Raw genomic sequence first — 60948 nt, forward strand, 5'->3', positions numbered from 1 at the left:
GTTTTGCTTTATGTGGGGTAAAATGTACTGTCTCTACAATACCAAGTAAGTTTAATATTTTAGGAAGGAGGAGGATGAAGATTTGGGAAGGAAGGAATTTAGCAGAGTTGGAAAGGACAGAGACGCTGGACTTCTTTGGCAAGGTTAGTCAAATTATAGTTGAAGAAACTCCAGGAATTCTATTCTCTGCTATGGCATTAATCCTAGGCAAGCCACTCAGCTTCTTGAGTCTTCAATTTCTTCTTTTGTAAAGCAAGGAGTTTAGACTAGATAATCTCCCAGGTGCTTCCCACATCACAGTATTCAAATCAGTTTCATTTGATTAGTGAGGAATCATAATGGTATTTCCAGTTCTTTTGTTACCTAGAGATCTGTCCTTTGCCAAGGAATTTAATTTCTTCTGGCCTCAGTGTACCTCAAAAACAGTAAAAGGTACTACCTGTCTGGCCAACAAGAAGTGTTTGGTAAATTAACCTCATATAGATTAGGTAGGCAGGTAGTGCTAGATAGCACAGTGGATAGAGTGCCAGGCTTGGAGTCAGGAAGAATCATCCTCCTGAGTTCAAATCCAGCCTCAGACCCTTACTAGCTATGTGACCTTGGGCAAGTCACTTAACCCTGTTTACACCAGTTTCCTCCTCTCCAAAATGAGCTGGAGAAGGGAATGGCAAACCACTCCAGTGTTTTTGCCAAGAAAACCCCATGGATGAGTACAGGGGGGTCACAAAGAGTCAGACATGACTGAACAGCAACAAACCGAAAAAGTATCTTTAACCTTGGAATAGTCTTCTCCATGGAAATTCAAACCACAATGCAAGTTGGAGCAGTAATCTGGAGGACGTACCCCATATGATTATTCAAATATTACAAAACTCCAGTGAATGGCTATAAGGCTGTAATGATGAGTGATGAAAGCCAGGAGTGAGGCAACATTTATAATTTGTTTCTGTGTGTTTGGATCACTAGGATGAATATCTTCTTTTCACCAACTTAAAGCCCTTATATTACAAGCATTGTTTAGATATTGAGGAACTGATACATCTAGACTTCCAAACAAACGGCATGTAAATAGTTCTGCCAGGTAAGTGTAAACTTACTGTAATCGTGTGGCAGAAAAAGACTGATGAACACAGTGTCTTGCATTGCTGTGGAGTAGGCAGGTGGGAGGTTGGGTATCAAGATGAAGACCAAAGGGTATAGCAGATCAACAGCCTAGGCTGGTTAAAGTGCTAGTTGACAAGGATATTGGACAACCTCCATGGTTGATATTTTGGGTCTTTTGAGCCAATAAGTTTTTTTTTAAGTTTTAATTATAAAGTACAAGAGGCTCAGAATATAAAGAGAATGAAGATGGATAGATTAATTGTATATTATATATAATTTATCTTGTATTTATTATATTATTGTTTTGTGACATTCCTCTGGCATAAGAAAGTCCCTCCTGGTAGGATGTAGGGTTTCCCTATTGACCATTGCTTTCTGCAACTGGACTAAGAGTGTCATACTCCCATGGTGTTCATGCTCTTGTCCAGGAATGGATTAAATCCTTTTTCAAGTACCCATTTCATGTCAAAAGAAAGGCGTTAGGGTCAACCAGAGATGTCTGGGGAAATAACCCCTTAATGAGATCAAGTGCTGAGAATAAAACAGTGGCAGTGAGTTCAGTGCAAACCTCTATTGTAAGCAATGAAGAAGAGGGAGAAGGAGAGAGAGGCATACACACTAACATAAAGTATAGTTCACTTAAGGGTAGCATTGTGTTGGGGAACAGAGAGACACTGGTCCATTCAGCAAGAAGGCAGTGCTCCAGCAGGAAGATATACTCCATAGGCTACTTGCCACTCCTTAAACCCATCCAGATCTTCTCACAGTCCTTTTCCACATGAATATACCCATCTTACTCCAATCAAATTGCACAGATTCTTAGAATTTGGCCTGCTTGTATTGGTGTCACAAATACTGAAGACTCACTAGAAATCTTGCCCACCCAACCAATGTCATAATAAACTGGCTACTTGGACTGAAAGAAGACTTGGGTGCTCCAATTCTTTTAAGGCAAACCCACTCTGTACTCTTTCATTTCAGGGTTCCTGGCACCCATGAACTGCATCATATTTTGGTTCCCTTGATCTCTAAAAGATACCCCCCTCACCTGGGAGCTTAATGCGCAATCATTCTGATCCTTGGGGCATCCATACTTGGAGCCTCTTGTGAACTGGCTCCATCTGAGCCCCCAAAGGCTATATCTTCCTTTGTGGGATCAGTAAATCAAGTGACAAAAATTCTTGGAAAGAGGTGAAATGAAATACCACCACATGACAAGACCCCAGAACTACTGTCCTGGCCACCCAATGTTTATCACCTTCCAAGGACCTTGGGATGTGTACCCTCAGATTTTTAGCACCTTCTTTTTCCATTTTCAATGCCACACAGCCCATGACCTCCACCTTGAAAAGGGCGAAGTGTGGATTCCAGGGAAATATCTTCTGGTTGCTTAAAAAGGAGCAGAGTATCTTATGCCCTGGTATGATCACCTACAACAAGAACTCATTCTCTCTAACCTTACAGAGACCATTCACCAGTTGTCAAATGAGACAGCTTCTAGTATCCAGAAAATCCAACAATCTTTGTATTCCTTAGCAAATATGGTACTAGGTAAAAGAATAGCCCTAGACTACATGCTTGCCTCTAATGGGGTATATGTGCTCTAGCAAACACCTGTTGGTGTACATACATCAACAACTCTGGGCATGTAGAGATCTGTACTGAACATATTGTGGAAAAGGCTAGTTGGATGAAAGAAATCCATAATAAACCTCGGTGCCTCAAAATCATCTTCGTGGAAATCCTGGCTCCTTCCTCTACCTGCCCCCCATTCATATTCCCGTCCTGTTCATATTCATTTTATGCCTGTTTGGTCTTTGTTGATTAACCTCCTTGCCAGTTTTGTCTCCTCCAGGGTCCAGGCCATCAATTTCCAGATGACTGCTCAGGCTTTATACCAACCTCCAACCAAGTCCAAGATCTCTAGCCCACTGGACCTGGCATCAGACAGGTTCTGAAGTCTGACTCTTTGAGTGGGACCCAGTGAGGCAGAGACAGATCTACAACCCTTACCAGCAGGAAGCAAAGTAGTTGAGACCTTCACCCATTACCCAAAAATATTTTGGGTTCCATTTGTTTGAGGGGGGAATGATGGGGCTGATGGGGCAATGGGACCCCTAGGTCCTTGAACTTCCCCATAGATTTCAGGAACCCAGTTGAATGATTAATCATTATATCTATCTATCTATCTATCTATCTATCTATCTATCTATCTGTCTATCTATACATATATATATAATGTATATACAGGATACTCCATAAATCATAAATCAAATGATAAATCATTATAGAAGATCTTCCATATTATAGTGTAAGCCTGGCTTTTCTTCCTTCCCCCCACCCCATCCCCCAGCTCCTGCAAGATCATTAAACACTCCAGCTTGGAATAAAGAATCAGACATTCCTTTCCAGCTAGGAGACTGAGAAGCCCCTCTCTGAGAATGCACCTCTCAGACATTCCTCTCTGACTGATAGGCCCGAACAAAAGATTGAATACACTCTTGAACAAAGGACAGGAAATATTTCTGAAGCTGCTTTTTGAGGACCTAGCCAGTTCTCAAAAAGCAAAATGACTGACAGGATCTTCCCCTTGCAATGGGAGTGGCTACCCTCTCTGGCAGAGACCTTCCAGGATAGTTAGCCATGAGTCTCCTCTCTGTGGTGGGAAAATTTTTCTTTGTTCAGCTTGTTATAAAAGTCACCACGTGGGACAGGCTCATTGGATCCTCACACATGGGGGGGATGCTTGGCCTGGGGCTATGTTCAGGAGGGACTAACCAAGGTGGCTGTAAAAGATGGGGTTCTCCAGCTTAGGAAAAGCCTTGGTATAGGTGGTTAATGTATGTATGTTGTATGTTGTATGTTGTGTGTGTGTCCTTTGTCGGTGTCTCTGCATTTGTAAAGAAGAGAGGGATTCCCCAGCTTGGAGAAACCTAGGGCAGGAGGTTTGCCTCTGAACAGGTATTGCCTCTGTGTGTCTGTGCCTTTGTCTTTGTCATTGCATTAACTATGTAGTAGGAATTGTTAAATAATGTGGTTGCAAGGTTAATAGAGAATTTCCCGTCTTTCAATAAAGAACTCTGTTCTGTCGGGAATGTGCTTTATTGCCAGTGTGAATCCAAATCTGAACCTAACCTAGCTTAATTGAACACAGTCCAGGCCCTGCACGTCCTCTACATGAACCTTTGGACTCTTCTGCTGGGAGATATGATAAGCCTTGATCAGGGAATAACGAATCTTTGGACTGTCCCATTTGGAGGCATGATAAGCCTTCTCCAAAGGATAACAAACACTCTTGATGTTAAACATTTGGAGATACTGCCCTTCTGGGAGCCTAGCCAGCTCCCAAAAATAACCTCCCAATGGGAATATCTGGGGTAGTTGGCAGTGAGCTCTGTTCAATGCCCTGTTTAAGGATCCAGGTGGGTGAGTTGCATTGGAATCTCACCCATGGAGAGGACGCTTTGCCTGGGACCCTCCTGCTTGGAACCCTGATAGCTGTACCCCAGGATACCCCAGCTTGGAAAATCAGGTGTAGGCACTTCCCCAAATTGGTGATATTTTCTGTTTCTGTCTGTTTTGTTTCTGCTTTTGCTATATTAGTTGTGTTATTAGGAATTGTTAGTTATTGCTGTTGTAAATCCAATGTAGCATTCCCCGTCTTTTAATAAAAGCATTATTCCATTGCGAATGTGTCTTATTGTAGGCGGGAATCCGAACCTAACTAAGGTTAATTGCACACCAGTCCCTGGTGTTTCCTTAGGCACCCAGCCTATCTCAATATAATCCTTTCAAGTGTCTTTTCATTGTGGCCCTCCAACCCAGCCCAGTTATTCATTCTCTGTTACCTCCAGACCACCCCTGGCTACTTGCCACTCCCTAATGCCATTCAAATCTTCTCACAGTCTTTTTATGTATAAATGTACCAACCTTACCCTCATTAAATTGCACAGATCCTTAGAATCTGGCCTGCTTGTATTGGTGTCAAAAATACAAGACTCAGTAGAAATCTTTCCCATCCAACCAGTGTCATAATAAACCTGCTACTTGCACTGAAATAAGGCTTGAGGGGTCAAAATCTTTTGAGGCAAACCCTCCCTGTACCCTTGCATTTCGGAATTCCTAGCAAACCTAGACAGCATCCGTAGGGGGCTCTTTTGTCCACAGGTACAGTGACTCCCAATTCCTAACCTGAGGCTAGAAAGACAAGATGAGGGTAGCCAGAAGTGAGGGGCAGAGTAGATCATGAATAACCCAAAAAAAGAAAATTTTCAAGAACTCTGTTTTCATAGGGAAATACAACACCACAGTAAAATCTTAGTGATAATGTTGATAATAAATGAGGGAGGGGGAGAAAAGGTGTTAGTGGACAGGGAACTAGGAAGTTTTTGGAAAAAAAAATATATATATATATACATACATATGTATATAGTCTGCCAAACAGTTTCAGTAAAGGAAATAAGCAATAACATTGTTCAACATAAAATCCTGCTATTTTAAAAAAAAAAAAAAACCTTTTCCCAGCTCAACAAATCTCCAATGGTCTAACAGTAGGCGTGTCTTTTGTAAATTAGTGACTGGGAAAATTCAACAGTGAGTTCAGAAAATTTATTTTCTAAGCAATTCTAAATGGTTGAATGTCGAACCTTACGCATCTCCTCAATGTGGATTTCTCCAAGAGCTGATGACACATTTCCAGAGCCAGACAGATAACGTCTGGGAAGGAGTTGCAGTAGATGTGAAGAACAGGTTCCTGGAAATCAAGAGCTATTAAAATGAGGGCAGATGAGTATGAAGAAATGTCTTTTTCCTTGGGCTCCTGGATGTATTTCCATCTTTTATGTTCATTTCTTATAGGATTCTCACTATGTCTTCAAATAGGATTGCCTGGAAAATACTGCTAATGCTAAGCTCCCTGTTAGCTATGTGGGTGTTCTTTATGGCTTCAGGAAATTTCTCAAAGGTAGGAATTATTTTCTTTTTCAGTATGATCTTTTGCTAGACCAAGACAAAACTGAATTGCAGAGGGAAGGGTCAATGGGATATAGTACTCCTACTACTACTATTACTACTAATAATACTACTATTGCAATTACTAGCATATGTGTACGACTTTAAGGTTTGCCAAATGCTGTCTATTAATTAACTCATTTGATCCTCACAACCAACCTGTGAGATAAGTGTTATTTTATCCCCATTTTACAGATGATGAAACTGAGCCTGAAAGAGTTTAAGTAACTTGTTCTCTATCACACAGCAAGTATGATATTGAACTTGAGATAATAAAATAGAACAGTAGATAAATGCATTGATGTTTATGACATGAATTCCACCCAAGGTGTTTGAAGCAGTATTTCTGTGGCTACCAAGTGGCTCCAGAATTCTTTCTTTTCTACCTTGGGCTAGGATGCTATTTGTGAAGCATATTCCAAACCCTGAAAGCCTAACCCTCTGGGCTGGAGGACATCTTCTTTATGTGTCTCAAGCTCAATTTACACACTAAAGCCAGCCCCAAGAGATCACAAAACTGACCCACAACTTGGACATTCCCAAATTCAAAATTAATTTGTTTGGTAAAAATACAGAGCAATAGACTGCCTCATTGTGGTGATGGAATTTCTGGACCCCAAAAGGGTCTGAAATATAGTAACATGGTATCAGTGTCAAAACCTTGTATGCCATTTCTGTTCTTTTGACAATGAGAGGAATTTCAGATAAGAACAGCAAACACCTGTTCAGACAATTTGCTCAGCTGGGTAGGGAGGCAGGGTAACAGGGTGGCATCCTTCTTCAGGGAGACCGAGGAGATTAGGATCATAAAATCATAGACTTCAAACTGGAAAGGAACTTGAAGTTCATCTGGTTCAACCACCTCAATTTACAGATGAGGAAACTAAGATGCAGGGAGATTACACAGTTTCCCAAAAATCACACAAGTAATGGGACTTGAACCCAGGTCCTCCGACTTGAGAGCCATTAATCTTTCATTATACCATGATGCTACTTAAAATATGGCTGAAAAATAATCAAGAGATAACTAAAAAGCATTCTGAACCATAGTATTTAGACTTTTAAGGAAACAAGCAATCCAACCCTTTTTAAAGGTAGAAAAATTGAGTCGAGAAATTCAGTGACTGCTGAAAAGGTCACATTACTAGTTAGTGGCAGAGCTAGGACTAGATCTCAGATTTTGTGAATACTAATCCAGTTTCTTTTCACTGGGTAAACTAAAATAAATCAACTTATTATTTCATTCATTATAGATGCCAACATCATAGTTCTCAGGCTTGTTCACTCCTTTGGTGTGTGTCCCCTCCTCTCTCCCTAAATGGAAAATCCAGAAACAGTCCATCAAATTCAAAGATGGCTCATCTTTGGAAATGGGAATTCAGTCCCCAGTCCCTGAGAAGATTTTCAGTAGCTCCATATTGCTTTGGTGTTTAAAGTCCTGGCTATAACCTACTTTTCTGGATTTATTTCACATTATTCTCCTTCACATGCTGTAAATTTTGGCCAAACTGCATTACTTTGGTATTCCACAAACTCATTACTTCCTACTTGCCTTTGGTTGTCCTCCTTGCCTAGAATTCATTCCTTCTTTACCTCATCTTTTAGACTACTCACTTTACTTCAAAGATTGGGTCACATCCCACCTCTTGTAGAAAGGCTTTCCTGATCCCTTAATTGTGTTTCTCTCTCTCTCTCTCTCTCTCTCTCTCTCTCTCTCTCTCTCTCTCTCTCTCCTGCAATTACCTTGTAGTCACTTTTCTGTAAGCTCTTGAAGAGCAAGAATGGTTTCATTTTTATCTTTCTAGACCTAGCAAGGTGCCTTAAACACATTTTAAGGATTATTGAGTTCACTTGTGTATGGATCCCCTGTGTCTGCCAATGTAAATTATCTCCTGGAGTAAGGTAGTTAAGGAATTTGTCTAGTATCACACAGTCAGAATGTGATAGAGTTGGTAATTGAAGTTGGTAATTGAGTCTTCTTGACTGAGGTCAGTCCTCAACCCACTATATCACTCCCCTTGAACTCGGTTGCTACTACTGTATTAGGGCTTGTTGAATTGAATGGAATTCTCTTCCCTTGTCTGTAAAAGACCAGCCAGCAAAAAGTATAGAAGAAAAAATAGGGGTCATTATGAGTCACAAATAGGTAATATGACACTGGTTAAATTATTGAACAAGTGTTAAAGGAAAAGAAACACGGTACTCTGTCTGACAGCTATAAGCCCGCCAGAAATATTTTAGTAAGTAAGCTGTTGTTGTTGTTGTTCAGTCATTCAGTTATGTCCCACTCTTTGTCACCCCATGGACTGTAGCACAGGAGGCCCTTCTGTCCTACACTACCTCTCAAATTCTGTCCAAGTTCATTTTTGTTTTTTCCATGACACTATCTATCCATCTCATCCTCTGCCATCCCCTTTCCTTTTGCCTACAATCTTTCCCAACATCAGGGTCCTTTCAAAGGAGTCCCACCTTCTTAGTATGTGGCCAAAGTATTTAAGTTTCGACTTCAGCATTTGACCTTTCAGTGAATAGCCTTAATTAATTTCTCTAAGTATTGGCTGATTTGACCTCCTTGCTGTCCAAGGGACTCTCAAAAGTCTTCTCTAGGACCACAATTCAGATGCATTGATTCTATAGTGCTCAGCTTTTTTGATAGTCCCATTCTCACAACCATACGTTGCTACTGGAAAAACCATAGCTCTAACTATATGGAAATTTGTTGCAGGGTGATGTCTCTGCTTTTTAGTATGCTGCCAAGAATTGCCTTAGTTTTTCTTCCAAAGAGCAAGTGTCTTTTAATTTCATGGCTGCAGTTACTGTCTACAGTGACTTTTGAGCCCAAGAACATAAAATCTGACTCTACTATCATTACTTTTCCCTCTATTTGCAAGAAGGTGATGGGACCAGTTGCCAAGATCTTACTTTTTTTATGTTAAATTTCAAGCAAGCTTTTACGCTCTCCCCTTTCACCCTCATCATCCTTTTCACCTTCTACCATCAGAATGGTATCTGCATATCTGAAATTTTTGTTATTTCTCCTGGTAACCTTAATTTCAGCTTTGATTCATGTGGCCTGGCATTTCCTATGATGTTCTCTGCATGTAAGTTAAATGAATGAGATGGCAATATACAGCCTTGCTGTACTCCTTTTCCATCTTAAACAAACCAGTTGTTTCATGTTAGGTTATAATTATTGCTTCTTGTCCCACACACAGGCTCCTCAGGAGACAAGTAACATGATCTAGTATTCCTGTATCTTTTAGGACTTGCTACATTTTGTTGTCAACCACATAGTCAAAGACTTTAGGATAGTCAATGAAACAGAAGTAGATTTTTTTTTTCTGTAACTCTCTTGCTTTCTCCATAATCCAGAGAATGTTGACAATTTGGTCTCTAGTTCCTCTGCCTCTTCAAAAAGCCGACTTCTCTTCTCTTCTGTAATTCTTGGTTCATATATTGCTGAGGCCTAGCTTGCAGAACCTTAAACATAACCTTGCTGGCATGTGAAATGAGTGCAACTGTTTGGTAATTTGAACATCCTTTAGTATTGTTCTTCTTTGGGATTGGGACTGAAACTGATGTTTTCTAATCCAATGTTGTTTTCCAAATTTGCTGGCACATTGAGTTCAACACTTTAATAGGATCATTTTTTAGAGTTTTAAATAGCCCAGCTGGAATTCCATCACTTCCATTGGTTTTATTGTTAGCACTGCTTCCTAAGGCTCACTTGACTTCACCATCTAGGATGTTTGGCTCTAAGACAGTAACGACACCATCCTGGTTATTGATGATGTTAAGATCTCTCTTGTATAGTTATTTTATGTATTCTTGCCACCTCTTCTTAATTTCTTCTGCTTCTGTTAAACCTTTACCATTTTTGTCTTTCATCATGCCCATTTTTGTATGAAACTTTCCCTTGTTATCTCTAATTTTCTTGAAGAGATCTCATCTTTCCCATTCTGTTGTTTTCTTCTATTTCTTTACATTGTTCATAAAAGAAAACCTTCTTATCTCTGCTTGCTATTCTCTGGAATTCTGAATTCAGTTAAGTATATCTTTCCCTTTCTCCTTTCCCTTTCCCTTTCTTTGTTTCCTCAGCTATTTGTAAAGCCTTATAAGATAGCCATTTTGTTTTCTTGCTCTCCCTTTTTTTTTGGATTTTTTTTTGTTCCTGCCTCTTGTATAATATTACATGCCCCTCTCCGTAGTTCTTCAGGCACTTCTTCTACCAGAGCTAATACCTTAGATCTATTTATAATTTCCACTTAAGATTCATAAAGGATGTTATTTAGGTCATACCTATATGGTCTGATAGTTTTCCCTAATTTCTTCTAGTGATAATAGATCATTTTTCTTAGTAATTGAGAAGTGAAGGGAAAGAGAGTTGGAAAGACAGCCTGATAAAAAAAAGGATCAAAGGAAAGATTTTTGAAGGTAGGTATATTTATAGGTAGATAGAGACAAGCCAGTGAAACAGGAAAAATTGAAAGTGTTTGCATATGAGAAGATGATTGTTAGAGTAAGATCTCAAAGGAAGCAAAAGAGATTCATTTAAAGGTGCTGGTAGAGCAAGGGTTATTAACCTCTGTGTGTGTGTGTGTGTATGTGTGTGTGTGTGTGTCTGTGTATGTGTGTCTGTGTGTGAAAGACAGAGAGAGAGAGAAAGAGAGATAGAGAAAGAGAGAGAGAGAGAGAGAGGGAGAGAAGACTATAGACCCCTTCTCCAAATAATAATTTAAAGCATGAAGTAAAATGCATTAGAATTAGTGTGGGAACCAATTACATTGCAATGCAGTTATCAAAATACTTTACAAACAAGTTCAGGGACCTGAGGCTAAGAGTACTTGCAATACGATCAGCAGCTTTAGTGCGAAGGAAAGATACCTTTTTCTCTTTAACTGGAGATAAAGAAGAAAGATTGAGTAATGGTAATTCTGAGAAAAATGTTTTAGGAAGTCACTAGGATTTAATAGGATTACATCTATAAAAAATTATAGGCTATGACAAGAGGAAATAGAGTTTTGCTATGTGTAGGGTAAAATGTACCGTCTCTACAATGTCAAGTACGTTTAATATTTTAGGAAGGAGGAGGATGAAGATTTGGGAAGGAAGGAATTTAGCAGAGTTGGAAAGGGTAGAGATGCTGGGCTTCTTTGGCAAGGTTAGTCAAATTATAGTTGAAGAAACTCCAGGAATTCTATTCTCTGCTGTCATTAATCCTGGGCAAGCCACTCAGCTTCTTGGGTCTTCAATTTCTTCTTTTGTAAAGCAAGGAGTTTAGAGTTGATAATCTCCAAGGTACTTCCCAGACCACAGTATTCAAATTGGTTTAATTTGATTAGTGAGGAATCATAATGTTATTTCCAGTTCTTTTGTTACCTAGAGATCTGTCCTTTGCCAAGGAATTTAATTTCTTCTGGCCTCAGTGTACCTCAAAAGCAATAAAAGATACTACTTGTCTGGCCAACAAGAAGTGTTTGGTAAATTTAGCCTGGTGTTGAGTAGGTAGGTAGATAGTGCTAGATTGCACATTGGTTAGAGTACCAGACCTGGAGTCAGAAAGAATCATCCTCCTGAGTTCAAATCCAACCTCAGATATTTACTAGCGATGTAACCTTGGGCAAGTCACTTCATGCTGTTTGTCTTAGTTCCTCATTTCTAAAATGAGCTGGAGAAGGAAATGGCAAACCACTCCAGTGTTTTTGCCAAGAAAACCTCAAATTGGGTCACAAAGAGTTAGACACAACTGCAACCACTTAACAACAACAACAAGAGAATCAAGAACACTCCATTTGGAGTTAGTAAATTTAGGTTCAAACTCTGCACCTACTACCTTCTACTTGTGTGAATTTAGCATGTCACCAGAAGTTTTTCTGGGTTTCAGTTTTCCCATCTAGAAAACAAGGTGTTTGGACTAGATTAATATTAATTAGAACTGATTATCAGCAGTTTCAGTTGAGTAGTACGTTCAGAAGCCAGATTGCAGAGGGTTCAGAGGAAAGAAAGAAGGTTAAGTGAGATGTGGAAGACAGATACAAAGGAATAGCTAGTGGAGTTGACAGTATCTAGTGAGGTTTTGTTTGTTTTTGTTTTTTTAGGTTAAGGAGACAGGTATAATTACTGGTGGTAGGGAATGAACTTTCTACCTCTAAATACTTTCTTACACAATGCAATGACTGGGAGCCTTGGAGAAAAGTTGTGTCATTTTGTTGAGATTAGGGGTGCTCGCAACCCCAAAATAGTGACACACCAGGTCCTACCTGAATGAATATGACCCAAGACTTCTTGCAGCCAAAGAAAAACAAAGTTTATTAAAGACTGACCATATTGGGGAGACTCTTAAGGAGCCTGAGCATTTGTATCACTATTGCCAGTGGGCCAGATTAAATCTGAGCTAGACTGAAATCTGAGCTAAATAGAATCTGAGCTCCTTCATAGAGGCAAGATGGATCTTATATACAGAAAGACTGTGGGAAGGATCTAGGGTTGGCCAAGTAGTCTGGGGTGATGGGAGGAGGGGTGTAGGGAGGGTCTTGAGGAGGAGTCTAAGGAGGACCTTGATTGGACTGGGGTGACTAAAGGTCAGGCTCCTGAACCAAGAGAATGGGATTGAGAGTGAGAAGTAGCTGAAGGCTATCTCGAGATAACAGACAATGGAGGGTTAGGCTTGGTTAATGGTAACAGAGATTTGCACCGAGATAATGTAAGGCTTATGGCCTCAGGCAAAGGCCAGATCTTGTGGGAAGATTCAAGGAGAGTAATAGGGGGTTCCCAGAGCCTACACCCCATTGATTTCAGAGTTTATGAGAGCCCTCAAACATCAATGCCAAGCTTACTCAGACCTTTGTGTCAATTACTGTAAGGAAGCCCCTTAAAACAAAGAAACAAAACGTTCTCTTACTCCCTCATGTACTTTGATCCAATGTCAATAGCTTCCTTGCTGTTTTTCCTGACTGGGCATTTTTACTGGCTGTCCTCAAACTTGTAACTCTCTCACTCTTCAACTCTGATTCTTGGCTTTCCTGGTTTCCTTTAAGTTTCAACTAAAGTCTCACCTTCAGCAAAAATCCTTTCCCACTCCTCCTTAATCTCAATTCTTTCCCTTTGAGGTGGTCTCCAATTTATCCTGCATGGATCTTGTTTATATATAGGTATTTATTGGTTCTCCTCTATCAGACTGAGACCTCCTTAAAGGCAGGGGCTTTTTAAAAAATTTTCTTTGCATCCCCAGTGCTTTAGCACAGGACATGGCCCATTGGTATTCTTTGGTCATGTCCTACTCTTCATAATCCTGGGGGCTGTACTGCACACGGGGTTTTCTTGGCAAAGATATTGCTGTAGTTTGCCATTTCCTTCTCCAGTGAATTGAGGCAAACAGATTTGCTCAGGGTGTCACACAGCTAGAAGTATCTGAGGCCAGATTTGAACCCAGGAAGATAAGCCTTCCTGACTCCAGGCCCAGCCCTCTATCCACTGAACCATCTAGCTACCTCAGAATGGCATAGAGTAGATGCTTGATAAATGCTAGTTGACTCAATGATTGCTTCTTCTCTCTTTCCTTTGCTAGATCTTCATCCATGTCAATTCTGTGGATATTCCTCAAGACTGTCCTGGGCCATCTTCTCTTTTCTCTATCATATCACTCAGTGACCTCATCCTCCTCCTTGGGTTCAGTTATTATCTAATGTAGAATACTGTCTGATTTAAAAATCCTGCGCTAGCATCTTTTGTGAGCGCTAATCCCATATCACAAACTACCTCCAGGACATTTCAAATGAGAAGACCTATAAGCATCTCAACCCAGCATGTCCAAAGAAGAAACCATTATTTTCCCCTAAAACTTTATCTGTCATCCAGACTTTAAGGGCACTACCATTCTTCCACTCAGTCAGGTTTACAACCTTACTGTCATCTTCAACTCTTCATTCTCACTCTTCCCATATATCCAAATCAATCCATTGCCAACATGTGCAAGTTCTATCTTCATACCATCACTCATGTAAGCTCCCTTCTCTCTACTTTTATAGACAACACCTTATTTCATGGCTTCATCACCTCTAGCTTGAATTATTACAATATCTAATAATACTCCCTGTCTTAAGTTCCCCACCCTCTCCAATCTATCCTTTATGTATCCACCAAAATGATTTTCCCAAAGTAGAAGATTGACCATATCACTTCCATACTCAGTACATTCCAGTGGCTCTCCATTACTTCTAGAATCAAATAAAAAATGGAATTTTTTGGCATTTGCAACTCTTCACAACATTGTCCCTCTTAATGTTTCCTGTCTTCTTGCAAATTATCTGTGTCCACACATTCTGTGGCCCAACTATACTGGCCTACTTACTGTTTCTTATACAAGAAGCTCCGACTCTTGTCTCCTTGTCTTTGAACTGGCTATCCAGCACACTTCAGTTTCTGGGAGTCTCTGGATTCCTTGAAGACTCAGTTCAAGCACTGCTTTCTTTAGGAAGCCTTCCTGACACTCAGGCTGCTACTATTTTCTCCTCTAATGTTAGCTTTTATCTTCTTTATACATGTTTTGTTCTTGTGTTCTTCTATGACTGTGTAGTCTCCTCCTATTGGAGTGTAAGCCCCTTGAGGGCAAAAACTATTTAGCTTTTGTCTTTATATCTTTAGTGCTTGCTACATAGTAGTTGCTTAGTAAATGATTTTAAGTTGATTTTTTTTGCCAGTTTTGCTAAACTGTTAAATGAGAAACATGCCATAGATATAGTTCTCCTAGACTTAATGATGCATTTAAATTGAGAAGATAGAGATGGGTCTACTGTAGATCAGTGGTGTCAAGCTCAAATACACATGGGATGACTAAACTATACATAAGGATCCCTGTAAGCCGCATACTGACTTAGAAAACCATATATTAACAATATCTGTGTTCTGTTGTGTTTTTATTTATTTTGTTAAATATTTCCCAATTACATCTTAATCTGGTTCCAGCCACCATATTTGGGAGTATCATGGGCTGGTTGAATGTTTGACAGTGTTGCTCTGGATAACAATATAACTAGATGGATCTAGGACTAGCTAGACATAATGGGAAATCATTTATTGTTCAATATCGATGTGGCAAGAAATCTGTAGTAGAATACTTGGCCCTGTGCTTTCTAATATTATTATCAAAGATTTGGATTAAGGCATTAAATATCATATTCATTAAATTTGTAGATGACACAAAGTGAGGAGTGATTACTAACACACTGGATGATAGAGTCAAGATCCACAAAACACCTTGACATTGTAAATCCAGTGTTGACAAGTTATGTATTGTTATAGTTTGCTCACCACTTTTCTAGAACATTGGGCTGAATCCAATAAGATGAATTTCAATAGGGATAAATGCAAAATGTCACACCAGCTCAAAAAGTCAGCCTCACAAATAGAATCTAGGGGAATTATGATTAGGGAGTAGTTTGTTTGAAAAAAAATCTGGGCATTTTAATGGACTATAAACTCAATCTGAGTTGGTAGTATAATTCAGAAGACAAAAAAGTTCAAGCAGACTTTGATTGCTTTAATAGAGATACATGCACCTTCTAGGAGATTGGTGAAAAGTAAAAGGCCTTACGTACTCTGCCACAGATAAGATGACATCTGAATGTGATGTTTAGTTCTGGGAGCCACAGTTCTAGAAGGACATTGATAAGCTGGAGAATATGCAGAGTAAAGCAACCAGAATAGAGGAAGGCTTTTAGTCCATGTTCTGTGAGAATTGTTTGATGGAACATGTTTAGCATGTAGAAGAGAAGACTCAAGAGGGACATAACAGGTGAATTTAAATATCTGAAGGATTTTCAAATGGAAGAAGGTTTAGACATGTTTCATTTGGTCCCAGAAATCAGATCTGACAGCCATGGTTGGAAGTTCAAAGAGGAAAATTTAGGTTTGATGTCAGTCAGTTAATAAGCATTTATTAAGCATCTACTGTGCTAAGTATTGGGGATACAAAGAAAGACAGTCCCTTCCCTCTAGGAGCTCACAATCTAGTGGGAGAGACAACATGCAGACAATAATTAGAGTTATCTAAAAGAAGAATGGGCTCCATTGAAAGACAATAGGATACCTCATTGGAGTTATCCAAGCTAGGGATGAACAACTATTTGTCAGGTAGGTTAAAATGCAGATTACTTTCAGGTATGTGTTGGACTGGTAGTTAGGGTCCCTTCCAGCTCCCAAATTCTGTAATTTTGTAGTAAGGTGCATTGGTAACTAAGGTGGGGCCAATGAAGGGAGGTCTGATTATATCTTCATTCCCAAGTAGGCCCCAAAATCCTAGCTACCAGGTGCTAAGCCGAAGTGGGCGTGAAGCCCCCAGGGCCCTAAGGGGAGTTGCTTAGACCAGAGCCAATAGTAAGAGCTTAAGTTCTGGTGGCTCAGATGACATTTGATGATGGCTAAAGAGTGCATAAAAAGGGAAGACAGGGCTATTTGCAGAGGGATCTCACTCTTGGTGGTGTGCTGTTGTGGAGACTCTTGGCAGCTATAGTTAAGAGCCCTCCAGCTTGTAAACCCAGATGTTCAGACTTTGTTAAACTCTGGTAACTATGCATCGAGATTTGAATCAGACAAGGTCTGTCTGCTGATGTTTGTAATTTGTTTGTGTTTGCTCTGAAGTTCAGAGTGCTGGCTCTTTCCCCTGAACTAAGTGAATGATATTTGTATGCTGGATTAAAGTAAGATTGTTAACAACTTAACATTGCTTTCCTTAGTAAAGCAGATCAAAAAAACCTGGGCTTGCAGTGTTCCTGTTGTTGGGTTTGTGTTCGTTTTTCTACCCCACAGCAGCTGCTAGCTGAATTGTTGAAACATAAGGAGACACAAAGGCATTTACAAAACACAAAATCCTTACCTTAAGGTAACTATAATTTAGTTATATCTTGGCTTATTTGGCATAACTTATGGGAACATAGCTCCAATCCTTTCTTCCTTGTTTTCCCCCTTTCGTTGTTTCATCCTAAACCTCTGGTAATGGGTTTACTTGTTGTTTGCTTAACCATGTCTGATAAATGGATCAATAAGCATTTGCTAAGTGTCAGCTACATGCTGAATATTATGTTGGGCATGGGAAGAAATAAAGACAAAAATAAAATAGTCCCTGGCCTCAACAAGTTTATATCCTATTGAGAGATTAAACATATAAGTGTGTGTGTGTGTGTGTGTGTGTGATATTATACTATATACAAAGTGATCATATAACAAATAAAAAGTTTTTTATTTGTTTCCTTTTGCAGGATCTGGGGAGTATTATCAGCCAAGGAGATCAAGAAAGGCTTTATAATCTCACAGTTGGTCAACACTGGACTTCTTTTTCCAGCTTTCCTCTTAATCTCTCTTTATTTCAAGCTGATTCTTACTTGCTAGCTCATCTGTCTAATTGCTCTAAGGCTCTCTTCTCAGGTGGCTACGTCCAAGTGTTAGGGATCAAGAACAATAGAATAATGAAGATTGAAGATGAGAAAGTTGTCATTCAGAACTTTGTAAAGTCACCTATCATGATGTTCAAATTGAGACAGTTTCTATGGTCTGCATACATTGAATTATGTTTCTTGTTGTTTCAGTTTGGGCCTACAATAAAACTTCCCATCTCTGTACATCAGCAGAACATTTCGAAAAAGCTCTTATCTATTGATGTGCCACTCACCACAGCCATGGCACCCACAGAGATCAAGAAGAAAACAAACAAAATAATCAGTCAGCTAGACCAACTTATCCCACATAGATCATTCTCCCACATGAACACCACCACTAGTGCAGCCCACAGTGTGGCCACCATCTTTAATCCAAAGACCACCTACTGCAGGGGAGATCAGCTAGATATTCTCCTGGAGATGAGAGATTTTTGGGGGCAAAGAAAGGAATATGGAGGAGACTTCTTAAGGGCCAGGATTTCTTCCCCAAAACTGAAAGCAGGAGCTTCAGGAAAAGTGACTGACTTTAACAATGGCACCTACCTTGTCAGTTTCACATTATTCTGGGTGGGCAGAGTCTCTGTGTCTCTTTTGCTCATCCACCCCAGTGAAGGAGTGTCTGCACTCTGGAAAGCAAGGAATAGGGGCTATGATAAGGTGATTTTCACAGGCCAGTTTGCCAATGGCACATCCCAGGTCTTCACTGAATGTGGCCTGGTTTTAAAGACAAGCGCTGAATTGTGCCAATACCTGGACCACCGAGATCAAGAAGCCTTCTACTGTGTGAGACCTCCAAATGTATCCTGTAATGCATTAACTCATATGAAGAGCAGGAATAGTGAAGTTTCTTATCTTAGTATAAAGGAGAAAACCCTTTTTCAAAGGTAAACAGAATTTCAAATATACAAGCTGATGTAGATAGAAAAGCTAGGGTTCCATACTTCATGTGAAGATTCTTTTCCTAACTGATCTATATTAATGCAGAGTTAGAGTCACATGAAATTAATTCTTAGAAAGAGATATTTCTGGGAAAGCATTTTCTTTTATACACATTCGTAGTTTTCAAAAAGTGACTGATAATCACTGGATTCTTATAAACCAGTCTTGGTTTTCTGGTATCTAGAAAGAGATATGATAGGCTAGAATTGTATGCAAAGATCTTCAGTTCAAATCTAATTAAAACGAGAGTAGCTCACATATATGAACTTGGAAGTGTTGATTGTAAATGTCATTATGCAAACCTAGAGGTTAATAGCAGAAAGGAACAAAGTAGGCAGAAGTTTAGAAAAGACTGGATGTGGGCTAATCAATAAGGCCTAAGAGTGATAAATTTATCTTTCTGTCTTTTGAAGGTCCAATGTGGGGATCGAAATTATGAAAAAGTTTAAATCCATTGTGGTATCAAACTGTAACAGTAAGTCAACTCTATGCTGTACTGGGTGATACTTGATCCCTGGTCTTTTTAAATGAAAATTTTCTCTTATATAATTTTCACTCAGCATAAATCAGAATAGTTAGCAAACTATGCTTCTTTATTTAAAAAAAAACACTGAATGCAAGGAAATGTTTTTAATCAAAGTCAAAGCCAGTCTTCATTCTGGGTTCAACTATCTCTCTGCCATCAGCACCATCTCAGTAGTTAGAACTTCTTTTAGATTGTATGTAACTGAACAAGATGGAAGAGCTTAAACTTAGGACTTATTCACATCTATACACACTCTCAAATGTTTTGATGGAGGTGCATAGAATCATAATTAGAAAGCTCAGATGGTTTGTGTGTGTGTGTGTGTGTGTGTTGATTTTTATACTAGTCCTTTGGTTTAACAATCTTTTTTCCTATACACCAGAAATTCCATTCATTTTTAGCAATCAAGCTCCAAGGGTTTTTTTTTAATTTCTCTTAGTGAAACACCCCCAATTTAAGAGTCTGTAAGCTTTTCTTCAAACTTTCAGTTTTGCCAAGTGAATTTCAGTAATAAACACAGATCTTCCTTACCTTATTAAATAGAGAAATTTCTTCTAAATTGTGTGTAAAATAAATCTCAGTAAAACATTTGACCAGTGGCTTAGATGATTAAATCTGAGCTTTGATACTTAGAAAAGAAGTCTCTCAAAGACTAGATTAAAAAATTTTGGTGAGTTCTAATCTCTTTGCTTCTGCCCAACTTCTTATACCCAATCATTAGCTATCTTCTATAAATTTTACCTTTTTAATGATTTGTGTCTGTCTATTTTTCTCTATCTACTTCAATCTCTAATTGAATCCCTAATACCCTAATGCCCTCATACCTAATTCAATCCCTCCCTCCAATCCATGTTTCCCACAATTTCCAGATCCATGCCTTATGCATAGTTTAGTTCGTGTTTTTCCTCTGTTCCAAATAATTCCAGCAAGATCATGAACAACGGGGTTCCATCTTACCCTTCCAATCAATGAGACACTGCCCTTTCCATTTTTCCTATAATTGAGCCTCATGAATATCCCCTATATAAGGCCTGAGTTTTCTCTTCCTCTAGACTCATGCCCTCTAACCTAGCCTTAATTTCAACCTTAATTTCCACTTCAAATGCCACCTCCTCCAAGCCACTATAATTGATCTTTAATAGTCATGAATGATCTTTCTTTACACAAATTTCACATAGAACTTTGTAGGCTCATCTCTTATGCACCAGTATATTATTTACATTAGTTGTTTATGTTTGCGACATATTGGTTGGTTGGTGGTTGTCCTTTGTTCTAGAACAGGACCAAAATGACATCACTATGTTTGAGTCAAGTTACAATGCATCTGACTGTGGTTGATCAGTCCAATATGAGCTTGGAACGCTCTACCACAGTCTGGGCACAAATAATCCATGTGAACGTTTGTGGCAGATTCTCTAAATTTGCACATCTCAAGTTTCTTTTTAGCTACTTCAATTCTTCATTGTTCATAGAACACAGCACCTTCTCTGATGAGGGCACAACATGCTGGGAAGTCCTGTGCCCGTGTCTCACATGTCAAACAAGCAATTCCAAAGTTCTTGAGAGAGATTTTGAGAGTGTCCTTGTATCACTTCCTCTGGCCACCATGTGAGCTCTTACCCTGTATGAGTTCTCCGTAAAATAATCTTCTAGGCAAGCCTACATTTGGCATTCAAAAATGTGGCCAGTCCGTCGTAATTATGCTGTCTGTGGTAAAGTTTGAATGTTTGGAGATCATTCCATGCATAGAGACAGCCAGAGAGAATGCCCAGAGCTGAGAAATGGAATTTCTTTGTCATGGTACAACCAGGAAGCCAGTGTCACTGGATCATAGAGTATGTGTTGGGGAGTAAGGAATAAGAAGATTGTAAAGATAGGAAGGGACAAGATTATCAAGGAATTTGAATACTAAACAGAGCATTTTCCCCTGGAGACAATAAGAAGCCACTGGAGTTGATTGATGGGGGGGGGGCGGGGTGCAGAGAGAGAGAGGACATGAGACCTTAATTTTAGGAAAATCACTTTAGTAAGTGAATGGAAGGTGAATTAGAGTGTAAGAGAGACTTGAGGGAGGCTATGGCACTAATCAAGACTTGAGGTGATGAAGGCCTACACTAGAGTAGTGGAGCGTCAGAGAAGAGAATGGGGTGTGTATGAGAGATGCTGCAAAGGTGAAATCAGTAGGCCTTAGGAAAAGATTGGAAATGGGGAGAGGGGTGATGGATAGTGAGGAGTCCAGAATGAGTCTTAGATTGTGAGCCTGATGGACTGAAAAGATAGTGTTGCCCTATACAATATCAGGGAAGGTAGGAGTTGGTGGGGAGGAAGGTTTTGGAGAAAGATAATTAATTGTGTTTTGGACATATTGATTTTAAGATGTCTATTGAACATACAATTCAAGATGTCTGAAGGGTAGTCGGAGATGCAAGATTAGAGGTCAACAGAGTAGCTGGGACAGTATAAGTAAATATAAGAACCATCAGCATAGAGATGATAATTAAATTCATGGGAGCTGATGAGATGGCTGGGTGAAGTAATTCAGAAGTAGAAAAGAAAGGGGCTCAGGACAGAATCCTAAGGGATATCTACAGTTAAAGGGTGTGAACTAGAGGAGGGTCTAGAAAAAGGAGGTAAGGACCAATTAGGTAGGTAGGAGGAGAACCAGGAGAGAGTGATGTCCCAAAAACTCAGCAAGAAGAGAGTGTCGAGGAGGAAAGAGTGATCAGCAGTGTCAAAATATGCAGAGAGGCCAATGAGAATGAACATTGAGAAAAGGCCATTGGATCTGGCAACTAAGTGCTCATTAATAACTTTGGAGAGAGCAGTTTCAGTTGAATGATAAGAATTAAAAACCAAACTGTAAGAGTTTAAGAAGAGAGTAAGAGGAGAAAAAGTGAAGGCACATATTGTAGATAGCCTTTTTGAGGAGTTTAGCTATAAAAGGACAAATAAATATAGCAGTCTAGTTAGCAGGGGTGGAAAGATGAAGTGAGATTTTTTTTTTCAGGATAGGTGAGAGATGGGCATGTTTGTAGGAAGTAGGAAATGAGCCAGTAGACAGGGAGAGATTGAAACTAAGTGAAAGTGGGGGTGACAGAGTGGGCAGAGTGTTGGAGGAGATAGGCTAGAATGAGATAATTTGAACAAGTACAGGGATTAGCCTTGGTAAGGAGTAAGGCCACTTTATCATGTGAGAAAGAGGTGAAGGAGGAGATAGTGACAAAAAGCATCTGAGTGATAGAAGACGAGGAAGAGGGGAAAAGAGGGAGTTCATAGAAAAATGGCTTCAGTTTTCTTCTGTAAAAGCACAGTCAAAATTCTCAGCTGACAGAGTACGGGTATGTGGAGACATGGGAAGTTTGAGAAAAGATGGAAAGCTTTGGAGGAGCTGCTGTGGAGCATGGGGATAGTGAGTTGATAAGGGAGGTATAGTAGGATTGCCTAGCAACAACAAAGTCCCAGTTGAGGCTGTTTTTCTTAGAAGGAAGATAATTCAGTCAAGAATATTGAGTAATAGTAATATATGTAAAAGGAGAATAAGGAGAGGAGGAAGAGAAACACTTCAGGAGGATGAGGTTGTCTATAGTGTCAAAAGCTATGGAGAGGTTAAGAATGATAAGAACAGAGAAAAAGCTATTAGATGCATGAACGAATGAAAAAGTACTTATTAATTGCTTATTATGTGCCAGATGCCTAGGATACAAAAAACAAAGCAAAGAAAGTCATTGCTCTCAAGAAGTCTAATGGGTGAAACAACACAATTGAAAAGTGGTGGCCAGAGAAGATACTTTGATGTGGAAAGGTAAAGGTATGGTGAGTTGGGGCATAGGAGAGTAGAATTAACACATTCCATGAAAAAAATGCCAAAGTTAATTAGATAATGGTTTGTAACTCCAGAACTTGAGAATTAACTGAAGAAAACCTAGAGAAAAAAGAATATCAAGGAGGAAAGAGTGATCAACAGTGGCAAAAGATATAGAGAGGTCAAGGAGAATAAGAATTGAGAAAATGCTATCAGATTTGGCAACTAAGAGATCATCATTAACTGGAGAGAGCAATTTTGGTGGAATGATAGGGTTAGAAGCCAGATTGTAAGAATATGTGTGTGTTCATATACATATATATATATATATATATTCATATGCATGCATATAATATTCCACTTCAAATTACAAATTGCTCAAGTTTTACATTTTTGTGTGTACAAATAGATGCACATGGTCACACAAAATGCACATCAAGTTATGTATGATAACATGATATGAGGAGATGGGGATTTCAAGTTGAGCAAGTTTGCCTGTACATATGTGCATGCATATACACACATACATATGTACATGCATATATGTTTAATGTGAAGGGATGGCAATTTCAAATAGAAGATTTGTTTTTAAAGAGATGAAACTATGAAGGAGGCAAGCTCCAGGAGAAGAAAGGAGAAGACAGGATTCTAGAACATGAGTAGAAATATTGGTCTTGCCAAGGAAAAGAAAGAATCAAAGGAGGAGAAAATCAGGGATGATGTCAGGGGACTTTGAAGTGGAAAACATGGAATAACAGGGAACACGTGAGAGAGGGACTCACTTTTCTATTTAACAAGAAAGCAAGATCTTTGGCTTAATTATACCTCTTTGTTGAACTTAACGAAAACTGTTTCGCCAAGATCCAATGATCTTGGTAGTGCCAAGCCTTCATTTTTTACTAATTTTCCCCATTATTTTCTTTCATAGCCTTTGTAAGCATTTTAATCTTATACATGAACTTTGTTGCTAGGAAGCTAAGTGGTATAGTATATAGAGAATTGGAGCTGGAGTTTGGGGAAGTCCCGAGTTCAAATCCAGCCTCTGACACTTATTAGTTATTTGCCCCTAGTTAAGTCACTTAACCTTTATTTGCCTCAGTTTCCCCATCTGTAAACTGGGTAATAATAATAGTACCTACATCCCAGGATTGTTGTGAAGATCAAATAATATGATATTTGTAAAGCGATTTACAAATCTTAAAGTGCTACATTAATGCTACTAGCTATTTTTATTTTATCTAGTTGTATACAGTATTCTGCTGGTAACTTTATGTACATTGACATTTCTTTTATCAGACAGTGAAATGGAGAGAGAAAAATGCCATATTGGAATAAAGGTCCCTGTTCCCAGTGGTTATGCTTTGCAAGGGAGGTGGATTTCAGCATCATGTAAACTTACTCAGTTTAATGCTATGAATATAATCAATGATTGCTTGAAAGGAAAACTCATTTACCTCATGGGAGATTCAACACTACGTCAGTGGATACTCTACTTCCCCAATATTGTGAAAAGTATGTCTGTCTCATATATTAATTTCCAAACTAAAGCTGAATTTCATGTTGTTTAAAGTGGTATTTATTTGCATTTTTGTTTTGGCCTTATGAATAAATATATAACAATACAAACTACAGAAATATAGTTTTATATAGTTCATAAATATATTTTCTCATGTACAAATTATGAGGGAATTGAATTAGACTTTAATGTCCCTTCTCATTCTGTGCAAGACGGCCCTGCCCTTGATGGTTAGGAATGATGCTCTTACCAATCAAGTTCTTAAGGAGCAGGATACATGGTCGATCATATTTTTGAAAATATTACAGATATGTTCTTTTCCTGAAATATATGTTCATTTGTTTTTCATCAGCCCTGAAAGTTTTTGATCATCATGGAAGTGGAAAGTTTAAAAAACATGTACTTGTGGATGTAGAAAGACATATTCACATTCAGTGGAAAAAACATGGACATCCATTTGTCACTACACAGCTCTTCTCAATGAAAGATGATGAGTATGTTGCCCGTGAAATTGACAGAATATCAGGAGACAAAAACACAGCCATTGTCATTGCCTTGGGACAGCATTTCAGACCCTTTCCCATTGATATCTTCATACGAAGGGCCATCAATGTCCGAAGGGCCATTGAGCGACTGTTCTTGAGAAGCCCAGAAACCAAAGTCATCCTCAAAGCTGAAAACATAAGGGAGATGTACATCGAGGCTGAGAGATTTGGTGACTTTCATGGCTATATTCAATATCTTATTATGAAGGACATTTTCCAAGACCTCAATGTAGGTGTCATTGATGCCTGGGACATGACTATTGCATATGGCACAAACAACGTGCATCCGCCCAACCATGTTGTTGAAAATCAGATTAACATGTTTTTAAATTATATCTGCTAAGAGACAAATAAAGAAAATCACCAGGGATTACTCTCTGCAGATGTAATAGATTTACCTGATATGTTCCACAGCCAGAGAAAACCACATTTAAAGGAATAATTCCAAAGTTCCATTGGGTAAATTTATTAAAGAAGATGACACTCAGAGAATAGAAATTTGAATGATTAAAATTTTGAAAAAAATCTCTAAAGAAAGCTTAGAGGAAAAAGTAATATCATTTTTAATCCTGTGAAATATTATTTTGATGGTGCTCTCTGATTTCCACTGAGGATAAAATAAATAGAAGGAAACTTAAATAAGAGAATGAGGCACTTCTGGAACTATATGAGTCATGTCATATGAAGAGCTCCTACTGTTCCTATCAGCAACTCAAGCCAAGCACCCAGCAAAACATGTCTACACTGTCTTCAAATATAGCAAGCATATCATCCATGCCTTTATCCAAATCATTGGTTAAAAACAGAACAGCACAGCACCAAAGTAGGTCACTAGGACACTCTAACTGAGACATCCTTCTAATTTGACATTCACTTATACATGACTACCACATAGGTTCAGTCACTCAAGCACTTTCAAATCCTTCCAAATGTATCTTCATCTTGTTGACAAGAATGACAGAAGAGAAAGGTATTTACTTTCAGTTTAGCCAGGATTAAGGAAGGCTTTACAGAATACCTAGGGGGCAATGGGATCTCTAGGAAAGAAAAATTAATTATCTTAAAGGTCCTTGTAGAATTATCAGAAAGCTAGGTCAATGATCTCTGAAAGATCATTTGGAAGAAAAAAAAATCATTCTTCTAAAGGCGATGGAGGCCCATATAATACTGCACTAGGGTTAGTAAGCAGGTCCTAGAAAGGCAAAGATACCCTTGCCAAACCAAATTAAGAGAAGAAGTATGGAGTAGTGGGAAAAGTGATGAATCTGGAATCAAAATTACTTGGGTTTGATTTCCAACTTTGACATATATATTCAATCTGGAAATTATGGACAAATCACTTAATTTCTCTGGGCTTCTCTTTCCTCATTTGCAAAAATAGGATCAGTGATTACTTTAAAATATTCCTCATAGCATTGTTTTCAGGCATAAATATATAGGAAACTATGTCTCCTACTTCCTTAAGTCTGGGATCTTAAGAGCTTCTCAGGCTGGTTGCCTTGATGGAACATTGGGTTACTATTATGCTCTTTCTATGAAATGCAGTTTACTTAATCCTCACATCCACAAAGCTATTCAGATCTGCTCTTTGGGCTTTGAGGAATTTTCCTCAATTAGGGAAGTAAAAGAAAAAATGGAAAAAATGAAAAAAAAAAACCACTGATGAAATCAAGTCTTCAAGAAATAAGATCAGTGAAATGACTATAGAGATTCAGAATCTAAACAGAGAAAATGACACCCTGAAAGGTAAAATCAACCAATTGGAAAAGGAGACTCAAAAGCAAAATGATGACAGCAACTCATTAAAAATTAGAATTGAGCAAGTAGAAACTAATGACTCTATGAGGCATCAAGAAGTAGTAAAACAAAATGTAAAGAATGAAAAAAACAGAAGAAAATATGACAAATCTGATTGGAAAAACAACTGACCTGGAAAATAGATCCAGGAGAGACAATCTAAGAATTATTGGTCTACCAGAAATCCACGAAGAAAAAAAGAGCCTTGACCGTATCTTTGAGGAAATTATCAAAGATAACTGCCCAGAGGTCCTAGAACCAGAGGGTAAAATAGTCATTGAAAGAATCCACCGATTACCCCCTGGAAGAGACCCCAAATTGAAAACTCCAAGAAATATTGTAGCCAAATGTCAGAATTACAAAATCAAGGAGAAAATACTGCAAGCAGCCAAAAAGAAACAATTCAAATATTGTGGAACTATAATCAGGATTGCACAGGATCTCTCAGCTTCTACATTAAATGACAGGAGAAATCAGAATATGATATTCTGAAGGGCAAAGGAGCTGGAACTACAACCAAGGATCGACTACCCAGCAAGATTGAGCATAATTTTTCATGCAAGGAGATGGACATTAAATGAAATAAGGGAATTCCAGACCTTGCTGATGAAAAGACCAGAGCTCAATAGAAAATTCTATCTTCAGACACAAAACTCAGGAGAGACATAAAAAGATAAACAGGGGGAAAAACCCCACAAACCATATTAATCAATAAGGTTAAATTATTTACAACTTTATATAAGATTATTTCATCTTATGTATGTTACATATATATGTCAATCTTGAGAATAGTACAGTTATTATGATAATTGAAAGGGATACACATAGACTGTGGATGTCTGTATAAAATAACTGATATGAGGATAAAAACCATAATTAAGAGATGTAAAGGGTGGGTTCTGGGAGAAGAGGTAAGGAGGTAAGAGAAAAGGGTAAATTACATCAAATGAAGAGGCACAAAAACCCATTATACCAGAGGGACAGAAGGGAAGGAGAAGAGCAGTATTTGAGCATTACTCTCATCAAATTTGGTTCAAGAAGGGAATTACATGCCCTGATAAGTATAGAGATCTAACTTGTCCTACAAGCAGTAGGAGGGGAAAGGGGAAAAAAGGAAGGGGGGTGGTCAGAAGGGAGAGAAGAAATAGCAAGGAGAAAATGGAAAGATAAGGGAGAGGAATCAAAAGGGAAGGTAAACTGATCAAAAGCAAAACTTTGTTGAGGAGTGGAAGGGGAAAGGGAGAAATAGGAGCATAAACAGGGGAAATAGGATGGAAAAAAAGACACAGATAGCAATCATAACTGTGAATGTGAATGGGATGAACTCTCCCACAACACAGAAGAAGATAGCAGAATGGATTAAAAATCATAATCTTACAATATGCTGTTTACAAGAAATGCATCTGAAACAGGGGGATACACACAGGGTAAAAGTAAAAGGATGGAGCAGAATATATTGTGCTTCAGCTAAAGTAAAAAAAAAGCAGGGGTAGCAATGTTAATCTCAGACAAAGCAAAAGTAAAGATAGAACTAATTAAAAGAGATAAGGGAGGACACTACATCCTGCTAAAAGGCACCAGAAACAATGAAGCAATATCATTGTTTAGCATATATGCACCAAGTGGTATGTCATGCAGATTCTTAGAGGTGAGGTTAAAGGAGTTATAGGAAGAAATAGACAGCAAAACTATAATAATGGGAGACCTCAACCTCCCCATCTCTGAACTTGATAAATCTAACCTCAAAATATATAAGAAAGAAGTAAAGTAGGTGAAAAGAATTTTAGAAAAGGCAGACATAATAGACCTCTGGAGAAACCAAATGGGGATAAAAAGGAATATACTTTCTTCTCAGCGATACATGGCGCATACTCAAAAATTGACCATGTACAAGGGCATAAAAACCTCACAATCCAGTGCAGAAAGGCAGAAGTAATCAAAGCATCCTTTTCAGACCACGATGCAATGAAAATTATTTGTCATAAAGAACCACGAAAAATAAGCTAAAAATTAATTGGAAATTAAATAATCTAATTCTAAAGAATGAGTGGGCCAAAGAACAAAGCATAGAAACAATTAATAACTTCATTGAAGAGAATGACAGTAATGAGACAACATACCAAAACTTATAGAATGCAGCAAAAGCAGTTCTTAGGGGAATTTTTATATCTCTAAATTCTTACATGAATAAAATGGAGAAAAAGGAGAGCAATGAATTGGGATTGCAACTGAAAAAACTAGAAAAAGAACAAATTGAAAATCCCCAATTAAATAACAAATTAGAGACACTGAAAATCAAAGGAGTGACTTATAAAATTGAAATTAGGAAAACTATTAAATTAATAAATAAAACAAAGAGCTGGTTTTATGAAAAAACCAATGAAATTGATAACCCATTGGTCAATTTGATTAAAAAAAAGAAAGAAGAAAATCAAATAACCAGTATCAAAAATTAAAAGGGCAAACTCACCTGCAATCAAGAGGAAATTAAAACAATAATTAGGAATTATTTTGCCCAATTGTATGCCCATAAATTTGACAACTTTAGGGATATGGATGAATATCTACAAAAATATAAATTGCCCAGGTTAACATAAAAGGAAGTAAAATTCCTAAATACCCCATCTCAGAAAAAGAAATTGAGCAAGCCATCAATGAACTCCCTAGGAAAAAATCTCCAGGGCCAGATGATTTTACATGTAAATTTTATCAAACATTCAAAGAACAATTAATTCCTATACTTTATAGACTATTTGGGAAAATAGGTGAAGAAGGAGATCTACCAAATTCTTTTTATGACAGAAATATGGTACTAACATCTAAACCAGGAAGAGTCAAAACAGAGAAAGAAAATTATAGAACAATTTCCCTGAGGAATATTGACGCAAAAATTTTAAATAAAATATTAGCAAAAAGATTGCAGCAACTTATCACGAGAATAATACACTACGACCAGGTAGGATTTATTCCAGGTATGCAAGTATACGTCAATACTAGAAAAACTGTCAGCATAATTGATCATACCAACAACAAAAGTAGCAGAAACCCTATGATCATCTCAACAGATGCTGAAAAAGCCTTTGACAAAATACAACACCCATTCCTAATAAAACACTAAATAGCATAGGAATAAATTGAGCCTTCCTTAAAATTATAAGTAGCATCTATCGAAAACGATCAGCAAGCATTATCTATAATGGGGATAAGCTAGATGCATTCCCGATAAGATCAGGGGTGAAACAAGGATGTCCGTTATCACCTCTACTATTCAATTTGGTACTAGAAATGTTAGCTATAGCAATAAGAGAAGAAAAAGAAATTGAAGGAATTAGAATAGGCAAAGAAGAAACAAAATTATCATTTTTTGCAGATGATTTGATGATTTACTTAGAGAATCAAGTAAAAAACTATTTGAAATAATAAACAACTTTAGCAAAGTTGCAGGATATAAAATAAACCCACATAAATCCTCAGCATTCCTATATGCTACTAACAAAGCCCAACAGCAAGAGATAGAAAGAAAAATCCCATTCAAAATTACTGTAGACACTATAAAATATTTGGCAGTCTATCTGCCAAGACAAACCCAGGGCCTATATGAACATACTTATGAAACACTTTTCACACAAATAAAGTCCGACCTAAACAAATGGAAATATATCAGCTGCTCATGGTTAGGCCGAGCTAATATAATAAAAATGACAATTTTACCTAAATTAATTTATCTATTCAGTGCCTTACCAATCGAACTAACAAAAAATTATTTTACAGAACTGGATAAAATAACAAAATTCATCTGGAAGAACAAGAGGTCTAGAATATCTAGGGAACTAATGAAAAGAAATGCTAGGGAAGGTGGCCTAGCCATACTAGATATTAAATTGTACTACCAAGCAGCAGTCATCAAAACTACCTGGTACTGGCTAAGAAACAGAGTGATGGATCAGTGGAATAGAATAGTTACACAAGACGCAGTACTCAGTGACTATAGCAATCTACTCTTTGATAAACCCAAAGAATCCACTTCTGGGATAATAATCCATTATTTCACAAAAAACTGCTGGGAAAATTAGACAATGGTAGGGCAGAAAATGGGCATAGACCAATATCTTACACCATATACCACCATAAAGTCAAAATGGGTTCACGATTTAGGAATAACAGCTGATACTATAAGCAATTTGGGAAAGCAAGAAATAGTTTACCTGTCAGATTTATGGAAAAGCAAAGAATTCAAGATACAACAAGAAATAGAGAGCATTACAAAATGCAAAATGGATAATTTTAATTATGTTAAATTGAAAAGTTTTTGTATAAAAAATCCAATGCAACAAAGAATAGGAGGGAAGCAGAAAACTGGGAGAAAATCTTTACAACTAGTGTCTCTGAGAAAGGCCTCATCTCTAAAATATACAGGAAACTGAGCCATATTTACAGGAATACAAGTCATTCCTCAATTGAGAAGAGGTCAAAGGATATGAAGAGGCAGTTTTCAGAGGAAGAAACTAAAGATATCTACAGGCATATGAAAAAATGCTCGAAATCACTACTGATTAGAGAAATGCAAATCAAAACAACTCTTAGATGTGGGAAAATTGGAACATTGTTACATTGCTAGTGGAGTTGTGAACGGATCCAGCCATTCTGGAGAGCAATTTGGAACTATGCCCAAAAGGCTATAAAAAGTTTCATACCCTCTGACCCAGCAATACCACTTCTAGGGTTGTATCCTAAAGAGATCACACAAGTGGGAAAAGAACCCATATGTACAAAAATATATATGGCAGCTCTTTTTGTAGAAGCAAAAAATTGGAAATCAAGGGGATGCCCATCAATTGGGGAATGGCTGAATAAGTTGCGGTATATGAAGGTGATGGAATACTACTGTGCTATAAGAAATGGGGCTGATACAGACTTCATAATAACATGGAAAAATCTACATGATATAATGCTGAATGAGGGGAGCACAACCAGGAGAACATTATACACAACCACAGATATATGGATTCTGTGATGACTAACCCTGATAGACTTCACTCTTCTCAGCAGTACAAGGTGCAAAGACAACTCCACAGCAATCATAATGGACAGGGCTATCTACATCCAGAGAAAGAACTATGGAGTCTGAATGCAGATTGAGGCACACTTTATGCTCACCTTTTTCCCCCCTTTTTTTCTTTCTCTTTTGTTTTGGTCTTTGGTTTTTTTGTTTTGTTTTGTTTCTTCTTTCTCGCGATTCATTCCATTGGTCATAATTTCTTCTTCACAACTTGACTATTGTATAAATAAGCTCAATGTGAAGTTATATGAAGAAGATATATCAGATTCCATGCCATCTTGGGGGTTGGAGGGAAAGAAAATCTGGAACTCAAAGTTATGTGGAACTGAGTGTTGTAAACTAAAAATAAAAAATTTTAGTTATAAGAAAAATAAAAAATGCTTCAAAAAATTAATAATAATGACAATGTGAATGTAAATAAAAATAATTATGATATTTCACTTTTCTACTTAAAAATTGGTAATGATGACAAAAATCAAAAATGTTTAGTGTTAGAGGGGTCATGGAAAGACAGGTAGAGTATTATACTGTTTATTGAGCTGTGAATTGATCCAGCCATTTTGGAGTGCAGTTTGAAATTATGATGAGAAAGTGGCCAAGTCTAAGAATTGGAAATTGAGGGGATCCCCATCAATTGGGGAATGGATATACAAGTTGTGGTATATGATCATAATGGGATATTACTGCACTATAAGAAATGATGAGCAAGGTGATTTCCGAAAAACCTGGAAAGGTTTGCATGAACTGATACAAATTGAAGTGAGCAGAATCAGAAGAAAATTGTATACAATAGCAAAAATATTATATGATGAACAATTGTGAATGACTTAGCTATTCTTAGCAATGTAATGATCCAAGACAATCTCAAAGCATTCATGACAAAGTATGCTATCCACTTTCAGAGAAAGGACTGACAGTCTCTAAATACAAACTGAAGCATACTATTTTTCACTTTTTCGTTTTTGTTCATTTTTGCCCCCCACAAAATGACTACTTTGGAAATGTTTTACATGATTGAACATGTATAAGCTATATCTGATTGCTTATCGTCTTAGGGAAGAGGAACAGGAAAGAGAGAAAGATATAATTTGTATCTCAAAACTTAAAAAATGTTTTAAAATTGTTTTTGCACATAATTAGGGAAAAGTAAAGTATTATTTTTTTAAAGAGTGACCCAACATTTCTATGTTATTTAGCCCAGAGATTCTGCCACTAAGCTTATATCCCAAGGGACACCAAAGACAAAAAGAAAAGTCCCATGTATGCTAAAATCGTTATAGCATCAATTTTTGTAGTAGCAATGAAGTAAAAACAAAATAGATGCCTATCAATTGAGAAATTGCTAATCAAATCATGGGCTATGAACTTAATGATATGTAATGTAATATAAATGTAATATAATTTAATTAAGTATATTATGAGAAAGGATTAATATAAGAATACAGAGAAGCATTGCAAGACATAAATAACGCAGAGTGAAATAAGGAGAACCATGGAAACAATGAATGTGATGACTACAATAACATGAAGGGAAAGAACAAACAAAAGTATAGAAACTTAGGTCTCTGTAACTATAATAACCAAGCTTTGCCCCAAAGAAGAGATATGAGAATATATCTCCCTCCCTTAATTGTTGAGAACCAAATGGGTATGGAAAATTGTCTACAATGTTGAACTTTGTTGTCGTATTGTTTAGTTTATCTGGATTGTTTTATTCTTTATTTTTTATTATTTGTTATGGGGAATGTTATCTCAAATTTGGGGGATGTATTGAGAAACTGAGGTGATATAAAAACAAAAGTTCAATAAAATTTTGCAAATAAGTGTCTTTCCCTAGCCATAGTTGTGCAAGGGACCACCTTTCATCCTCTAGTTTTTTATGATGTGATCTTTATATATTTAAGTCATATGTCTGTTTTGAGTTACTGTGTAAAATGTAGGTCAAAATATAATTTAGTCAACCAATTCCCCATTTCCTTGCCATTTTCATTGAATAGATGGCCCTTTTCCCCAAAGCTTTGTGTTTTTAGGTTTTTCAAAACTTAGACTTCTGTGCTTGATTGCTTCTGGGTTGTGCTGACTTAATCGTATTTACTGATCAACGATTTTTATCTTTAAAAAATAATACTAAGTGGTTCTGATGATTGAATTATGTATAATTTCAGAACAAGTAATAGTAAATTTCCTTCATTCTTACTTTTTTCCTTAGTTCCATTGAGATTGCTGACTTTTGTTCTTAGAGATTAATTGTTTTTATTTTTTGTCTAGATTAATACATTAAGTTTGATTGGCATGGCACTAAATCTACAAATTACTTAGGATACAGTTTTCCTTTGACTTCCTTTTGCCAAAAGTTCTTCCACATCTATATTTTCTACTTATAAAACTACAATTCTCTTTTTTCAATATCTTAAGCCCTTGGTTTAGTCATCTGTAAAAATGAAGATAATAATAGCACCTGCTTCATAGGATTGGTGTGAGGATCAAATGAAATATGTATGAAGCAATTTGCAAACCTTCAAGTAGTATTGAAATGTCAGCTATTACTGATATACTTTCTGTATTTTGAACTATTGTATAGTTTGACTTATTGATTTATTCTTTGAGAGCTCTGATTTTTACCTTAATTTCAGTCTTAATTTCCTTTTCAAAATTCTATTTCTATTTTGAACCATTCCAGAGATCCTTGTTGTTCCGTTATTTGGGGGGCCTCAGAATTTGTCTCCCAGCTTTCTTTTTTTGGAATTTTCAGATCAGTGTTTATCAGAGTACATGATTTCTTCATTGCATTGTAACTTTTCCTAATTTACTTTTTTTTTTTGCTTTTTCTTTATGTATGTTACTGATGATTTTTCTGCTTAGAGACTGGATGGACTGCTCTTCTGCCACCTGCCCCATTTTTTCTTGATCAGGTAGCATTGCATCAGGCTTCCACAAAACTTGGCCTCTCCTCAATGTGTGGTGGGGCATTAAATCCTATCCAGACACAAAAGCTAGACAACTTCAAAGCTCCTCTACATGAAGGGGTGGAAGTATCTGGCTTGTTCCTTGATACATGAAAACTCTTGGAGAGGGAAACCACTTCATCATAGTTTATACTTCACACCTCTCAGCATGGAAGATTGGTTCTATGCTTCCAGTTTTCTACCCTTATCACATATCTTTCTGGTAATGGGGCTTGGATAACTCAATGCCCTACCCATATTAAGGAATGAGGATGGGGCGGGCAGACTAAATTAATGCCTGGAGGAAAGTGGTAGAAACTACCATAGCAAAAGCACAAAATGGAAGCCTGTTAGGTTGGTGGCAACAGGCAGAAAGCAGTCTGGAGAATGGGTTCTTTTTTTTACTAGGTAAAGATTTTGTTAACCTTTTTTTTCAAGCTTTAATTCCAGGCTTGTTCAGTATAGTTAGGCAGCAAAGAATGAATTGTGTATAAGCAATAATTGAAAAGAGCTGCAATGCCCAATGGGCTTCAAAATATTAGAGATCTAATTCTCTAGGTCCATAAACAAAAACAAAAAAAGGAAAAGAAAAAAGCAGTCACATGAGTAGCTCCATATAGCTTTGAAGTTTTAACTTTCAGAAGATGATACTCAATTCAGTTTGCCTCATTCTTAGAAGCCTCATCAAAATTCTCAGCAAGATCTGGAACTTCATCATCCTCCTCCACCGTGGCAAGTCTTCCTAAGCTCCTAGCTGGTTTAAGATGCTAGGGAGCATTTCTGTTAGTTGCTTTGTCTCAGCAAGGCCTGTAATAGTGAAAGTGTTTGCTGTCAATGATGCCTGAACTTTAGGATGGTTAAAGAGGATCACCATTCCCTGGTTGGTAAACATATTCACCTCTTCAATACCAGAGATATTGTTTCCTCCTTGTTTCTTTAAGGAAAAGTGAAGTTTCTTATCATCTGCTGCAGCTGTTCCATGAACCACCTTCTTCTTTCTCTGAGCAGTTACTTCCCCAGCAGGGCATACTTGTGCCTGGAGCTTGGCAAGTTTATCTTGTTTCATAACTGTTTCTTTTCTCTTGCTCCTAAAAGGGAGTTTCAAAATGACTAGGGAGTGGAGGAAGTGGGGGTGGGGCTTGCCTTTACTCACAGGGTTACAGGTAGAACAGCCTGGAGAATGAGTTCTTCACTGAGACCTTCATTATTATTTCAGAATGCTTTAAAGGTATTATGATATTTCTCACTTTTTATGTGACAGTTTTAATTACTATTATCTGGTGCATTGTTTGTTAACTTGAGGTTGGGGGGGAGGAATTAACATTTACATAATGTTATGTACTATGTTAAGTGCTGTGCAAATATTATCTTATTTTATCCTCACAGCAACCCTGCAAGCTAGGTGGTATTTATTATTTCCATTTTACACTTGAGAAAACTGAGGCAAATATAGGTTAAGTGACTTGCCCAGGGTTATGCAGCTGATGTGTCTGAGACCAAATCTGAACTCAAGTGTATTGGTAATTAAAGTGGGACTTTTTTTTTTACTGTTTTAGAGTGCCAAAGTAATTAAGTGTCTTTGATTGAGTCTAACTAGGTGCTAAACCTCAGACCCAAACCACTAATTACTAGGTGCTAAGCTGATGTGGGCGTGAAGCCCCTAGGGCCCTAAGGTAAATTGCTAAGACCAGAGTCAATAGTAGACACCTAAGTTCTGGGCACTCAGATGACGTTTGATGATGTCCAAAGACTGTATAAAAAGAGAGAATGGAGTTGTTTGCTTGGGCTCTGAGCCACAGGAGGAGTGGCACATGACTCTGGGCCAGCCATTGTTAAGAGCTCCCCAGCTCATCAACCCAAATGTTGATGCTTTCCTGGTAACTATGAATTGTGACTTGGTCTGTTTATATTGTGTATGTTTGTAATTTGTTTGTACTTGCTTGTACAAACATGTACTTGTACAGGGCTTTTCCCCCTGAGCTAAGTGAGTTTATATGTATATGTTGGATTAAAGTAAGCTTGTTAACCCCTTAACATTGCTTTCCTTAGTAAAGAAAATCAAAAGAAACTGTGCTGGTAACATTCTTGTCATTGGGCTCATGTTGGTTTTTCACCCCCACAGCAACTGCTAGCAGAATTGTTGCAACATCAGGTCTTCCTGACTCCGGGCTGAGCACTCTATTCACTGCACTGCCTTGCTACCTTGCAGAGTTTTGGAATTATACTGAGAAAGTTTTCTCTAGCATCATATGCTTGCATGCACCATATGGATGAGATATACTTTCACAAATCCACAAAGGATGAGATTAGAGCCAAAATGGAGGTATAAAATAATGTCAGAAACCTATGACTTCATAAGCTGTTGAAGATTTTTGAGCATCATTGCTGTTCCTCATTGTTCTTCGACCTTCAGTGCTGAGTACCAATACCTTAAATACAGTAGATACTTAATAAATGTCCTTTGGACTATATTAGATTGTCAAGAAGGATGCCATTTTGACAAGTTGCCTGGATTTAGGGTCAGAAGATCTAGGTTTGAATGTTAGTTCTTCCTTATGATCCATGTGACTTTAACTTCTCTAGACTTCTGTTTCTTCATCTATAAAATTGGGAGTATATAGTAGGTAATCTTTATGATATCTTCCTGGTCAAAAACTATGATCCTGGAGTTATCTTTTTTCAAGCTTGAGTAGTTTATTTCTGGCACATGACTTAGGACCCAAATTATAGTTAGAGGGGCATAATTAGATATGTTTGGGGTACAGATAAACAGCTCTTCATATTTCTGTGTTTGGACAGACAAAAGGAGAACCTCCAGTCATATTGCTTTTTGCTATAAGTTGATAACTTTCTAATAACTTTCTATCTAATGGTTTGATAGGAGAGGTGGTTGAAGAAATTGGCTGAAATGAAAGGTTTTGGGTTTCTGTGGAGTTCTTACATCTTTTCTTCTCCTGACCTGACTAGCAAATTCAGGGCAAGAAGTGGGCACAGGACTTGAAATATCTGTTTATGCATGGAAATACCCAGCAATTATTTTTTTTTTTGCTTTTTTTTTGGCGGGGCAATCAGGGTTAAGTGACTTGCCCAAGGTCACACAGCTAGTACATGTGTCAAGTGTCTGAGGCCGGATTTGAACTCAGGTCCTCCTGACTCCAGGGCCGGTGCTCTACTCACTGTGCCACCTAGCTGCCCCATACCCAGCAATTATTAATTCAAGTTCTAGACTTAGAGCATTTAGAGCAGTGACAAAGAATATAACCATTCTTTAATTTATAAATTTCTCCATTCTCTATAAACCCCTTTCATAGGGTCATTAAATCACAGTATTAAGGTGGTGCTCTTTTTAACTAAGTAAATTTTCTTGATTAAAAAGACTCAAAAAAAGTTATTCACACAAGCAACACTGAAAAAGCATCCACACCTTTTTAGATACAAAGGAGATGCTCAGTTGGAAAAAAAATTGTTGAAAGAAACTGTTTCCCAACATCTAATTTACAAATGACTGAAATAAGAACTTTTAGATTGAAAACTGGGAAACCCTGATACCTAGAATTATTTGGTAAGGACAAGATAACCATCTATTTCCTAAGTGTAGCTTGGCTGACTGAAATGTGGATTTTGGCTTCTTACCATAAGATAGAGGTGAGTCATTTTCCACAAGAGACCCTACTTTAGAGCATAGGTTGGTCAAAATCAGAAAACCAGGGAGGATGGAGCCAAGGTGGCTGCTAGAAAGCAGGGACTTGCATCAGCATCCCCCCAGGTCCCTCCAAAAACCTATAAAATGGCTCTGAACAAATTCTAGAGCTGCAGAATCCACGGAATAGCCTAGGGAAACAGGGCTCCAGCCCAAGAAAGCCTGGATGGTCACTGGGTAAGGTCTATCACACGGATCTGAGAGCGAAGTGGAGCAGAGACCAGTGTGGCCTGCACCTGGACCAACCAGATCAGGAGTCAGGCTGAACAGGCCCTAATGCCCTGAATCAGTGAGCTGTAGCAGTTACCAGACTTCTCAACCCACAAATGCCGAAAACAACAGAGCAGGTTAGTGGGAAAAACTGTGGGGACAGAGTGAAAGGAGTGTGCAGTTCGGCCATTGCCCTGGGGTCAACAGAGGTGGTGCAGCTCAGAGGACAGAACTACAGCTGCAGTTGCTTCCGGCCCCAGGCCCACCTGGTGGGAGGAATTGAGTGCAGATCAGAGCAGGAGAGAAGAGCCTGCTTAAGATCTGAGTTGCAATCTGGGTTGGTGATTCTTGGGTGAGGAGGAGAGCTTGTGTGGCAGACCTTGCTGTGTAGAAATAGCTCTGAAAACAACAATGCAGCCCCTCAAGCTTGGGACAAAGTACTCTTTACTCTACAAGCAGTTATACCCCAACGAAAAAGTCAAGGGTCAAGTAGTTGGTGGGAACATGGCCAGGCAGCGAAAACACACTCATATTCAGTCTCAGACTTTGGAATCTTTCTTTGGTGACAAAGAACACCAAAACATACAGCCAGAAGAAGTCAACAAAGGCAAAGAGCCTAAATCAACAGCCTCCAAGAAAAACAGGAACTTGTCTCAGGCAATGGAAGAGCTCAAAAAGGAGTTGGAAAAGCAGGTTAGAGGAGTAGAGGAAAAATTGGGAAGAGAAATGAGAGTGATGTGAGAAAACCATGAAAAACAAGTCAATGACTTCTTAAAGGAGACCCAAAAATACTGAAGAAAATAACACCTTAAAAAATAGACTAACTCAAATGGCAAAAGAGCTCCAAAAAGCCAATGAGGAGAAGAATGCCTTGAAAGGCAGAATTAGCCAAATGGAAAAGGAGGTCCAAAAGACCACTGAAGAAAATACTACCTTAAAAATTAGATTGGAGCAAGTGGAAGCTAGTGACTTTAGGAGAAATCAAGATATTATAAAACAGAACCAAAGGAATGAAAAAATGGAAGACAATCTGAAATATCTCATTGGAAAAACTACCAACCTGGAAAATAGATCCAGGAGAGATAATTTAAAAAGTACTGGACTACTTGAAAGCCATGATCAAAAAACCAGCCTAGATATCGTCTTTCAAGAAATTATCAAGGAGAATTGTACTGATATTCTAGAGCCAGAGGGCAAAATAGAAATTGAAAGAATCCAACGATCACCTCCTCAAAAAGATCCCAAAAAGAAAACTCCTTGGAATATTGTCACCAAATTCCAGAGCTCCCTGATCAAGGAGAAAATACTGTAAGCAGTCAGAAAGAAACAATTTGATTATTGTGGAAACACAATCAGAATAATACAAGATCTAGCAGCTTCTACATTAAGGGATTGAAGGGCTTGAAATATGATATTCTGGAGGTCAATGGAGCTAGGATTAAAACCAAGAATCACCTACCCAGCAAAACTGAGTATCATGCTCCAAGGCAAAATATGGATTTGCAATAAAATAGAGGACATTCAAGCTTTGACAGTGAAAAGACCAGAGCTGAATAAAAAATTTGACTTTCAAACACAGGAATCAAGAGAAGCATGAAAAGGTAAACAAGAAAGAGAAATCATAAGGGACTTACTAAAGTTGAACTGTTTTGTTTACATTCCTTCATGGAAAGATGATGTGTATAATTCATGAGATCTGAGTATTAGGGTACCTGATGGGAATATACATATCTATAGACAGAGGGCACAGGGTGAGTTGAATATGAAAGTATGATATCTATAAAAAATAAAATCACATTAAGGGATGAAAAAGGAATATATTGAGAGAGGGAGAAAGGGAAAGATAGAATAGGGTAAATTATCTCATATAAAAGTGGCAAGAAAAAGCAGTTCTGTTGGGAGGGAAGAGGGGGCAGGTGAGGGGGAATGAGTGAATCTTGCTTTCATCGGATTTGACCTGAGGAGGGAATATCATACACACTTAGTTGGGTATCTTACCCCACAGAAAAGAAGGAGGAAGGAGATAAAAAAGGGGGAATGATAAAAGGGAGGGCAGATAGGGGGAGGAGTAAGCATTTTTGAAAAGGGACAGGGTCAAGGGAGAAAATTGGATAAAGGGGGATAGGATAGGAAGGAACAAAATATAGTTAGTCTTTTACAACATGAGTACTGTCGAAGGGTTTTGCATAATGATACATGTGTGGCCTATGTTGAATTGCTTGCCTTCTTAGGGAGGGTTTGTGGGAAGGGAAGAGGGGAGAGAATTTGGAACTCAAAGTTTTAAAAGCAGATGTTCAAAAAATAAAAAGTTTTGCATGCAACTAGGAAATAAGATATACAAGCAATGGGGTATAAAAATCTATCTTGCCCTACAATAAAGTAAGCTAAAAGGGGATTGGGGGGAGTGGGGTGACAGAAGGGAGGGCTGACTGGGGTATGGGGCAATCAGAATATATACCATCTTGGAGTGGGGGGGAGGGTAGAAATGGGGAGAAAATTTGTAATTCAAACTCTTGTGAAAATTAATGCTGAAAACTAAAAATATTAAAGAAACAAATAATAATTTAAAAAAAAACACAAACAATGTGCGTATGAGAAGAATCTTCGGATCTGGGTCCAAGAAGCAACTTTATAACTACAAGACTTCAGAGTCTGCATTGCCATTTGCTTTTTGGGACAGCTGACTCGAGGAAAAGCTTTGCTGCTTATAAGAGCTGATTGAAAAGGAACTTATATTTGACATTTCTCTGCACTGCTCTCTACTACCTGAGAAGTGGAACCCCAACCAAGGGAATAGATCTGGAAAAGCTCTGCAGATCCTAGGCTTAAGGGAATGCTTTTCCCAAATGAGTATAATGCTATCTCAGATCTTAGTCACAGGAATAGACTTTTCAAAAGCTCTGAAGTTCCAGGCTTAGGTTTTTAGCTTTATGTTGGATTTGCATGATGCTACCTCATGAGCCCAGCCAAAGAAGTAGAGCTGAGAAGGCTTAGAGTTATGTTTTGAATGAGCTTAACACTTCTGTGGTAGCCCAGAAGAAGAGGGGCCTAAGCACAATATTCAAGCAGTCCTGCTCATTAGAAAGTGATGGGCTCAGAAAAGGAGCAACCTGTGTGTAGCATCCAACAGAGAAAAGACCCCATTCCTCAGGAGAATAGAGAGGGCCAAAATATAAATAGTTTGCCTTCTCAGGTGTGAGTTGCTACAAATAGACATGTTCCCTACCCATGTGCCTCCATGCTATGGTTCTGCATTTTCTCTCATGCACATTGTATGCACTGGTGGGAGAATATGTTACAGGTTCATTAGTATAATATTATATTTGAATCATATCTGTTTTGCTTCTGTTTAGTAAATGATTTAGTAAATGATTTAATAAGAGTTAATGGTGTCATCCTGTCTTTCTAGCGGGAGCTCAATAGTTATAGATGTATTAGGTGTGTATTTCTCCTACCATGGCTTCTATAGGACTTTGACAGTGAGTGGTAGCAATGTGCCCAGCTCCATTGAGAAAACTACCTACCTGAAAGCATCAGTGCATATGCATGAGTGAGTCAATCTCATCCCAGAGAGAAGATAGTTAGTAGTAATAATAATTAGAATTAATATAGCGCTTTAGAATTTGCAAAGCACTTTATATCTGTTAACTCGTTTGATCCTCACAACAACCCTGTGAGGTAGGTTCTACTACTTTCATCCACATATTCCCATTTTGCAGATGGAGAAACTGAGGCACGCAGAGGTCAAGTGACTTACTCAATGTCACAGCCCTAGTAAGAGTCTCAGACAGGATTTGAACTCAGGTCTTTCTGACTCCAAGTCATGTAATCTATCAACTGTGGTACCTAGCTGCTTACGAGTCACATGCCATGCCTATCTGTGCTACAACAGCATCATCTTCTCTGAACATACCCCCTTTTCATCTGCCTTCATCTTCATTCTTATTTCCATGTCCATTCATCAGTCTTGTGCCATTCTTCTCTTAGCTTTCTTCTGCTTTCAGTTTCTTTACAAAACATCAGATAAGATGTTTTCAACACTTCATCCCAACTTTTATTTCCTGTTCAAGGCTCTTTGTCTCCTTCCCTTTTTAGTACCCCCTTCCCTCTCAATCCTAAATTTCAATTTTCTTCTCTTTGGGTGTTTAAATTCAGATCATCCAAGGATGTTTCTGATGAGTTAATGATGTGGTTGGATCCAGTGACTTTTAAGCTTCCAAGAAGTTGGCAGCTGCAATGGAGAAAGAATGGATTATCTGAGCAAGAAGATGACAAAGTTGGCTGTCTAGGAAAATCTATTCTTTTCAGACATACATTAAAATATTTGTTGAAAATCTACTGTATACAAAGTGCTGTGTGGAGTACTGAGAGAGGTTAAAAAAAAGACACCATCTCTTCAGCAAAGTATATTGTTTGGAGGCACTCCTTTATGCTTACTCCAATGTGGAGTCCTAAGAGTTGTTTTAGTGTTTAGGGAATATGCTAAATACTCCTGTCTCAAATTGAATGCTGAGTGATTAGATGACTAAGAGCTACTTGGGGTAGAAAGGAGATATCAGAGGATCATAAAGCTTATAATCTAGTGAGAATTATGATGCAATGGCCACTGAACAAAACTGAGAAATGATAAGGAATAATTTGACTGTATCAAGGGAAATCCATTCTTTTAAATATTTTTCTTTTCGTATTTTAATTTCTACCTAATTGATTAGAGGTGAGTTTTTAGGTGGTAAGATATTGGCTGGTTTGATGTCACATTGATAAAGAAGAACAGAAATAATTTGCTCATGGATAACTGGGATTTGATCTGGTTGTTTTATTTTTCTAGCAAACATAGTTTAAGAACACGTTAATCTGATTTGCAACCACATATTCAGGTGGGTGGACATTATTAGTGTCATAGGCAATGTTCATGTCCCAGGCATCAATGAAACCCACGTCAACATCCTGGAAGATGTCTTTCAACACCAGAGACTGAATATAGCCATGGAAGTCACTAAATCGCTCAGAATCATTACTAATTTCCCTGGTATTTTCACCCTTGAGGATCACTCTTGTTTCTGGGCTTCTCTGGAATAGACGTTTAATGGCATTATGGACATTGATGGCCCGTCGGATGAAGATATCAATGGGGAAAAGCCTAAAGTGTTGGCCCAGAGAAAAGACAATAATAGTGTTTCTGTCCCCTGCTATTCTGTCTATGGCATGGGCCAGGTACTCATTCTCTTTTGCTGAATAGCTACTTGAGCCAACCAAAGGGTAGCCATGTCTTTGCCACTGAATGGAGATCTTCCTTTTTAAGTCCACAGCCAGTTGATGACCGAGTTTCCCAAATCCATGGAGGTCAACAGACATCAGTGCTGATAACAGAGAGAAATCACAAATGGAATTTTTTAAAAAGTTACAAAGATTGGTTAGGCAGAAGCATAGAATAAAGGTAAGGGGGAACATAGTTGACTCTAAGTAGACTATAAGTCAACCCAGTGGAGGACCAAATGAGGAAGTAGTTGTACAAAAGTGGCAAATAATGAAAAATGTTATATAATGGTATTTAATCATGAACTAGATAATGTTTAACTCATTCCATCATTTAATCGTATATTTTTTTTCTTTTTTAAGTTTTATCGATGTGGTTTTTTTTTAGTATTTTATCTTTATTTTTCCCCAGTTACATGTAAAAACAATTTCTAATATTCATTTTTAAAACATCAAGTTCCAAATTATCTCCCTTCCTCCCTCCCCACCCAACCTCATTTGGAAAGCAAGAAATTCAACAGAGGTTATACAGATGTAATTATGCAAAACATATCCATAATAGTCACATTGTGAAATAAAATATAGACAAAAAACCTCAAGAAAAATAAATAAGGGGAAAAAGTATGCTTCAATTTGTATTCAGACATCATCGGTTCTTTCTCTGAGGATAGATAGCATTTTTCATCATAAGTCCTTCAGATTTGTCTTGGATCATTGTATTGCTAAGAATAGCTAAGTCATTCACAGTTGATCATCTTACAATATTGCTGTTACTTTGTACCCAGTACATTTCACTTTGCATCAGTTCATATAAGTCTTTCCAGGTTTCTCTAAGAGCACCCTGCTCATCATTTCTTATAGTACAATAGTATTCCATCATGATCACATATCACAACTTACTCAGACATTCTCCAATTGATGGGCATTCACTCAATTTCTAATTCTTTGCCCCAGAAATAAGTTGCTATAAATATTTTTGTACATATAGGTCCTTTTCCTTTTTGCTTTTTATGTCTTTTGAGATACAAACCTAGCAGTGGTATTGCTAGGTCAATGGGTATGCATTGTGTTGTAGCCCTTTAGGAATAGTTCCAAATTGCTCTACAGAATGAATGAATCAGTTCATAACTGCATCAACAATGCATCAATGTCTCATTTTTCCTATATTCCCTCCAACATTTGTCACTTACATTTTATTATTAGCCAATCTAATAGGTATGAGGTGGTACCTGAGAATTGTTTTTAATTCGCATTTCTCCAATCAATAGAATATTTTCTTCATATGGCTATAGATAGCTTTGATTACTTTATCTGAAAAGTGATCATATCTTTTAATCATTTACCAATTGGGGAATGGCTCTTATTTTTGTAAATTTGACTCAGTTCTCTACGTATGAGAAATGAGGCCTTTATCAGAGAAACTCGCTTCAAAATTTTTTTCACAGTTCCTATTGCCAACTATTTCCCTCCATCCTATCGTCCCCCCCATTTATTCTATTCTCTCTCTCCTTTCACCTTGTCCTTCTTCAAAAGTGTTTTGCTTCTGACTACCCCTCCCCCAATATGCCCTCCCTTCTATCGCCCCTCCCCCCTCTCCTATCCCCTTCTCCCCCTACTTTCATGTAGGGTAAGATAGATTTCTATACACAGTTAAATGTGTTATTCTCTCTTTGAGCCAATTCTGATGAGTGAGTGATGATCACTCACTCCTCTTTCCCCTCACCTTCCCCTCCACTGTAAGGTATTTGGAGGGTCTTGAGTGAGAGCTCAAATGAGTCCCTGCCTTTACTCCACCATCTTAGCTCCACCTCTCCCATACATTCTGAAGGGATAGAGACTGGGGATATGAACTGGACCTATGACTCCTTTCATACAGGGTACTCCCTGGTGAGGAAATGTCCTCTACTGAAGCATTTTGGCACCTTCTTTTGCAAATTATAGTCTTAAAGAGTTACCTAAAGCACTGAGAGGTTAAGTGACTTACTTAAGATCACATACTAAGTATCAGAGATAGGATTTAAACTGAGGTCCTCTTGGCTCTGAGGCCAACTTTCTATCCATTATGACACATTGCTTCTCATTTTGAAAAAAATATTATCTGTTGTTTGTCCTTCATACACAAAGAGGATAGATGACATCATGTTGGGATCAAGGTGCATGTGTTTGCCTGTAGCTGATCAATTCAACATGAGCTCAGAAAGCTCTACAACAAGTCAGGAACAAATAGTCTTTTTGGACATTTGGAATGGACATATCTCTAGATTTGTGCATCTCATGTTTCCTTTGTGCTACTGCAATTCTGCTTTGCTCATAGAGCACAGCACCTTCATTGATGCAGGCATTCCATGCTGTCCAGTCCTATGTCAGTTTCTCCCAATCAATACAAAACTTCTTCAGAGAGACTTTGAGGGTGTCCTTGTAGCACTTCTGACCTCCATTTGAGCATTTGCCTTATGTGTCTCCTAAGTAGATTATCTAAATACCTCACAAACTCCAAAAGGATTCTTAGCACCTAGTATAGTGCCAGGCTGTAGTGGCAGGGGTTTCATAAATATTCCTTGATTGATTGATTAATTTATATGATCGAGCTCTTATATTTCTTTCTATTGCTTATGCCCACAGTCTAGCATGGGGTTGAACATGCAATTAGTGTGCAATATATTCTTGTTGAGGGGCAGCTAGGTGGTACAGTGGAATATAGTGCTGGGCCTAGAGTTAGGAAGACTCATTTTCCTGGGTTCAAATCTCAGAAACTTACTAGTTCTGTGACCCTGAGCAAGTTACACAGCTGTTTGCCTCACTTTTCTCATATGTAAAACGAGCTGGAGAAGGAAGTGGCAAAGCCATTCATTATCTCTGCCAAGAACACCCCAAATAGGACCATGAAGAGTTGGACATGACTGAACAATAACATATTCTTGTGAAAGTGAAGTGAAGATCTATTAAGAAGATAATTAATTTGAAGCTTAGATCTTTGAATAGAGAGGTAATATGTGTAGTCTTAGAGGTAAGAACTACCTATTTAAGTTATGAAAGATTGATCACCTTAAAAAATGTGCCATGAATAGCATGGACACAGTTACAAATGATTGCCTCCAAAACAATATTCAAAAAGTACTTTTTCAGCTTCAAAATATACAGCCCTCCAATCCTCTTAAAATGTAGTGGTTATAAGAGCAATATTAATCCTATTCATACAGAAAACAAATATTTGGAAAGGAATGACTCCTTTGCTTTAATGCTAGCTTCCTCCCTGGTCCCTTTTTCACTTTCCCCGAGCAGGCTAATCCTGAAAGAGCTTAGTGATATTTATCAATGCAGTACTGACAGCATCTTTATAGAGTTTTGCTGAAATGATAATGTATATAAATACCGTACTTTAGGGAAACGAAGGTTACAGATATTTCCAGAGCAATGAGAAAGTGAGGATCTATTTTTCCCATCACTTCTGGGATGTAAAGAACTCAAATAAAAAGCAAGATGATTTTGTTTTCTATTTTTTTTCCTATTCAGTTCTGACCAATGTCAGCATAGAAGAATGTCTCTAGGGGAACGCCCCAGGGAGTAATCTTTGATTTTATTATTATTATTATTACTGCTAATAATAGTAATAACTGACATTCACATAGCATGTTTAGGTTTTCAAAGCACTTTATATACATGGCCTCTCTTGATCCTCCCAATACCCCTATGAGTTAAGTGCTACAGATATAATTATCCAAATTTTATAGGTGAGAAAATTGAGGCTGAGAGAGGTTCATGAAATTGTCCAGAATCACACAGCTATTAAATGTCTGAGGCAGGATGTCACCCTTTGGCCTCAAGTCAAGCACTCTGTCTTATATGCCATACTCCTTGTCAGTGATTCAGATGAAGGCATAGATGTCATACTTACTGAATTAACATATGACAGGAAGGCATTAAGGACCAGCTAATACATTGGAAGACAGAATTAAGATCCAAAAAGATCCTACCCTTGAGAGGATATGAAAGTATGTCAAATATAACAGGATGAAATTGAATTGAGGTGAATATAAAATCCTACAGCAAGGGTCAAACATTTACTCTTATAAGTATAAACTTGGGGAGACATGGAAAAGTAACTGTTTCTACATGAAAGGTCTGAGGTTTTTGTAGACCTGACTGCAAGCTCACTCTGATTCAGTCACATGATATGGGAGCCAAAAAGGGCAATAGGATCTCAGTTTGTATTTAAGTGGAGCACAGGTGATAGTCTCAACATACTTTCCCCTGGTCAAATAACATCCATATTATTTTTATTCACTTCCAGGCACTATGTTTTAGGAAGGATTTTGAGAAAATGGAGTATTATCAGAGGTGGCTTACCAAGATGGTGAGATTGCTGGTGCTGATTCTAATATGTTGTTGTCTGTCCTTTGTTCTTGAAGAGGACCGTGACATCAGGAAGGTGATACCATGACTTGCAAGTGAATTGGATTTAAGTGAGGCGGGGTGGGGCAGTCTGTGCAAGATCACCAGCCTCACTTTCTCCTGCAGACCCATTTGGGTCCAGTAGTCAGACATAGACCAGGACAACTGGAGATGGCCCTGGCTGATTCTAACATAAAGGTGAGATGAAAGAACATGGAATATTTAGCTAGAAGAATAGACAACTTAGGGGTGATATGATAAGCATTTTCAAGCACTTGAATGTCTGTCTTTTGGAAGAAGAATAATTTCTAGTTTGCATTTGCTTAGAGGACAACTAGGTGGCTTAGTGGAGAGAGCACTGGGCCTGCAGTCAGGAAGACCTGAGTTCAAATCTGGCCTCAGACACTTACTAGCTCTGTGACTCTGGGCAAGTCACTTATCCTCTGTTTGCCTTAATGCACCAGAGAAAGACATGATAAACCACTCCAGTATCCTTGCCAAGAAAACCACGTGGACAGAATGGTCCACAAGGTCACATGACAGTTCTGGGGGGAGATAAAGAGATACATATATCTATATCAATAGACAGCAATCTATCTATCTAGCTAGCTAGCTATATCTATCTATCTATCTACATATATATACATATAGAGATAGAGATAGAGATATCTATATCTATCTATCTATATATACATATGTATCCCCAGTTTTTTCCTGGAGTTTCAGTCTTACATCTCCAGTTGCCTATTGGATATTTCAAACTGGTTATCCCAGAAACATCTCAAAATCACTATGTTCAAAACAACTCAATATCTTTTCCTCCAAATACTCCCTCATGTAAGCTTCTCTACTTTTGTCTGATACCATCATTCCTCCAGTTTCCTAGATTTATAACATCAATGTTATCTTTGACTACATGGTCCCTTCCTCTAAATATCTAGTCAGCTGCCAGGTCTTTCTATTTTGACCTTCACATCTCTCCCTTCTAACACCTTTTCTACTTCATACAAACACTGCTTTAATTCAGTCTAACCTCACCTCTTACCTAGACTATTGCAATAGCCTCCTAACTAGTTTACCTGTTTCAGTCTATTCTATACAATGTTGACTAGGTGATTTCCCTTAAATGCATATCTGATTATGTCGCTCCCCTACTTGTTCAACTCCTATAACTCCCTAATGCCTTTAAGGTAAAATATGAGATTCCTGTTTAGGTATTAAAGCCTTTCATAATTTGGTTCCAACCTATATTTCTAAATCCATTGGACCTTATTCCTTCTTTCACATTCTGACATCCATAGCCAAGTGGGCCTTCTCTCTGTTCCTTATGTAACACATTCTATGTCTTGCCTTTGCATAGGCCACCCATCACCCAGTGATGTGCTGGTAGATGTTTAACAAAATGACTGTCAGGAAAAAAACATTACCCATGACATGCTTGTAAGTTTAATTTGGATTATTAAAATTTTTTCCATCAATTTCTTAAATCTAGACAACAAAATAAAAAATAAAGCCTTGATTTGTAGCATTTGCTAGTTTCCGAAGGGTAAATTTCACACTGAAAATTTAACAGTCTGTTCTTGTGATCAGACCCTAAACCCTGCCCCCCCAGCACTTGTCCAATTGCTATAGATCCACGCTGCCTGAGTGCTCCCCACTCTGATCAGCAATTACTTGTCTCTATATGCCCCTCCCATTTCCCCATCTCTTTCCTGAACCTTCTGCCTTCCTCTCCCACTCCATTCTTTGTGCCATTCTGTGACTGCCTTGTACTCTTTTTGCTTTATTAAAGTGTGATTGATTCATTATTCTCCACTTGTTTCCAGTATGGTCTTTCCCAGTTAATATTCAAAGAATTGGGTTTCTTTGCCCCAACCCAACCAGCCTTTTTGTGCTCCCTTTCCTTAAGGCAGAAGCCAGATTCCCAGGCAAGGACTTAATTTGTCAATAGCCAAATTTACCATGAGGTAAGCATGGCCCATCAATTCAGGCTAGAAAGAAAGGGCTGACAAAGGAACCCTATGCCTCTCTAGACAGGAACCCCCCTGCCTGTGGTTTGATTTTAAAAGAACACATCCCCAGTGCTTAACCAAGTTCCCAGCACATGGGGGATGTCTATCACAAGCATGTGAAGACATCCCCCAGCAGATAAGAATAATTTGTTCCAATGGCAATAAAGGCAGCTGAAGCAGGAGCTATGAAGTGCATAGAGCTTGGTCAGAAATTGAAGACACCAAGGTTATCCACTACATACCAGCCATCACCAGTCATTTTAACTTTTGTCCTGCCACTGGACTGTGATGACTCAGGGAGAGAGTGAGGCTGATGACTTTGCACAGTTCTGCCTCACTTAAATCCAATGCAAGAGCAAGTCAAGATACCACCCATGATGTCATCGGTCTTGTTTGAAAATAAAGCATAAGTAATAAGCCCAGCATATGTAATAAATTGGGTAAATATTGGTTGATTGATTGGTTGAATGTGCAGAAATCACAAAGAAAGATTTTGCTTATTGTAAATAAAGCTTCCTAACAATTAGGGATGGTGGAATGCATCTCCCATGTCACACGATCAATTCTTAGTAAAAGGGATAGCATCATGGATTTAGAGCTGAAAGAGACCTTAGAGTCATTGGGTCCAACCCCCTCATTTTACAAATAAAGAAACTTATCTGTAAAGGCACAGACTGGTTAAGTGACTTGCCCAAGGTCTAGTCAGTGTGGGTGGTGTCTTTTTTTTTTTTTTGGCCATGTGTATGCTGGGGATAAGTTTACTTACCTTGGTAGTGTACTTTCCAGGGATATACACATTGATAATGAGGTTAATGCATGCATTGCCAGAGCTAGCTCAGTGTTTGGGAGGCTCCAAAGGAAAGTATGGGAGAGAAGAGGTATTAGGCTGACTACTAGACTGAAGGTCTGCAGAGATGTGGTGCTGACCTCATTGTTGTATGCCTGTGAAACCTGGACAGTGTACCAGTGTCATGCCAGGAAACTGAATGGCTTCCATTTGAATTATCTTAGAAAGATTCTGAATATCACCTGGCAGGATAAGGTACCAGACACTGAGGTCCTTACTCAAACTAAACTGCCAAGCATTCAAACTCTGTTTCAGAGAGCACAACTCTGATGGGCTGGCCACATTGTTCAAATGCAGAATGTGTGCTTGACAAAAAGACTGTTTTATGGAGAAGTCACAGAAGACAAGAGTTCACATGGTGATCAGAAGAAGTAATATGAGGACACTCTCAAGGTCTCTTAAGAATTTTGGAACTGATTGTGTGACATGGGAGACACTGGTACAGGACCGCCCAGCATGATGTTCCCACATCAGAGAAGGTGCTGTGCTCTATAAGCAAAGCAGAATTGACAGAGCCCAAAGGAAATTCAGGATGCACAAATTTAGCGTATCCACCCCAAATGTTCACATGGACTATTGTTGCCCAACCTGTAGTAGAGTATTCCAAGCTCCTATTGGTCTGATCAGCCCCTAATCAGACACATTGAAACTTGACTCTAGCATAGTGATGTCCTCTTTGAGAAGGAAAGATAACAACCAAGTCAGTATCTTAGGTTGGATTTGAACTTATTTCTGACTCTGAGTCTTGTGTTCTTTCCTTTACATAACACTGCCCTAGGATACTTACCATCAAATCTTGATCTATTGGAAGGGGATCCTTAAGATAAGGGAAAAGGCACTCTTTTGGAAGTCAGGAGCCCATAAAATGAAGGGATTGGACTCCACAATGCCTAAGGCCTTGACCTGCTCTAAGATTACATGTGACTACGAAATGAATTCTAGGAGCAGTCCTGATTCACTCACCTCTCTGGGCCTCAGTTTTCTCAGCTATAAAATTAGGGGTGGAACTAAAGTAATAATTTCTCTAACTGCTATGGGGACAGTGAGTGGGAATACTCTTGGTGAATAGTGTCTCTACAGTATTATTTACTGTCAGATGAGGTGATGGGGTTTCCTTTCCCAGATTTTTTCTTAAAATAATACAGAGCCATTCTCCTATATTGTTTATAAATCTCAGAACCTCTCTGAAGGAAGGGAAGTGTAGCAAAAATCCATTGATGTTCCTCCTCCAGTCTAATTATATATAGCTCATCCTATCTGAATTTTAATTTGTATGCATCCATTGTATGAATGATAAAGTGGGAACTATCTGTGAAGAAGGAAGAGAGGCAGTTTATTCTCACTGGTTCCCATTAAGTCTGTGAAATACACAAAAGCAAAGGAATGACAATTGCATCTCAGATAAAAAGTAAAGGTTTTGAAATTAAGGAATATGAAAAAAATGCAGTATGTGACTGACTATATCCCCTCTCCTAGAAACCTGAAGAAACAGATTCTGAGATTTGAGGAAGAGCTCAATATCAAAACTCACTTTTGATGTTCTTTGTGAAGTATTCCATCCACTGACGGGTTGTGGAGTCTCCCAGGATATAAATGAGTTTTCCCTTCAAACAAACATTCATTTGGGTCTCAATGTGGAAATAAGACAAATTGCAGAAGACCAGATTCCATGCATTATTCCAGACATAGCCAGTGGGGACTGGGGACCACTTCCTAGGTTTGCATTTCCCTTTTAATGACATTGTTTGATCTGTCGATAAAACACAACAATAGTGACAGGGTACCTGGCCCAAGCCAAGACCTTTAAGAACTTACCCCAAAAGAATTTGGGTCCTATTTGTTTATGAGTCCTGGAAACTCTCCTTTGAACTTTCTCCTGAACTCTCTTTTAATTTTCCCACTTAGTCAAGTCTCTGGCATTCCCCTGAGGCATCAAGCCATCCTAGTAATTCTTTTATTGTAGCCTAAGCCCAATCTTCCAATTCTAGGTTATCCTTAACCTAGTCCAGCCCTCCAAGGACTATTTACCTCCAGATTTCTCCTGGCTACTTCCCAGCCTTGATCTTACCTAAACCCCATTTTCCCTTGGCCACATGGTCTGGGTCCTGGAAATTCCTGGCCCTTCCCTGTTACCTCCTAGTCACCACAGCCTACTGGCCACTCCCATCCAGATCTTTTTCCTATAAAAAGAGTTAGTCTCATCTACCAAGGCAAGGACTGTTAGAATCAAGCCCACCCTCAGTTAGTGTTCTAATAAACCTTTTCTTTGGCTGAAAGAAGGCTTGGGTCAGATGCATTTGGGCTGAATCTGCATGTAGCTACTTCAGTGTCCCAGCACCCCTAAGCCTCAACAATAATATCAAAGAAACAAAAGCAATCTAGAAGTATTGATTGTTCTGGCTTAAATACATTTGCATGCTGAGCCATAGATAAACTTGGGAATTCATTAACATTGTCAAATAACTTTCTAAGACCAAACATCATGATATCTACCTTGGTTGCTGAGGTTAAAAAGAAATGTCTTTATTTTAACCTGAGGATAACTAGCCAGGCTTTTGTTAGCTATTTGAAGTGGCTATAATTAAAAGCATATTAGCCTGCCCATAACAGAGAAAGGTAGAAATGGCTACACACTAAAACCACTGTTACTATTGTTTATCCTTCATCATTGAAGAGGACCAATGACTTCAGGAGGGTAATGTCTTAATTTGCAAGTGAATTGGCTTTCAGTGAGGCAGGGCTGTTCAGAGTCTTCAGCCTCACTCTCTCCCCAAGAGTCATCAGAGTCCAGTGGCAAGATATAAGTCAAGATGGCTAGTGATGGCCTCAGATGTAGTAGGAGAACTTGGCCTTTTTAAGCTAAGGTCCTTCCCAAGTCTCAGTTTGTCTGAGGCAACACCCATTTAGTGATTAAAGGCTAGGTAAGAGCCAAAAGATGGCTTATCTTGTCTTCAAGAAAGAATCAATTTGGCCAGAATAGAAACAATTGCTATTTACATTCATTCTGAGCCATCAAAACCCAAACAATGGGCAAGTAAGGCTTGAACTGGGTCCCATTATTGGCCATCAGTGCATGCCAGAGTGATTTTGGGTTTAAAGGCATAGTCAAGTAAGCTCCATTTGAATCATAATAGGCTTTATCAAAGCCTGGTTTTGCATAGCTATATTTCAAGAAATCATAAATGAAAACCATAAGAGATGAAAGAGTTAATTGTCCCAGTTTAAAAAAAATGGAATAAATAAATGGGGAAGGAGAAAAAAATCTAGCCTGTAACCCCAAGATCCCTTGAGAAGTATAAGTGATCAAAATTTATATTCCTTTGGACAAAGCACCCACATGTAATGGTATGATTCCTTACATGGACAGAGGAAGAAAAGGAGGAGAGAAGAGGGAGGAGGAGGAGGAGGAAGAAGAGGAACAGGAGGAACAGGAGGAGGAAGAGAAGGAAATAGCAACATTGCCCTGCAGGAACCAGCAGATTGGCAGCTACTACTACTCACAGATTATTGTTCATCCTTCATTCTCAAGGAGAACTGCACTTTAGTTAACTGGACTTAGGATCAATCAATCAATTAATCAATGAACAAGCATTTATTAAACATCTACTGTATGCTATAGGGCAGCTAGGTGGTGCAGTAGATGGGCCTGGAGTTTGGAAGACCTGAATTCAAATCTGGCCTCAGACACTTTTATTAGCTGTGTGATCCCGGGTAAGTCACTTAACCTTATTTCCCTCAATTTCCTAATCTGTAAAATGAGCTGGAAAAGGAAATGGCAAGCCGCTCCAGTATGTCTGCCAAGAAAACCCCAAATAGCATCACAAAGAGTTGGGCAGGACTGAAATGACTCATCATATGCTAGGCACTGTGCTAGGTGCTGAAGATACAAATAAAATTAATTAATTCCTTTTTTGGAAGGAGCTTACACTTTAACGAGAGAAGACAATAAAACAACATAGAAGAGAATACTAAACCATGTAAAGAGAATAAATACAAATGAAGTGAGAACCTAAAAAGGCCTAAAAGGGCCAGGGTCTCCCATCGCATCCTGGGTCATCTCCAGTCATCCTGATGAATATCTGGCCCCTGGATCCAGATGGCTCTGGAGGAGAAAGTGAGGCTGGTGACCTTGCACAGCCCTCCCTCACTCAAATCAAAGTCAATTGCAAGTCAGGTCATCATTTCCCTGATGTCATGGTCCTCTTCAAAATGAAGGAGAAATTCAACCAGTGAGTAGTCCCAGCTGCTTTAATGAGGACCCAGCCAGTGAGATCACTCAACTCAACTTCTCCCTCCCCTCCTCTCCCTCTTCCTCTCCCACTCCATCTCCCAATTTCTGTCCTTCTCCTCTCCAAAGGAAGTAAATTTTGATGGCTGGAAACTGCCCAGTTAACTTGGGACTTATTGGTTAGACAGAAAAGTATAAGAAGACTGGAAAAGTAGGAGGGGGCTAGGTTATAAAGATCTTTAAAAGCCAAATAGAGCATTTTGTATTTGCTCCTGAAGGAAATAGGGAGACACTGAAGCTTATTGACTAAGGTGGTGACATGATTAGATTTGAATTTTAGGAAAATTATGCTAGTAGCTGAATAGAGGATGGATTGGAGAGGGAAGAGACATGAGGCATGCAGACCCACCAGTAGGCTATTGCAATAGTTCAGGTGTGAGGTGATGTGGACCTGCACCAGAATGGCTATGGTGTTAGAGGAGAGAAGGGGGCATATTCAAGAGCTGTTACAAAAGTGAAATCAACAGGTCTTGGCAACAGCTTGGATACGGGAAATAAGAGGATAGTAAGGAATCCAAAATAACTCCTGGGTTGTAAGACTGAGGGACTGGGCAGATGGCGTCATCCTCTACAGTAATAGGGAAGTTAGGAGGGAGAGGAGTTTGGGGGGAAAGATAACGAGAGTTATTTTGGCATTTTTAGTGTCATACTTAAGATGGCTACTGGAAATCCAGTTCAAGATATCTGAAAGGCATTTGGAGATGCAAGATTGGAGGTAAGGAGGGAAATTGGGGCAGGGAAGGTAGATTTGAGAATCATCAGCATAGAGATAGTAATTAAATCCATGGGAGCTGATGATTTCACCAAGCAGTATAAAAGGAGAAGAGAAGAGGAACCAGGACAGAACCCTGAAGGACACCTATGGTTAGAGGGCATGATCTGAATGAGGATCCAACAAAGGAGAGAGAGAAATGATCAGATAGGTAGGGGAAAAACCAGGAGAGAGTTGCATCCCAAATTAGACATCTTCCATCTCAGACTCAGGGAATGCAAGCTTACAGTTGGAGCAATTCTGATTGAGAGGGTTGACATTTAAAAAGAATACTTACTGTTACACACTGAGACATTGATGGGATCAAAGCTGTTCAAAATCTCCACCCCTACATTGGACCTTAAAAAGAAAGGAACAGAGGTTACTCAACTGGCATCCTGGAATTCAAAGAGTTGAAAAAGAGAGGCCAAGCCAACTCATTTGCCTCAGCAAGTCTGGGATGTGGACAGAAAAATCAAAATCTCTAGAAATGTCAGTCACAGTTGCAGGCCATGTAGTAAACTTGTGTGTGTGTGTGTGTGTGTGTGTGTGTATTTAGTAGAAGGGCAATTATTGCCTGTATTATAGACTCAGTTCCAAAGTGGTTTCAGATCCACATTCCTACATGAAAAGACATCTTCATGAGAATACGGAAATATACTTTTTCATGTATATTGGCTCATTGAGACAGGACTGTTCTTGAAGGATTTATTTACCTGACAAAGAGGCTTTTCTCTAGGCTGCTAAGATAAGAAACTTGCTTATTCTTAGATTTCAGGTAGGACAGTGCATCACAGGACGCTTGCGGAGGTTTCACACAGTAGAAAGCTTCTTCGTCTCGAGGGTCCAGGTACTGGCACAGTTCAGCACTTGTGTTTAGAACCAGGCCACATTCACTGAAGACCCGGGATGTGCCATTGGCAAATTGGCCTATGAAAATCACCTTATCATAGCCTCTATTCCTTGCTCTCCAGAGCGCAGACACCGCTTCACTAGGATGCATGAGCAGAAGAGACATAGAGACCCTGCCCACCCAGAATAAAGTGAAGCTGACAAGGTAGGTGCCATTGTTGAAGTCAATCACTCTTCCTGAAGCCCCTGCCTTCAGATCTGGGGAAGAAATTCTGGCCCTTAAGAAGTCCCCTCCATATGTTTTTCTTTGTCCTGAGTAGTCTCTCACCTCCAGGACAATATCTAGCTGATCCCCTCTGCAGTAGTTGGTCTTAGGATCAATGATTTTGGCCACACTGTGGGCTGCACTCGTGGTGGTGTTGATATGAGAGAAAGGCCTGTGTGGAATGAGCTGGTCTAGCTGCTTCTTGATTTTATTTATTTTCATGTCAGTGTTTGTTTGATTGTTTGATGACTTAGGACACGAGGGTTTCGTGGAAGCATCCCAGTAATGTACAGAGATGGGAAAATCCAGTGTAGGCCAGAACTGAAATAATAAGAAATATGACTTACTGTGTGCAGAACACAGAACTTTTCTCTATTTCCATATCTTCATTTGTTGGTAAGTTGGCATCTTCGAACACATAACCTTCCACTACCATTTATTCATTATACCACAGAGCAAGACAGACAGACAGACAAAGAGATAGGTAGCAGGACAGAGTAATACACAGGTGGGCAAGCAAGGGAAAGGAAGGGAAGCAGGGGAGTGGAGGGAAGGAGAAGAGAGAGGAGGGGAGAGGAGGGAAGAGGGAGAGGAGGGGAGGGGGAGGGAAGGGAGGGGAAGGGGAGGGAAGGGGAGGGGAGGCGAGGACAGAAAACTAGATGAACACTCATGGTTGGGGAATTGGATATGGATAATAGAATATGAATAATTCAAAGGAACTGAGAAATGATAATCAAACATCTAGAAGGAGAACCAAGAAAGGGAAAAAAAACAGCATGAAAACTCAAAGACAGACTATACTGGGGAAGAATGTCAAAAGCTGAAGGAAGGTCAGGAAGGATGAAGACTAAGAAAAGGCCATGCAATTCATCAATGAACAGACGACTGGCAAATGTAGAAAGAGCAGCTTCAGCAGAGACTTGGGATGAGAATCCAGAGTGCCAGGGACTGAGTAGTGATTGGGAGCTGAGGAAGTCAAGATGAGAGTTGCTGGCTTTTTCTAAGAATTTAGTGGCATAGCAGAGCAGAAATGTGGGATGATACCTTGAAGGTGAGAGAGTTGGTTAAAGTCCAGTGATGAGGAAGATCTAGGCATGTTCCTAGGCATCATGGAAGAATCCAGCTCATCACAAAGTGTCTAAGGTGGGTAGATGTGCATTGGCTCAAAGGGGGACCTTCAGTTTTTGGATGGAGCTGAAAGAACACTCCACAAGAGTGTTCATAGGGTGACAACTGCATCAACCATACTTTTACCAAGATGATCAAATCAATTAACAAACATTTATTAAGCTTTTACTAGGACTATGTACTAGGCACTGCACTAAACACCGGAAATACACAGAAAAAAAAATAGTCCCTTCTTTCAAACAGCTTACATTTGAAGAGGTGAAGACAATCTATATAACTCATTACATATAAAAGAAACCCAAAACAGACAGAAAGTAGCCTTAGAAGGGATGATCCAAGCAGCTGTGGGTAGGGATACTTCCTCATTCTGAGTCTATAAACTACACCTATAAAGTATAAAAAGTCCCCAGTAACCAACTGAGACAGTGGAAGGAAGAGCAGGAACTGGCTAAAATCTACTAAAACGTGTGTGTGTGTGTGTGTGTGTGTGTGTGTGTGTGTGTGTGTGTGTAAGGGGGGGGGGAGAGGGGGGGGAGATCCTGGAAAAGATGGAAACTTTATTCTGATCTGAGCTCTGTCACTAACTAGCTGCACAACCCTCAACAAATTCTTAAATATCTTTGGGCTTCGCCTTCCCTCACTGTAAAAAGAAGGGGTTGAATTATTGTGATTCTTTATTACTATAAAAATCAATGATCCCATTATTCTTTGTAGTTATTTATAAGGGGTTGGTGCCGACCCTGGGGCTGTTAGGACCCTAGCACTTGGCCTGTTTCCTGGGTAAACCAGACAGGCTTAGTAGGAGTGGAACGGCAGGCACCCGGAGGGAGGGCCTCTGCCCTTGAGAAGCCCCTGTAGTCATCCTACACATGCAGGCAGAGCCTGTCCATGAGGGACTCACAAGCCCAGGAGGGACCCAGCTGGCCATTACCTAATGCTCTTGAACCAGTGCCTAACACAATGCTTTGTTACTTTACTTACTGGAACATCTTTGATACTTTACGGGGACATCCTGCCTCATGTCTCACGTAGCTCACACAGCTCTGATACCATCTTGCAACATGCCCGAGCATTCCCATGCCCTTGTAGATACTGTAGGGCAACATCCCCCTTGTTCCCATACCCCTACAGATACCACCTTGCAACAGTCCTAATCTTGCCCATACCCTTGCAGATACCATAGTGTACCATACATTACAACAATCCAGATTCTTCCCATACCTACACCAATACCCATACCAGATCAAAGTGCAACAATATTCCCGTACTGCAACATTTCTATCCTGTCCCTCTGCAACATTTCTGTTCCTTCCCATGCTGTCACCCTCATATCCATTGGCCACTTGCTTATGCTCATGTAGTGCAAACCCTATAAAAATGGATGATTTCTCCCAATAAATGGGAGGACCTTCCATCTTGACTCCCACCTCATTCATTGCTTCCCAAGATTGGGGTCCTTGCTGGTCAAGGACCCCCTACAGTTATTCCTCGTGCATTTTGAATGAGCTTCTAACTCCAAGGCCCTCTTGAAGAGGAAACCTCATTTGCCACTCCATCCAGTTTCACAAATTGTCTGGACAGATATTTATTAGTCCCATTCTAAATCTCCTTTATTAGTAAGATAACTTTTAAAAAGCACCATAAAACTCTCCATGCTTGTTACTTTCTTATGCCTATAGGCAGCCCTCTGGACTCTTCATAACCAGACATGTTTTAGCTTTCTTTACTTTTCTCTCCTGAAAATTAATTTAGAATTTGGGATACTCTGCCTTAAAAGGCAGTCATTGGCTCTTCCTGAAATTGTCCTTGAAGTTCAAGATGGGCTTGGGGCATGTGAAAAAAATGAGCCCCCAAAATATGGCCTAGTTCCAGGCTCTGTATAAATTTCAGAGACAGTAGTCCTTTTTAAAGTTATGCGTTTTTTTAAAGGAAAACCTAGAATCATTTAGTGGCCATAGATAAGTGTATTACTGTCACTCCCTTCTGTGATTCATATGTCTTTTATTTTTATTTGTTTAGGGAGAGAGAACTGGGAATTACTGGGAATTAAACACTTTACCTTTGAGAAGTTTTTAGAAGCTATCAGAATGACCAGTGCAGCTATTACATACATCATCATTACCAGTAATTTCCAACCAGTCAGTTTTGAAGCCTTGTTAAGTAACCTATGAGAGAGGTACATAAAAAATTGCAAAGAATAATAAAAAGGACATTGCTTTATGCTTGCTTAGTATCATTTTTAACAACTCTCTAATTCTTAGAACTCTGTTCTTTGCTTGATTCACATTTGTCCATCTTTTTGACCCTGAAAAGGTATCACCAGCACTTTATATACAGGAAAGACACGAAATATGAAGGAGCTGCCAATGTCTCTACAAGGAATTACTAAAACAATCTTGTTTAGGGAATGGACCTTCCTAAACTCCCTAGGGAATTTTCCACCCCTAATTATAATAGATGCCCCGCCCCTCCTCAGGTCACCAAGGACTCAGTAGGCACCAAGAAAAAAAACCATTATCGCTTGAGCATTTTAATTAAACCAGGTGGCAATTTTTTAAAGGTATTTCTTTCC

The 60948-nt window shown here is 38.7% G+C and overlaps 2 protein-coding genes and 1 pseudogene across 5 annotated transcripts; 1 reads left to right on the forward strand and 2 right to left on the reverse strand.

Moving 5' to 3' along the window:
• The first annotated feature begins 4518 nt into the window (after nucleotides 1-4518).
• LOC118840036 (NXPE family member 1-like) lies at nucleotides 4519-25244 on the forward strand. Of its 3 annotated transcripts, none has more exons than XM_036747542.1 (6): nucleotides 4519-4636; nucleotides 5962-6067; nucleotides 17697-18430; nucleotides 18899-18960; nucleotides 24110-24325; nucleotides 24682-25244. In XM_036747542.1, exons 2-6 carry the CDS (start codon nucleotides 5972-5974, stop codon nucleotides 25215-25217), a joined length of 1644 nt encoding a protein of 547 aa, XP_036603437.1. In that variant the 5' UTR covers nucleotides 4519-4636; nucleotides 5962-5971; the 3' UTR covers nucleotides 25218-25244. The 3 variants fall into 3 exon arrangements, with proteins under 3 accessions (XP_036603437.1, XP_036603436.1, XP_036603435.1); XM_036747541.1 differs by lacking the exon at nucleotides 4519-4636 and adding an exon at nucleotides 5801-5893 and having other exon boundaries at nucleotides 5986-6067; XM_036747540.1 differs by lacking the exon at nucleotides 4519-4636 and having other exon boundaries at nucleotides 5808-6067.
• A 10087-nt stretch (nucleotides 25245-35331) lies between these two features.
• On the reverse strand, nucleotides 35332-35747 carry LOC118840039 (annotated as a pseudogene).
• Nucleotides 35748-43409: 7662 nt separating this feature from the next.
• On the reverse strand, nucleotides 43410-60522 carry LOC118840038 (NXPE family member 4-like). 2 transcript variants are annotated; one of them, XM_036747545.1, is made up of 5 exons: nucleotides 60436-60522; nucleotides 56848-57569; nucleotides 56430-56491; nucleotides 52624-52842; nucleotides 43410-43945 (listed from the first exon to the last, which is right to left on the reverse strand). In XM_036747545.1, exons 1-5 carry the CDS (start codon nucleotides 60493-60495, stop codon nucleotides 43410-43412), a joined length of 1599 nt encoding a protein of 532 aa, XP_036603440.1. In that variant the 5' UTR covers nucleotides 60496-60522. The 2 variants fall into 2 exon arrangements, with proteins under 2 accessions (XP_036603440.1, XP_036603439.1); XM_036747544.1 differs by lacking the exon at nucleotides 60436-60522 and adding an exon at nucleotides 55374-55384 and having other exon boundaries at nucleotides 56426-56491; nucleotides 56848-57470.
• Nucleotides 60523-60948: the final 426 nt, after the last annotated feature.

Source organism: Trichosurus vulpecula, chromosome 2 (assembly GCF_011100635.1).
Source record: "Trichosurus vulpecula isolate mTriVul1 chromosome 2, mTriVul1.pri, whole genome shotgun sequence".
Taxonomy (NCBI): Eukaryota; Metazoa; Chordata; class Mammalia; order Diprotodontia; family Phalangeridae; genus Trichosurus; species Trichosurus vulpecula.

Excerpts from the sequence above, each read along its gene's own strand:
- LOC118840036 (XM_036747540.1), top strand. The coding sequence starts at position 5,945 with ATGTTCATTTCTTATAGGATTCTCACTATGTCTTCAAATAGGATTGCC. Across the intron at positions 18,431-18,898 it reads GAGAAAACCCTTTTTCAAAG|GTCCAATGTGGGGATCGAAA; the intron begins GTAAACAGAATT and ends TGTCTTTTGAAG. Across the intron at positions 18,961-24,109 it reads TGTGGTATCAAACTGTAACA|ACAGTGAAATGGAGAGAGAA; the intron begins GTAAGTCAACTC and ends TTCTTTTATCAG.
- LOC118840038 (XM_036747545.1), bottom strand. The coding sequence starts at position 60,495 with ATGATGATGTATGTAATAGCTGCACTGGTCATTCTGATAGCTTCTAAA. Across the intron at positions 56,492-56,847 it reads GAGAAAAGCCTCTTTGTCAG|GTCCAATGTAGGGGTGGAGA; the intron begins GTAAATAAATCC and ends TTTCTTTTTAAG. Across the intron at positions 43,946-52,623 it reads CTTCACAAAGAACATCAAAA|CACTGATGTCTGTTGACCTC; the intron begins GTGAGTTTTGAT and ends CTCTGTTATCAG.